This window comes from Tamandua tetradactyla, chromosome 8, assembly GCF_023851605.1.
Source record: "Tamandua tetradactyla isolate mTamTet1 chromosome 8, mTamTet1.pri, whole genome shotgun sequence".
Lineage (NCBI taxonomy): Eukaryota > Metazoa > Chordata > Mammalia > Pilosa > Myrmecophagidae > Tamandua > Tamandua tetradactyla.
In genome coordinates, this window is record NC_135334.1 from 25,207,531 (window position 1) to 25,279,619 (window position 72,089).

The 72,089-nt window shown below is 46.7% G+C and overlaps 1 long non-coding RNA gene across 2 annotated transcripts; it reads right to left on the minus strand.

The window, feature by feature from the left end:
• Positions 1–28,974: 28,974 nt before the first annotated feature.
• On the minus strand, positions 28,975–57,305 carry LOC143644194 (uncharacterized). Of its 2 annotated transcripts, XR_013156545.1 has the most exons (4): positions 56,814–57,305; positions 55,255–55,286; positions 32,380–32,482; positions 28,975–31,007 (listed from the first exon to the last, which is right to left on the minus strand). It is a non-coding gene; the product is annotated as an uncharacterized LOC143644194 (long non-coding RNA). The 2 variants fall into 2 exon arrangements; XR_013156544.1 differs by having other exon boundaries at positions 28,975–32,482; positions 56,814–57,301.
• Between the last annotated feature and the right edge of the window lie 14,784 nt (positions 57,306–72,089).

Sequence of the window (72,089 nt, forward strand, 5' to 3'; positions counted from 1 at the left end):
ATTTCTTCTTTAATCTGAACATGTAGGTAATTGAATTGCAAGAGACGACAGCCAAGACCGTGACACTAGGCCACTGACCCCCACTAGATGAAAGTGATTCAAACTCATGTCTGTCTGGATTCAGCATCTATTTTTTAAAACTTCACTACACAATCCTAACAAATCATCTGGATCCTTTGTCAAACAGGTATGATGGTAGGAATTAAAGGGACAGGAAATAGCCTAGAGAAGCGAAGCCTCTTCAGGGGTCTGAGCATTGGTTTAAATTATTTGAAGAGTTGTCATGTGGGAAGAGAAGGCAGATATGTTCTCTGCTGCTCCAGGGCAGAACTGGCACTAATTTGGATGCAGATTTTTTATTATGAAATAAAATTGCCCAATAACTTCTGTTGGCCAGAGAAAGAGGGACAGTCTATGAGGCAGTGGGCATCCCACCACTATCAGGAATCAAGCTGAAGCTGTTCAATCATTTGTTAGGAAAGTCACAAGAGTCCCAGCAAGCAGATTTTGGGATCCCATGCTTCTCAGTACAGAGGTGCATATCCTGAGAATGTTTAATGTATTGGGATAGATATGGATGCCCAGCCCATCTTTACATCCTCCCATCAGGAAACAGTTGAGAGGCCAATAATAGAGTGATTGGACTTATACACACAAATGGGAATTAAGACAATGTGTAGATAAATAGTTTGATCATCTGGTCCTGCATTTCAGAAGGGGGGCAAAGGAGAGAACGTCCTGCCCTCCAAAAAATGCAGACCTACTTGGATGCTCTCTGAGGTCCCTTGGCAGCTGGCACGCATGCCCATCTGCCATGCTGGCACAGAGCCCCCAGCAAGGGGAGCTCTGCTTCCTCCTGCTGGGTGTAGGCACCAGGTGGTTTCATATGCCTGCAGAAGGGGTCTGTATCCCAAACAGCATAGGGCACTTGCAATTCCCATGCTCACACTCTGTTTCACTCACACCCCACCAGCCCCTCCTGGGGCAATCAATGGAGGTACCTTGGAGCTGCTGAGAGTGGAAGCAGAGAAGCTGGGCACTGGAGGGTTTGAAGTTGCCAAACGAACAGCCCTTGCTGCATTGAGCCTGTTGCAGAGCCAAGACCACCCAAGGAACAACCAAATGGACTCTTGGAATGAAAGGCCAAGGCACAAATGATACCAATTCAAAAGGCATCACAAGGGGTGTGAGCCCTTGAGAGAGAGATAGGATATTGCAAGATGCCTTTGGCTCTCACGTTCTCCTCCAAGAATAAGGAGGAAGACTCATTTTTTCTGTCTGGCTTCAATGGTGAAGGCCACAGCTGCTGGCTCAACCTTCTCCACTGCCGGACAGACTGAGTGTCTGAGCCTGTGGTCAGGACTCTGCCTCACTGTGTGGGAGCATCTCTACTCACATCAGTTCTACCCACGTGGGCGCGTTTGTGTCTGTGTCTGCACGCCCACGTACACATGAGGGTTGCAGTAGTTGCATATTGCTGATGCTGCAAAAGCACATAAAGGCTGGGCAGCTAATCCAATCATTCATGCTTCCCTTGTTCCTACTGTTGGATCTGCTGGATAAAAATACCCAGGCAAATGACCAGTTTCATGGACTGTTTCCTCTTTTGTCAATACAAGGAATTGTGAGCTGTCATCTTGTCCCTCCTCTCTGGAGAGGGAACTCAAATATTTATGGCCAGCTTTTATAACACTAATTGTGTTTCTAATTGTTTTTCCCTCTCAGCGGCACCGCATCTCTCACCCCGGTGACTCTGGGCAGTTCTGGGGTTTATGAAGAGTGGTTCGTCACAGCTGAAATTCAGGAGAGGTTTTAAACAAGGCAGCCCCATTGCCTGCTCATTGGTCCTCCTCTACTCTGAAGCACAGGCTCTGGCTGGAGGCCAAGGCCTAGGTGTCCACGTGGCCTGGCACAAAAGACAGGACTGGCTCTCGCCTCCCCCTCCCTGAATCAGGCAGTCAGGGAAGCCAGCAAGGACGGCTCCTTGGGCGGGACGTCCTTCAACCTCAGTGCAAAGCAAGTCACCACCTCAGTTTCTCGACCTGGAAAATTTCTTTCCTCTCCCCACCTCCCAAACATGCTTCTTGCATTTCCACTCAGCAGAAAGCATATTGGTAATTTTTTTTAAGGTGTGAAAACTGACTTTAGATTTTCAGATCAATGAAAGTGCAGAAAGAAGAGGGGTGTACAGGGAGGCAAGTATGTCTGGGAATTGGGAAAGCTGAGGTCTCGTCATTCAATTTTTCATTCATTCATGTGTACATCAAACATTCCATGGGGGCCTTCCAGATGGGAAGCCCTGTCCTACATCCTGGGAATAGAGATATCATTGCTTCTTGCTGAGCTCCTCAAACCTTTTCATCTGCAATGCGATGGGGTTCATTTAAAGAAGGGTTCATTTACTTTTTAATTGATAAAACAGTAATAATAAAAACCCCCTCATGGGGTTAACGGAATCACATAAGGTAATACTATGTAAAAATTCTTCAAAAAATACTATGACCTAGAGTAAGGCATGTGGAGTCCGAAGTCAGAGGACCTAAATACTAGACGCCATTCTTCTATCTATAGTGTGGCCCTGGTTAAGTCATTTAATTTCTCTGATCTGCATTTCCTTTCTCTGTGAAATGGAAATAATGATAAAGATGCCTACCACAAAGGGTGGTGAACATCAAGTAAGATCATTTACTGAAAGCCCTTGAAGAGCTGTGAAGGACATTTCGCAATAGCAATCACCCTTCTGATGAAGAGACTGATGGTCAGGGAGGCTAACTGACTTGCCCAAGGACCATAGCCACTGTGGTTTCACTAGCCAGCCCCGGGAGCCAGCCCCTTATTCCAACCAGACTCTGACTTCCAGGGGTTCCTTTGTGTACACTTGCCCTCCAGGAAGAGGCCAGCTTCCTCTGATAGTCCATGCTTGCCACACAGGCCTGCTGGCAAATGTAGTGGGGGGAATTTTTACATCCATGTGAATTTTGCTGTTTATATTTGCCTTCCCTCAGGAGTTAAGTAGAGTCCTTCCAGATTGATTAGCTATCTGGTTTCCTAATGGAATAAAAACAGGACCCCTTTGGACAGCGACTGAAATGTGACAAATATACCCTTCACAATACCAAAACCTGCCACAGGACACAGTGCTTACATGCACAAACCACTTCTGCCTGAACTCCCTGCTGGGAATACCCTGTGACTTCCCCTTGGGCTGCTGCTACAGCAGCTCTGAGCAGAACTTATGAATCAGTGGGGCTGTTTATAGTTTTTCCTTTTTATTTTTGAGGCAGGAGTGATTAATTTGGGCCTTCTTGAGGCAAGGGACAAAAGCGTGTTGATAACAGCAAGGCAAAAGGGACCCTGAGCTCCTGCCCGCCCCAGGGCCTCCTAGAGCTTCTCCAAACTGCCTGGCCTCCTTTGCATGCAGTCTTCTTCCCTTCCTAACCCCCAGCCCAGGGACCACTCTGAACAGAAGACTTGCACCCCTGCCTGAGGCAGATGCTGGGCCCCCACATCCTGCCTATATTGAACCTCTGCAGGCAGCCGGGACCCTCTCTCCACCGCCCTCCTCCCACCTCCCACTTCCCTCAAGCCTGCCATAGTCCTGGGGCCCCCATCCAACCTCTCCCACCGGGTCCTGGCTCGCCTTGAAGCTGCTTGTTCCAGGTAGTGACCTCCTGGAATGGCTTGGCCCTCCAAAGGAGATCGGGGCCCGGCTGAGTAGGGATGAAGGCAGGGTCCAGTCAGGTGAGCTGGGGTGGTCCAGCCCCTGGGCACGATTGCTTTTAATCCATTAGGCTCTGAGACCTGTGCTCTGACCTCCCCAGCTTTCTGAAACCAATCTTTTTTTTTTTTTTCATTGTGCCTGTAAGTAACCATGTGTATATGTTGTGTTTCTCTCTCAGGATAGCAATAAAAAAAAATAAAAATAAAAATAAAAATAAAAAAGCATGCCGGGTCGCAGTGAACTGGGAAGACCCTCTGGCTTGACTCGTTGATTAGGTGCAACCTATCCGGGAGAAAGAGCTCCTGCTCTCTCTGGGGGTGCAGCGCCTTGTATCTGTCTTCTCCAAGCAAGTTCTCCCTTTCAGGGCTTCTCCCATCCCCCTCTGAGCACTTTGGTCCCGGGCCAAGCTCCCCAGCAACTCCCAACCTCCTTCTGAAAAGAGGCTCAGACAGGAGCAGAGGGGAGGGAGGGGAACGCGAGACCCACTTCTCTGCCCCGTGCCTGCCCCAGCAGGGGTCCCCGTCCCTGCCTGGGTTCCGTATCTCCAGGTTCCCAAGCAATAAGCCACCGCCGCGGTCTCCCAAGGAGCGGCACAATAGCTTTATTGAGCGGAGCTATCCATTTCAGCAAGGCCGAGCGAGCGGGAGCAGGCAATTGCCTTCTGAGGAGACTCCCTCCGGACTGGCTTCCCCGCAGCACAAGAGGGTCTTTCATGCCCACTCAGCGCCGGGCCACGGGGTAGGGAAGGCCCGTGCCGGGACGGGCGTGGAGGGCGCCCCTTGCCCCACTTGTCTCCGCACTACCCCCGCCCCAGCCCCCAGGCAGCAGCCTCACGTGGGCGGCAGTCACAGGAGCAGACACCCGGCTTTTCGATGGCTGCTGGTTCGTCTTCCCCAGGTTTTGGCCCTAACCCAAAATCGAGTTGAGGGAAGGATGGAGAAGAATAAATAACCCTATCTTGCAGTCCTTTTATTATGTTATGACAACACCAGGAGAGGTGTAGGGTAGGGCGGGGAGGGAGGGAGGGGAGGAGGAGGCGGGGAGGAACTTTTCCCTCTTTGCTGGGGAAAAGTTGCTACATTTTCTAATAACAAGCAACCAGAAAACAACTGGACCTTCAAACTTTGAACTTCAACCAAAGTCACTCTCAGGGAGGAGGAGGTGGTTTGCAAAAGCTGGGAGAGGGAAATACATCCACACAGAGGCACACATGATATTAATATTAGAAAAAGGAGTACAGGAGACAGGCTACACCCAGGGTGCCCAGGTGTGAAGAGCACAGAATACTGGGCCTGGGTCTGTTCTCAGGGGACCCAGCCCCTCCCCTCCATACCCTGCTCTCCAGAAAGTCTCATATATTCCGGACAAGACCTTGCGGGGGGGGGGGGGGGGGGGGGGGGGGGGGGGAAGAGGTCAGAGCAGTGTCAGAAAAGAATCCCCTCCTGGTAACCCAGGCACCCCGACCTAGCTCCTATCCACACCTGTTCTTTGCAGTGACAGGTCAGCAGCGTGGGTAGACACCTGTCCCCAGGGGCAGGTACCCAGAGGGTAGCATTGACTGCCAGCTCCAGCCTACAGAGGGACTTGTTTGGTGGCAAACAGACTCTTGGGCTCCCCATAACTGTCAAGCCATTCCCCAGCTCTCAACTCACTTAAACTAAAAACCCAAGTATATTTATTCCCTAGTAGACCTGATACACTCCAGCGCTCATGCCAACTTGCTCTGCAACTTTGTACATAGCAGATCAATGTGTGCAATTTAGAAACAGAGGAATGAAGACTTCTGGGAAGGCGGTGGGGCAGGGGCAAGCATCTTCACTTCACTTCCTCCTTCTCAAACTCTTGTTTTTCCTTCCTGGCACTGAATGAGAGCTTTGGAAAGGGGTAGAAGATCTTTCACCCCTCCCTTCCCCAAGATAGACATAGAAGAACAACTTTTCAAAGTTAACCTTGGGCAAGGCTAGTGACTGGCACCTGTTTTGTCATGGGCTTCATGTATAGAACGTGACCATTAATGTATGTTCATATGAAATCCTGTCTATCTGCCCTTGCCAGATCCCAAGGACTCCCAATTCCACAGCAGACAAAAGGAAACTTGAGGACAGGGGACATAATGCTGAACAAATACAGATGCTATTTACCTTCCATCCATTTTCCTGACTATTCTTAGAGGACTAGAAAAAAAAAGTTTAACTCAGTTCTTTTGTACAAAGAGGTTGCAGAGTCTGCTATCTTTAAGAGATGGATTCTAGCTGGTTCTGGAAGTTACGCCCCATATTTCCTCCCTTTCCTAGCAGGGAGACAACTCAAGGGGATAAAATGGACTCAACTTTGCCAGCTGGTGTGAAAACCACAAACCTGAAATTCATTTACATACGACCAGCCCATAAACTCCCTCAACACTAAAGCAAGGCTTCTTGCCCACCCACACACACACACCCTCAGTTAAAACGTTCTTTTCTCCACCCAAGCTGTCCTTGATGGTCATTTTAATCTGGTTTTATTAGAATGTAATAGCGGGGAGCTTGCACTATGAATTTTACTTTGAGCGCCATACCCTGCTAGGAAGGGCATGGATCCCAGTAGGGTTTAGATGAAGCAGAAAGCACTGTGCACTTGCTGAGTACACGGCTCTGTATTATATGCCTTTGTGTGCGTCACCAGACCCTTCAACCAGCATTGTCCTCTCTGTCCCCACTAAATCCCCCTGTTTTAATTTCCAGCTTCTAAAACAAACACCATACGATGGGTTAGTTTCTCAACAAGAATTTAATGTCTCATGGCTTCAGAGTCTAGACAGCTTGCTTCCTCCTGAGGCTGGTATTTTCTGGCTGGCTGGCAATCTTTTTGGGGTTCCTTGGCTTTTCCATCACATGACAATGTATAGGGCAGCATTTTCTCCTTTCTTTTCCAAGTTCCATTGACTTCCAGTTTCTTGCTTCTCCTGTGGCTTCTCTCCTTTCATGTCTGATTTCCATTTCTCATAAGAACTGCAACCATATTGGGTTAGGGCCACCTTCATTCAGTTTGGACACACTTTAACTAATAACATCTCAAAAGTCCTATTTGCAAATGGGTTCACACTCACAGGACTCCGAGTTGGGATCTGAACATGCTGTTAGTGAGGGACATGATTCAATCCCCAACATCCCGAGAACACAGGACATTGAGAGCCAGCTAGATTCAGTAATTTACTGAAGATCCTTCAGTGTATGCGTTACAGTATTAGGATTCAGGACCAGATCTTCTGACTCCAGTTCTAATGCTCTTCCCTTGAAAGTAACATGGTATGGAGAGGGAAGACGAGCTCTAGACACAGAAAAAATGGGATTAGAATCCCAGGTTAATTCCTGGTTCCAGCGCTTGCTAATGGCATGACCTTGGGCAAGTTACTTACCCTCTCTGAGTTTCAGTTCCTTCTTCTGTCAAGTGGAAAATCACAGCTCCTATTCATAGGACTGCTGGGAAACTTACATGCGTGCGTTAATATCTGTAAAATATCTGGCATGATAACAAGCCTACAGCAAGTATAAAAAAACATTACTTCCCTCTCTTCTATTTTCCCTCTATTTTACAACAGAACAAACAAAAAAGAACTAAAGAGATTTTTTTATTGAAATTTAACATAAATATACAACCTCATGAATTTTCGCTAAATGCACACACCTCTGTACCCAGAAACCAAACCAAGAAACAGAATGTTCCAGCCCCTGGAAGTCACACTTCTGCCCCCCCACCCCACCCCACTCCCAATAACTATGTCCCTTCCAGGGTAACCACCATCCTGACTTCTAAAACTATAGGATAGCTTACCTGCTTCTGTTTTTATGTAAATGGAATCATGGGATATGTCTTTTGCTATGTCTGGTTTCTTTCATTCAACACTGTGTTTGTGAGATTCATCTATGTTGCTGTGTTGGTTATGGTCTGTTCATTCTATTTTTGTCTGGTATTCTAGTGTGTGAATATACCCAATTTATTTATCCATTCCACTGTGGATGAGTGTTTGGATTGTTTCCAGTTTTCAGCTTTTGCAAAACCCTGCTCCGAACATTCTTGTGTGTGTTTTTTTGATAGATAAACACATGCTTTTCTGTTGGCCATGAACCTAGGAGTAGAATTGCCGGTTTATAAGATATGAGTATAGCCCGCATTAGTAGATGCTGCCAAATCATTTTCCAAAATGGTGGTTCCAATTGACACCTCTACCAGCAGCATTTGAGAGTTCCAGATATACCACATCCTCATCAATACATGGTATTGTCTCTCTTTTTCATTTTAGCCATTCTGCTGAGAATGTAGTAATATTTTACTATAGTTTTAACTTACATTTTTCTGATTACCAACATAATTGGGCAACTCTTCTTACATTTGCTGGTCACATGGAGGTGGTGGTGGACTGAAGTGTGCACCCAGACACACACGCTCTTAATGTTGATCCTCATCCCTTTGGGTGTGAACCCATTATAAGTAAGACTTTTTGAAGATGTTATTTTTGGATAAGGTATGACCAACTGAACAGGATGGGCCTTAGTCCAGATTACTGGAGGCCTTATACAAAGAACAAAGTCACAGAAGCTAGAAAGGACGGGACATCACCATGGGACAGGGGGCAGAACTACAACCAAGGAACCCCAAGGGCTGCTCACCACCAGCACCGGAATGCATGGGCTCCAGCAGACAGCATGGTTTTCCCATATCTTGATTTGGGGCTTCCTTTAGCCTACTGAGAGCCAATAAATTCCTGTTAATTAAAACTAAAGTTGTTTGTGGTATTTGTGTTAACACCTCAGGCAAAAATTAAGACAGAGAACTTTTGAGAAAGACCGGTTCATCTTTTGTCCATTTTTCTATTGAGTTGTCTGCCTGTTTCTGATGGATTTGGAGAATTCTTAATACATTCAGCATATGAGTCCTTTATTACAGATATGTTCTGCAAATCTCTTCTCCCACTGGCTTGCCTCTTCATGTTCTTAGTTGTGTTGTTTGATTAATTGAAGTTCTGAATTTTAATGCAGTTCAATTAATCAGTTTTTTTCCTTGTGGTTAGGTTTTATATGTCCTTTTGAAATCTATATTCACCCTGGGTCATGAAGATATCCTCCCACGTACTTTCCTAAAAGCTTTTATCACTTTGCCTTTCTCGTTTAGAACTACAATTCACTGAATTGATTTTTTATGTCTGGTGTGAGGTAGAGGTTAAGATTCTGTTTTCCTATAAGGATATTCAGTTGACTTAGCTTCAGTTATTGAAAAGACCATCCTTCTTCTACTGCACTGTAGGGTCACCTTTATCATAAAGGAGGTTACTGGATAGGTGTGGGGGTCTGTCTTTAGACTTCATTGTGTCTGATAGGTCTGTTTGCCTGCCAGTTCACCTGTACGACACAGCCTTATTACTATAGCTTTATGTAAGTCTTGAATAGATTTTTTAGAAATCCAACACCAATATCTTACCATTCAGAAATTAAAGAAATGTTTGCCCCGGTATTAAGGGACATTGTGCCAGTGGCAAACGACCAGTCCGGCGAGTTGGGTCAGAAGAGGGAAGCAGTAGGAAGAGAGTATTAAAATATATCCTGAAAGTTTCATCTTTAGAGTAAGTGGATTATGGGTAAATTGCCCTATCTTCTTCATGGCAGGAAGAACCCAATGATGTAAGAAAGTTCATGGAGCTATGGAAAGAGCTTGAGCCCAAGAGTCAGAATTCCTGAATCCTAGATTCGGTCATGCTCTTTACTAGCTGTGTAACCTTGAACAACCTGGTTTCTCTGTCTGTAAAAGGAGAGACTTGAACTAGATGTCCCCAAGTTCCCTTCCAGCTCTGAGAATAGATAATTGTGATTCAAGCGGGAAAAAGAGCAATTGGTTTAAGAAACAACCTTCTATTATATAGAGGTATTTGATATTCGAACCAATAGAACAATTTCTTTTTGTTATTCATCTCCAATGCAATAGCTGTCAGAAGGTATGAACTCTGCTGGCCTGGAAGTCTCCCTTGAATTCAGGATGATGTTGTTAATGACATTCTCGGAGCTGGGATTTGGTCTACTGGTAGTGGTACATGGTTTTGCTGTCAGGCAGACTTGGGTTCAAATCCTAACTCTGCAACTGACTTGCTGTGTGTCTTTGGGAAAATCATTTCACCTCTCTCAACTTCAGTTGCCTCAAATGTAAAATGAGGCTCAGAATACTCAGCATCATCGTGTACCTTTGCCAGCCTAGACTATCTCCAAAAGGACAAGCTACTATTTATAAACTACCAGTGTTACTGCATTCCCTCTTCCCTGTTCAGTTTTTTACTGTTTCTCTTCACCATCTGCCAAGAGCCAGTCAGTAAAGGTATTGGTAAATTAACAATTCACTCGGAGCCGACCCAAAGTAACGTACACCTGTTCAGAGATTACCTGTGTTTCTTTGAAGAAGAGTTCCCAGGTTCTCTTATGAGTGTGGTTATGAGTATGTAGAGGGTTGGGGAGGAAAGAGGGTTGAGCATGTCAATATCTAGGATTTGGGGGAGAACAGGTGAAGCTGTGTTCAGAAGTGCTTAGACTGGGGGCAGTACAATGGTGGCTCAGTGGCAGAATTCCCTCCTGCCATGCCGGAAACACAGGTTCAAATCCTGGAGTCTGTCCATGCCAAAAAAAAAAAAAATTGCTTATCCTGTGACCTGGCAAACATTCTCTAATGACATCTCCTGTCTATTTCGGTTCTGAAGAATGTGGCAGTATACCTCTTTCCATGACTAAAACAACCACAGGTTTCCAGCCCCCAAGACAATTCTGCCTTTGGGTTGTTTAAACAAAACCAAAACTACTGTACTTATTCCTTTGGGAGGAGGTGGAGAAGAGGAGCAGATGGGTTGGTTGGGAAGATGTCTTCTTTCCTCCATCAGTGGTTCCAAGAGCCCTTCCCTTTGCCATAGAAGTCACAGTTCTCCTCTAATGCCTGCTGTTCACCTAGCCCACCAAAGGCCCTGTGGAGAGAGAGCCAGCTTCTGGCCATCAACCCCTTAGCCTCCACTTTGACACTTTCCTTAGTGCCAAAGAAAAAGTCACTTCATTTCTCCCACTCAATGACTGGGCCTTACAGAGGTGGCTGGTGCTGCTCCATGAGGGCTCTGTGCTGGAATTGCCCTCCAAACCCAGGCCAGCTGCAGTGTGGGCCCTTTTGGGGTCTTCCCCTCTTCAGATTCTCTCCTTCTGTGTGGCTGGAGGGGAGCAGGCTGGGCACACGGGTCCTCAGTGGGAAAGAAATGATGGGAACTCTGAATGTTGCACCAGTTCCCAGCACATCTGTTTGATCCGTGTCCAGGTTCTCATAGACATTTGCCTCTAAGCCGGCAGCTGAACATAAAAGCAGTCCCAAGTGGCTGTTTTCAGGTCTTCAGCATTGGTTAGCCGCAGTTGGGAAATCTCCTTCCCTGCGCCCCTAAGTGAATTATCACATGCTCTCCAGTCGAAGCTTTGGGGTGGCCAAGCCATTGTTTTGCCTCTCCTTCTCTCACAATCCACCACCCTCTGTGTAGGTTATTAAGACATTCTCTGTTTGCACGAGTGCATCAGTCTGGGCTCCCCCGTCTTTCCAAGGGTGCGTGGCGGAGGCACTCAGGGCATTTCTGTTCCCCAGATGTGTGGGACACATATTCTGCAACATTTCCTCAGCTGACTGAGGAGGCTAGGGACTGATCGCGCTTCTCACCTCCTGGCCATTCTTACTTCCTCGCTCTCCCCCACACCCAACCCTGCTCCAGCATTTATCAGGGTCTTGCAAGTAACAACTTCCAACACCAGCTCTCCCTCAGCAGGGGAGGCCTGGCCAGGACACGGAGCCTACACTCAGGACAGACCCTCCGTCTTCTCCTTGTCCTTCTGCAACCGGGTCATCCCCTCCCTCTCTGCCTCCAGGCCCAGTGGAGGATTAGATTGCACATGAATAAGCAATATTCACTTGGCTCTGATAGCCTAGAGTAAATCCCTTGAGCTGCTGTACAGGAGCAGTGTAATATTTCCCATCTCCTCCTCCCCCCTGCACTCCCCTCAGCTCCTATTTCATTTAAGGCCTCTTTTTCTGGGATGCACTTGCAGGAGAGTGACTTTATTAGAACAACACCATCAAAACACAGCATTTAGAGAAGAAAAACAGATCCCCGGGAGCAGTCACTTGATGAACAATGAGAAAGGATGCTCGAGTCTTGCATCCTTCCATCTCACCTCTCCCTCCACTGGGCAGGTCAATTATTTAGCCTCCCCTGCAAGTTCCCCTCCCCTCGGGATGGCCAACCCACCTGCAGAAGGAAAATCCTCCTCAGGTTTTCCTTCAGAAAGATTTGGAATGGCGAGACATCCCTGAAGTAGAGAAGTTGATTACTGTTTTTTACCTCACTCACAGTGGCTGTTCAGTATACATTAGAGAAGACAATTCCCACCCACCCTTACCAGTTGTTCCCTTAAGTAAGTTGCCTTAGTCTCCTTGCCTTGCCTACCTCACCTGCTAAATGGGATGCCTCACTCGGAGGTGAGAGGATAGCCATAAATGCTTGGAATGTGCCTGACATATCCTAAGTGCTCAATAAATATGAGCACACTTTCTCTCCTTTCATCTGCCACCTCCACTGCCCCACAGGTTGAATTCCAACAACTATGCCAGGTATGGCTGAAAAGAAGGTCTAAGAGAAAAAAAATTAATGCGTTGCCTTTGATGAAAAACTACCCACCACCTCGCTCAATGGTTTTTCCTCAGGACTGGGAAACGCTCAACATTTTGCTTCCAGTGCAGATAGGTGCTCAATTCATGCGGCTCAAGGGAAGAAAGGGGCAGGAAAGGGAAGAAAGAAAAGGAAAGAGAGAGAGAGAAGGAGAGAGCGTGAGAAGGAGAGGTAAGAGAGGAAGAAAGGAAGAGGAGGAGAGAATGGAAGAGAGGATCACAAACTCAGTCTGTTTAAAGTAGAATTCATTATATCCATTCTCCGCTAGCTCCTGGCATGCTTCCTCTCCTGACTTCCCTGTTCTCTCAGTGGTATTGTCATTTCCCGTCTGGGGCTTAAAACTTCAAGGTCATCTTCAATACTTCCCCCTCTCTTGTGCCCCTTATCCATCCCATCGCTGATTTATAGCAACCCTTTGTAACTTCTCAGATACATCCTTCCTTTCCTTGGCTATTCCCTCCATAGTTCAGGGCTCTCAGCCCTTCCCTCCCAGAGACCTGGTCTTCCTGCTACTAATCTGCATCTCCAAAACTCATTCTGCTCAATGCCTCCACATTACTCTTCTTAAATCACTACAGTCTTCATATTATTCTCCATTTCAAACCGACAGTGGTTTCCATTTCCCACCGGCTGATGTTCCAGCTTTTCAAGATGATATTCCTAGCCTCACTCTCCTCTGTGCCTCTGTCCAGACCCTCCCCTCCAGGGCTTTTCTCTCTGTGTAGGATGTTAAGCATATTCCCACCAGGAAGAATTTCAGTTAGCTGTTATACCCATATTGTCTCATATGGTAGCCACTAGCCACTTGTGGTTATTGATCACTTGAAATGTGGCTAGAGTGACCGAAAACTGAATTTTTTTATTTCATTCTATTTTAATTAGTAATTTAAAAACAGAAGCATTAAGCACTTAAAGTTGCATTAAACACAACTTTATCATTTTGATAAGACTGCATTTCATTTTAACCATTGCATCCCATAAGATATCATCGCTGGTTGTAAAATGCATGTTGGGTGCATATTACACGTAAGTACATCGTTGGTCATGTAGGTGTCAATGGATGGATTCGGTATGAATGACTTTTTCTATGCATTGGTATAACACTATAATGCGATTATTTGAATATTTGATGTAGACAGCATGAGTTACAGTGATATCTGCTCCTTTTTATTTTCTTTTATTGCTTTTTTAATGTGCCTACTAGAATATGTAAAATACATACATGGTTCACAGTAAATTTCTATTGGACAGCTCTGATTAGGTCTGGGTGATCCCACAACCGGGACTTATCAGCAAGCGCGGCATGGAACAGTCTTCCTTGGAGGTAGTTACGGTAAACTCCAGACAGAGAAGTTTCTGGCAGGGGCATCTAGAAACCAACAGGCAACGCTAGGCACACTGTGGACCTTCAGTGAACATTGGAGAAGGCAGCAGAGCCTGGTGAGAAGGAGTATAGGTTTGGGAATCTATCCCAAACTGCATTTGAATCCCTGCTCTGTCAACGTGATGTATGATTCCGTGCCTCAGTTTTCTGACCTGCTGAAGCGGCATGATAAAATGTGGGTGGTTGAAAGGATTCCCTAACATAATGCTCTGAGCATGCTACTTGCAGATAATGAGTGTTTTATAACTTTAAGCTACTATTGGATTGGATTTAGCAGGAGAGAAGCAAGAGGCGTATAAAATTACCTCGAGAGGCCCGTTGATTCCCAGTCAGGTGACTGCCACAGAGGATGACCTTCTGACTGACGGAGATGAGGTTGATTGCAGCAATAAAATCAGCTCATAGGGAAGTATTTCCACCCGTAGACTCAGCATGAAATGCATTCTCGAATGCCCATCAACTAACCACAATGACCTGCCCTTGCAAATTCCCCGGAACTGGCTATAAGCTCCACCTTTATCCTCTGTGGAATGGGGGGTTGTGGGTTCTCTGTTTTTATGCAGTTACTGGGTTTGCCAAAAGATAACATTCAGGATGCCTTGCCCTCCTCTCTAAATGCACCTCCAGTCTCTCCCAGGGTCAAGTGAATTCCCAGGCTCAATGCCACTAGGGCGGTGATACAAATGACTTTTCAGAGAAGTTCCAAGGGTAAGTCTCTCCTCTTATTCCCACCTTCTTCTCTGTCAAAGTAAGAGGGTGTGCAGATCCCTGGGGATGAACAGGCAGGCAGGCTAACAATTGGAAACATCCCCTGAGTTTCTGCTAGGCTGGAGGAGAGGATGTAGCCTTATAGTAGTTTGCATCCTGTAGCTCAATTCCTCTCTTAGTGCTTCTGAGTAGAGAAGAGAAAGGACAGTGATTTCAGTCAGTACTGGAAGAAACAAGAAAGCAGAAACTGACTCCAGGTTCTCTGCAATATTCCAGGACCAGGAGTCAAGAGGAGAGTCAAGGAGCCCTGGATTGAGGACATGAAGAGTAGCTCAAAGGGCAAGAGGGAAAATCTCTAGAACATTTCGGCAAATAACTACACTCAGGAGCCCATCCTCTGATCAGAGTAACCAGGGGAACTTATCCTCCTCGATGTGAGATGAGGGCTCTGAAAGAGGTTGTGTAAGACTAGAAACTTCTTCCATTACCCAAGTCCAGTGTACCAGGGAGGTGTAAACGGATCTTCGGGGGGGAGGAATATCAGAGTCCTTCTGATTGTTGTTTGCTCCACTTGCACAGGTTAGATAAAAGAAGGAATTTTTTAGAAGGTTCTTGAGCATTTCCTATAGTCAGAGGTAAGGTGAAATAACCAAGCGATGGGACATGCAGAGATGCCACAACAGACCAGTCTTCTCTATGTAGCAGGATTGCTCTGTGTAGCAGAGATTACTAGTTGTCTGGTCCAACATGCATTCTTCCTTTACTCCTTGTAACAGATCACATTTTTATTTGGGACAGCAATGGTTCCCAGCGAAAAGACTACATTTCCCAGCCTTCTTTATAGCTGGTTAAAGCCACAGGACTAAGTACTGGCCAACAAGGTGGAAGCAGAAGAGTTAAGCCTTTATATGCTCTATCAAAGTGAGGGATGCACTTTTTCTCTGCCTTTTTATCCTTCCAACTGCTTGGGATGCAAATGCTGTGACTGGAGTCCTTGCAGCTTTGTTGGAACAGAAGACAACGTTGAGGATGGAGGGGCAGAAAAATAAGCACCTGACCCATGAAGCTCCCTGACTGCATTCCTGGGCGTCTTTTCCATAAGAGAGATGTGCATGTATATTTTGTTTAATGCTGTTTTCTGTTTTGTTTTATTCTGTCGTGGTGGTGTGCCAGGTGGTTCCAGTAAATGCAGTGAAGTCTAATCTTAATTCATCTACCTAAATTGGGTTATTTCTTATCTTACAGCTCTTTCAACCAGAGAGGGTCTGGCTTCTTCTTCAGTTGTTGTTTTCAGAATCCTGGGGAAATTCTCTGACTGGCCCAACTAGGGCCAGGTACTCTACCTGGACAAGCAATATGTCCTATAAAAGGCCAAAAAGCCAGAGGAAGCTTTGCTCCTACACCAACCATCACCTGCAAGGGCTGGGCAGCAGTTCCGGATCAGAGTGCTGGACGCACAGTGCCCTCATGTCCACTGTAAGAGGGAATGGGTTTAAATGACCATAATATCCCCATGTCCACAGCATAGCATTGTCAGTTATAATGATGCTATTTTATATTTGTATAATGCTTTACAATCATGTCACAAAAGAGAATTTATAAACTGTTTTCACCATCATTATTTATTGTGTCATCACAAAAATTCTGCAAGGTGGATATGTGTTGTGGATTGAACTGTGTCACCAAAAAGGTATGTTGAAGTCCTGATCCCCAGTACATTGGAATGTGGCCTTATTTGGAAATAAGGTCACTGCAGATGGAATTAGGCAGGTTTAAATGAGTTCATACTGGAGAAGGGTGAACACTTAATCCAGTATGACTAGTGTCTTTATAAGAAAAAGAAATTAGGACACCATTGGGCAGAGGAGAGAACAGCATGTGACCACTGAGGCAGAGAACTCCGTGGACTTCACCGGGAAAGAGGAATGGAACCAAATCCTCCCTCAAGACTTCAGAGGAAGCAGGGCCCTGTCAACAGTTTGATTTCCAACTTCTAGCCTCCTGAACCATGAAACAATGCATTTATATTATTCTAAGCCCCCTAATTTGTGGTACTTTGTTACAGCAACCCTAGGAAACTGACTGTCATGATCAGGTTCATAGGTCAACTTGGCCAAGTGGTGGTACCTGTTTGTCTGGTTGGGCAAGTGCTGGCTTGTCTGTTGCAATGAGGACATTTCATAGAATTAAATCATGACCCGGTCAGCTGCATCCACAGCTGATTCCATTTGTAATCAGCCAAAGGGGAGTGTTTTCTACAATGAGTGATGTTTAATCTAATCACTGGAAGCCTTTTAAGGAGGATTCAGAAGAGACAGGCTCTCTTCCTGCTTCAGCTGCTGAGCCTCTCCTGTTGAGTTCGTCCAGAACTTCCATCAGAATCGTCGGCTTCACAGCCTGCCCTGTAGATTTTGGAGTCTGCGTTCCTGCAGTCACATGAGACACTTTTATAAATTTTGTATTTGCCAGTGTTCCCTGTTGATTCTGTTTCTCTAGAGAACCCTAACTAATACATCTTGGTACCAGGAGTGGGGTTTGAATCCACAAAAACACATGTCCATTGAGACTGTTGGTGTAAACAGAACCACTACCAACCTGGACAAAACTGGACACGAAAGGGAAAAATTGGAGTTTACAGAGTGAGAACCATGGAAGCTTGGGTCTGAAGCCAAGAAACCTCAGCCAGAAGAGTGGACCCACCCATATACATGGAGAGGGTGAGTTTACCCTGAAGGGAGAGGATGAGTTTCCCACCTCTTTGCAGTGGAAGAGTCATGTAGCTTCAGGCCTTGGAGAAGATAGAGCACGCTCCTTGGGAGACTGGGGAGAGCCTGACTGCCACCACGTGGAGGGATTGAGTGTGTGCCCCAGAAATGGCAGAGAGCCCAGGGGTGGCCCTAATGCCTGGAGAGAGTGGAGGTGAGAAAAAGATGGTCTCCTCAATGTTCCCTGAGGTTGATTTGGAAAGAGGTGGGCCACTGCATAGGCCCTTGGAAAGGGTGGGACTGCCACTTTCTAAAGCTGAAGGATAAATGACTTTCAGACTTTGAAATCCAATGGTGTTTTCCCTGCAGGTTTTCCTTCCGATTTCTCCCTATGGATCCTGTGACTGTCCCTCCTTTGCATATTGGCACCAGACAACTTGTTTTGAGTTTCACAGGTCCACAGCCAGAAGAGAATTCTTTGCACCTTAATATTGTTCAAGGTGATGCATGTAGTTGCCAAGTTGACAAGGGGTGGACATGTGGTAGTTAGATTCACTTGTCAACTTGGCCAGGTGAAGGTACCTAGTTCTGTTGCTGTGGGCATGAGCCAATGGTACGTGAACCTCATCTGTTGCTGATTACATCTGCAGTCGGCTAGGAGGCGTGCCTGCTGCAATGAATGATGTTTGATTAATTGGCTGGTGCTTAAATGAGAGACTCAACGTAGCACAGCCCAAGCAGCTCACCATACCTCATCTCAGCACTCGCAGCTCAGCCCAGGCCTTTGGAGGTGCAGAAAGGAATCACCCCGGGGAAAGTTATTGGAAACCAGAGGCCTGGAGAGAAGGCCAACAGAGATCACCCTGTGCCTTCCCACATAAGAAAGAACCTCAGATGAAAGTTAACTGCCTTTCTTCTGAAGAACTAACAAAATAAATCCCCTTTTATTAAAAGGCAATCCATCTCTGGTGTGTTGCATTCTGGCAGCTAGCAAACTAGAATACTGACAGTACATATTGTCCCCATTTTGCAGACACAAAATTGAGCCCAAAAGAGGTAAGGTAACTTTTCCAAAATCTCACAGCTGGGGAGTGTCAGAGTTGGACCTCAAGTTGAGGTGCAATTTCTGCCACACCAATGAATAGATTCATTGAACAACTATTGAGCATTCCTTCTACAGAGAATTGGACTAGAGATGTATTTCTCATCTCCTATCTCTACCTTCACTCTTCTAAAAAAGACCCAACTCTCTTTTCATGACACTTAGAATCTAATTGTGGGATTGGGGTGGGGGCGGCAAACAGAGTAGAACTATTTAAAATTACAAAACAGAAAAGTAACTAAATTAAACAGCCTCTCCAGGACAGTGGATGCTGCAGAGATCTACCGGCAGGCGAAGTGGTCCCAGTGGAACTACAGGCAGGCAAGATCTTCTGAGCTAATCTCACTCTCTGGAGGTGTGGTTAGCTCAGAAAATCTTTGGACCTGCACTCACAGCAAAGCCATTAGAGCAATATATATTTATATTTATATAAATATATAAATAATATATTATATTATATAAAAATATATATATATATTTTTTAAAAGAGCTTTTGATTAGCCTGAAACATTAGTGTAACTTATTTTCTCAGCCCTGGTAAATATTTAATTATCAAAAATAATGGTGCCTTTTTCTTTTCTTTTACCTTTTTGAATCTGAATCACAGCAAGAACATTATTAGGGCTCTCTTGGCACTGAGTGGCATCCTAGTGTGGCATCTTTTAACTGACATCCCTATAATTAGAAGGAATTGTCTTTTCATACCACAGATTTGAACTGGCTAATTACTCAATGAATATTTAGCTTCTAACATAGGCAAATATTATGTGAAGAGAGGAACTTTATTGAATAAGTATTAAACCCAGAAAACTTCCTGGGAGCCAGCTGTGCCTGGCTCCATCTGAGGTCTTCTCCATTCCCCCCAGTTCCTCTCCCATCCCCTCCCCACCACCATTGCAGACGCACACACGTTCATTCTGGCATTTCTGGGGAAAGCTGATGGGGCTTATAGTTGTCTGGATTTTTAAATTTTGACTTCTTATGGAATATTTCAACAACATTTTAAAAATAATCTAAATAGCTTTGTACCCACTTCCTATAAATAAAATATCACCGGCATAGTTGCACCCTCTACACTGTACCCCAGTCCTCCCCAATCTTGCACCCCTATTACCGCTCTCTTGGATTTGGTGTTTTTATTTCTATGGGTTATGCCATGATTTTACATATTTTATAACTTTCATAAATGGTATCATCATGTATATTTTCTTATGCAACTTGCTTTTTTTTTTAACCTTTACATTGTGTGTTTGTAGAACTCATCGATGCTGATACTCTCGCAGCTCTACTTCGTTCGTTTTTATTGCCGTAAAGAATTCCATTAAATGAATTTGCCACTACTTATTTATCCATTTTCCTGTTGATGGAAATTTAAGTCATTTCCTTTTTTTTTTTTTTTTTTTTTTTTGGCTATTACAAACAATGCTGCTAGAATTCTTCTGGCATATATGTCTCTTTATGCACCTATGTAAGTTTAAGTAGAATATATGTTTATGAGTAGAGTTGCCGGATTGAAAGGAAACATCCCTTCAACTTTACCTAACATCACCAAGCTTCGGCCGTTGGGTGGAGAAAGGATAAACCACTCCAGGGGAGCTGATGTTTTTAATCCACCTTGTGGTTTTGGACCCGAAGGACCATTGCGGAACGCTCCCCTGCCTTCAGTAGCTTCCTAGGATCCTCTTTTGTGTTCTTTTCCCCAAGGATGCCAGTCTGTGAGCCGCCAATGAAAAGACCCAAAGCCGCAGTCCCAGTGAAGAGACGGAAAGGTCCCACCTGCTTCATGCGGAGGCTGATCTCTACCCCTCCCTCTCCTCCAGGCTCTCGAGGCTGGCGGCAGGCGGGGGGCGGGGGGCGCAGGAGGAGCAGCCTCTGAGGGTCACCACGACCTCTGAGGGTCAGTGACTTGTACCCTCAGCTTCCCCAGCTCTAAGCAGGGACCATGAAGCCTCAGGAAATTCAGATTCAGGGTAGGAATATATTGGTTCTACTGCCCTAAGGAGAGAACTGATAAGTCTTAAGGATTTGCCCATTCTGGGGCTACCTGCATGGTGATAGAAGAACCTCAGAAAGTGAAAAGCCTTGAGATCAAAGAAGTGAATCTCTTAGGAAGGAGGATTATCAAGCACTGTGAAAGATGGGCGTAGAGGGAAGATTTCGAAGGCAGAAGTTTGCCTGGTTCCCCAGGAATCACACTCTATAGAAGCTGCTGAGTCTGTCCTTTGTAAAACTCTGAAGTGCAAATAAAGGGGACTCCCGGGCCTGAAACCAGCCCTCTGGTCTGATGAAGGGCAGACTGGGTGGGTCTGCAAGGATACAATCTGGCAGCATCCCTACCAATTCCCAGCCAAGAACTTCACTAATCCCAGGTCTGACTGAACCTTTCTGGGAGAACCGGCTCCTTCCCCCTCCAACACATTGCTCAGCCGGCCGGGCTCTGCGAGAAAAATCAATTAGCCAGGCGCCCACCCCAAGCCGCCAGGGCTTTGGGGAGCTGAGTGTAACCTTGAAGGATCCCTCCTTCTCTGCTGTGCTCCAGGCCTAGAAGGAAACCCCGGGGCCCACTGTACCCCAACCCAGGGGGTGGGCTCACACCAGGTCCCCAGTGGGCTTCTTGGCCCTGAGAGCCTCCTCACCGCCCCCCATCCCATCCGGTCCCTGCCGCCCCATCAGCACCCAGGCCCTTGGTGGTACGGAGGCCCTGTCCTGCAGCTGCCAGCTTCTCTGTGGACCTGGTGAGGGCAAAGCACTGCAGTAACCGAGTGTTTCTTCCTTCCCCAGAGCTTTGTGGGCACAGTCTTCCTCATTGCCTCATCCCACCAGGGGCCGAGCTCATCCTCTCCCAGGGCCCAAGCCAGGCTCAAAAAAGAAGCCCGTTCCCAAGCCTCCTGGCCAACCGCGGAGCCAGGAACCTGCCAGCAGACGCTCAGCTCCAGGCAGCGGAAGGTGCCAAGAGGCCGGGAGCTGAGCCCCAGGGGGACAAGGGCAGCCTCCTGTCTGCACCCCGACTGTGAAGCGCCCCCACTCCCGGCCCAGCTCCATGACAATGTCTGAACTAATTTCATCCAATTCTCCTTTAAAAAGGGAAACCCAGGAAATAATTACTTCAGTCAGCCATTATTTACTTAAGTAATTCTTTACTCAAACGTCTTTAGGCTTTATTTTACTAATACTACATAATTACGTAATTGTGTAATTAGGAAGAAATTAAATGACAAATGTTTGCTGAGAACAAATGGAAAAAAAATAGATCCTTTATTTCCCTGAGTGCTCTCGGTTCAGTGCATTCTATCTTCTCCCCTCCTCCCGGTGCTCCCCCAGTCATCTGCTCCCGCCTTGGTCTTCCCTCAGTGGGGGCCTGGTGGGTGGAGAACCTGGACCCGTAGCACGAGAGTGAGCACCTTCAGTTTGCACAAGTGCCTATTAGAACTAATCTGGGTGTCTCCCCCTACAGCCTGGGGGTTGGGGCAGAAGTTAAGCCCTCTCTGCTTCATGCTTCCTCTCTTTAGGCCTGGGAGACCCATGTAGCTCCAGTCATGGCAGCTGCAAAGAAGCTGAGTTTAGCCAGCCCTGAGAATGACCTTCCTGTAAGCAAAGTCCAGTTCAGCTCAGCCTGCAGGTATGCTCCCCGGGATTCTCAAGTAGGAATGAAGGGGCCACAAGGCTGGAAGGAGCAAGGTGCACCCCTGCTTTGCCGGCTTCACAGAGTGCCTACGGTGTGTGCCTCAAAAACCCACCCCAAAAAGCCCCAGGATTGAGCTGCCCATGAGGGTGCCTGTGAATCGAGATCGCCACGCCTCCTTCCCTCCTTCCCTTCTCCAACCATCAGCAGCTACGCAAGCCAGTGGAGTTGCCTGCAGGTAAAATAATTCAATCAACCACCCACCCACCCAACACCCATGGAGCACGTCTTTTGTTCAACGTTTGAAGGGGACACAAAAGAAGCAGGCAGGCCATGGCTATGCTCATCAATACGTCAGCTGTTTGGAACTTGGCATATAGAACAGTATTATTCACACAAATTTCTTAGGCCAACCTGCCAAAAAAAAAAGAAGAAAGAAAGAAATTACTTATAAATATCCCTAGCATCTAGGACCAAGAGGGAAGAGTTGAAGCTGTGGAGTCAGTCTGTCCAGGTTCAAGTCCTGCCTCCAACGCTTAGAAGCTGTGACCCTGGGCAGGTTGCTTCCTCTTGCTCACCTCCATGTTCTCATCAGTAAAATGGGAATGATACCCTACAGGATTGTTGTGAGGGTTAAATGGATCAGTAGCAATAAGGCATTCACAACAGTACCAAGTGTTCAACAAACATTAAGTACAGTTTTCAATGTATAGTTTTCTACAGCAATTCACTGATCCAAGGATGCTGTGAGAATCTGTATTCAATTCAGACAGCCCAGCTGGAAGCCTCTCCCCACCCTCACCAGTTCCAAGACATAATGGCTCATGAGCTCAGCAGGGCAAGAGGTGGGGAAAGATGAGAAAAATAGTAAAGGGACACAGGTTTCAGGGAAAAGGGCGTGGAGCCCTGAGGGAAGGTCTTCCTGCACACTGAACTCCCGAGAGAAATTTCTGCCTGGGGCTTTTCACTTTAGAGGCCAATTGTAAAAAAGAACATGGCGTCCCCATGCTAACATCCTCAAAGAAAATGCTTCTCTGAGGTGGTCTAACTTTTTTCCAACAAGGGGAAATAAATAAGGGATTATAAAGAGATTTCCTCCAATGTCTCTTTTCATTCGTTTCAAAAGATAAAGACAAAAGCGATATGTAAGCGCTAATGGTAGGTCGTTGGGTATACAGGGAAGTGAAGTATTTTCCCTTTGGGTGAAGTAACCTGGCTTCTGGCCATTTGAGCCTAGAGGTAGGGACCGGAGGTGGTGGTGGCGACAGTGATAAATGCAGGATGAGCATGTTAAACCCTTGTGAAAAATAAGAGAAAGGACAAGCAGAGGCTTCCCTGCTTCCCCACTCCTCCCTGTGCAGAAAGAGCATGAACTTCAGAGTCTGAACCCCAGTGTAGCAACTTAACATCTGAGTGCCCATGGTAAAGTCCTGTTATCTCTCTGGGTCTTGGTTTTCTCAACTGTAGATCAGGTCTTATTAAATGATTAAATGAATGCTTCATGAGATTGTAAGATTACATGTCAGATTTGGGAACCCGGGAAAGGGGTAGGATCCCAGGCTGCTAATGGCAGCAATGAGGTTTACAGGAGTGAGGGGAGGAATCATGGGCCAAGAGGGAGTTAAGAAAAATTCTCAGTAGTTGCAGAAGGCAGGGCAAGTTGGAGCAGGGGACAGGTGTCTGCGTGTGGTCCATGGTCAACTGCCTAGGTTTGCTGCTCCCGTACACTGCCCTGAGATTAGAGCCAGCTAGGACTGAACAGAGATAACAGAACTGTCTGGAGAAGACAAAGGAAGATATCCTAATCCCCTTTTATCCAGAATCCTCCATAAAATTTATTTCCAGGTCTTATTTGAGGTCTTTAAATTACAATCCAGGGGAAGCAAAATCCACTCATTCTCTGTTAAAGGCTAGCCTTGGAGAGCTGCATTTTGATGACTGGGCCGTACTGACATCCAGTATTTCCAGCTTCTCATGACCCATATCCCTCCCCAGCTTTGGGCTCCTCTCCACCAGGCTTAGTCTGAGTGTGTTTTGCTAATATCCCCTAAGGTTATCACTCTGGCCACACCCCAGTGCTGCCTTGGCTGGAATACCTGCTCTCCAGCCCTTGCTTCCCAGCAGGGCCTTGATTTTTGCTTTTGCTGTCGGCCCTCATTGTGGGCCAGTTGGTTCCCAGAGGCCTCAGCCACCACCTAGCTGAGGCGGGTCTTCCTAGCCCTCTCCTCCGCGGTCTCTTCTCCAGGCCCCTATGGGACCCAGCAGCAAAGGAGCTAGGGTAAGCCAGTCGGAACACCACCCCCCTTCTCTCTGGGGCCAATGTCACTTTTACTTCATCCCAGTGGAAATGCATAGAGTGTCTAGCATGGGAGGGACGGGAGGATTTGGAACCAAGTGTCTGGGTAAGTGTGTGTGTGTGTAAGGGAGTTGGGAATACAAGAAGGGTGTGGCTTGGAGTTATGCACCCAGAAAAAACATGTTCTTAATCTTAGCCTATTCCTGTGGACTTTTTAATGAGATTACTTTAAGATGGGGCATAATGAAATCAGGATGGGTCTTAATCCCATTACTGGAGGCCTTGTAGAGAAGGCCATGCAGCTGGAAGCTGGAAGTCAATGGAACCCAGAAGAGATAGGAAGAGATGCCACTGTGTGCACTGCCACGTAGCAGAAAAGCCAAGGAATCCCAAAGATTGCTGACCAGCTGGAAGATACTGACCCCAGGAAGATGCAAACCTTCTAGCCTCTGAAACCATGAGCCAATAAATAAAATGTTGGGTGGGCCACGGTGGCTCAGTAAGCAAGAATGCTTGCCTGCCATGCCCGAGGACCCGGGTTTGATTCCCGGTGCCTGCCCATGTAGTAAAATAAATAAATAAATAAATAAAATGTTTTCAAACCAATCCATTATATGGTATCTGTTTTAGCAGCCTGGAAACTAAAGCAAGAAATATGAATACGTGCTTATGTATATGTGTTTAAGAGATAAGAAGGGAACAGGTGTGGGGAGGGGGCTGCCCCATGATGGGATAGGTAGAAAATCATCTTTGTTGGCTCATTTCATAGCTTTCAAAAAATGACATTCTGAACTACTTTGAATGTGCTATATACAACACATCGCAGCCAGTCAATACAGATCAATGGATGGGCTCAGGTTTTGAGTTTCTCACAAGTGGGTTCCCCAGGGTCTGGAAGAAATTCCACCCTACTGGCCCTTGGCTGCTCCAAGTTTCTTGACTAAAGCTTGGGCTTTGCCCCTTGGGCTGGTTGGCTGAGAGCTGGTAGTAACATGCTAAGCCTGCAATTAACAAAGTCTCTCCCCTGTCACCTTAACAAGGACAGAAACAGCCCTCTCACAGGCTTGCTAGCCTCCTCTGTGCTGTTCATCAGCTTCACAGATTATTATTAGAGAAGTGGCAGAGCTAATCACCTCCCTGGTGGATACTCACCTCCCCCTCTCCACTCCCACCGTCCACCCCAAGACTCCTCTCCTAAGCGGTCTGCATCTGACCTCACTTCCCAGGGCTCTTGGGCTGCCAAACCAGTGGTAGCCCCCAGAGAGGAGCACAGGTGAACCCACTAGGGCAGGACTGGGGACTCATTTCCCCCGGGAGGGTGACCTTTGCCGTGAGCCTCCCCAGACAACCCCCTTACTGTGACGACGTCTTCCTCAGACAGGAACTGGCAAGGTAAGAGGGGTTGGGAAGGGATGAGGAAATTTGGAGAACTATAAGCTGATGCTGTCTTGGTGCCACGTAAGCCTGGTTATATATCCATCCAGAGGGAAACAAGTGGGAAAGGAAGGCAGGAGGTCATGCTAGGGCTCCCCTCCCACAAATCAATAGAGACAGGTAATTAACATTTCTCTACCTTCCCTCAGAAGACTGCAGAAGAGAAAACAAACTTGCATTCCAACAGAAAGGATTTAAAAGTAGCCCAGAGGAAGACGTCCTTACAGTAAGGGGGTTGCCCATGAATCCCTCTCCAGCCTTTTCCCTCTGCTACTCCCCTGGTCACAGCCTCTCAGGAGGCGGGAGGAAGTCCACACCCCCAGCTCTGATGTTTGAGGCTTGCCCTCCCCACTCCAGAGCACTCTCTTGGGCTCTCTAAGCCCCACCCAGCCTGAGGAGCCTGCTTGGGGCAGCTCGTGTCACATGTCCCCTCCTTGCTCGGGTCCCCACTCCCCTGGCTCCCCTGCACCGTTTTAAACTTCTGGTCTCCTTGCTCCTGAGCACAACCTCTCTCAGAGCAAAAATGCTCCATAGAGACCATCTGCTCAAGAGAAGGGGCAAAGTAGGTACTGATGTTCTTGTCATTTGTGGGATCTCATCATTAAAGATTTAGGTTATCAAAGAAGAGTAAGAAAAAGAGTAATCAGTTACAGGGCCATAATAATAAAGAACTTCTACAGGATTTTTAAAAAGGTGGAACAAGTGGTATATTGTTCATGCCTCCATGCCCTTACCTCTCACAGTTTTGCAAGAATCCTATTTCATTTAGTAATTTCTGGAGGTGAAAGATATTCATTAATTCAATAAGCAGAGTGCATATTATGTGCCAGGGACACCACAGTGAATGAAACAGTTAAACCTCCTGCCCTCATGGAGCTTACCTTCTTCTACTCTGAAATGCCCACTGTTTTCTGTCCCTATTGGTTTTCTCCTCCCGAGAGCTCTCCTGCCCTTTCCATGTGGGAGGGGCAAGGAAGAAGGAAAGCAGCCCTCAGGGTTCCTCTCTGGCATCCTGCATCAAACCCTGGTACCCCCGAGTGTCCTTGCACATCTGCTCAATCTGGGGGCCAGGCCAGTTCCCTCTCCTTACCTGACCTTCTGCTTTCCTCACTCTCAATGGCAGGCCACAGGAAACCACTGTGATGCCAGTTATGACACAGGCCACCTGGGGACCCCTTGAGGACAGAACCAGCTTTCACCCTGGGAAATCACCTCCACCATGAGAAAGAGTTTGCTGCTTTGTCATGGATCAGCTCAAGGGTGTGTGAGTGTGTGCAAGTGTGTGCATGTTGAGGGTGACTGTGAATGTGTGTGCGTACATGTGTGCAGGTGAGTGTGTGTGCGGAGGGGAGTGGGAGGAGAGGGCACAGGGGTGGGGAGGTAGAAGGGGAAGGCGTGCTGCCAAGAGGTCCATCGGGGCTCCAGCTGCCTGCAGGCCACCACTCAGCCCAGCCTCTCCCCGGGGAGCCCACCTGGCGCTATCCGTTTGTCATTCTGCTGCGAGGGCAGCTCCTCCACCAAAGTCCTCTCTGCGCAGATGCTGTCACGGGCCAGCCCCATACGGCGGGGCTGGCCTGGGGGCTGGCTCTCCCCTGTCAGTCCTGACATCTTCAGTGGATAATGGAAGGCAAGGATGTGAGAGGCAGAGCAGGTGCATGCTAATGAGGAGATCAATTTTAATTATGATTTTAATTAAACACCCGATCCAGTAGGAAATATGACAAGAACTAGGCTGAGGCAGTGCAACCTGAAAGGAGGGAGGGCAGAGAGAATAGTGGATGTTCGGTCAGAAGAAGGAGCCGCCAGGCCTCCTTAGGATTTTAAAGAGGTAAAGGGCAGAACTGTCGGGAAATAGAAAAAAAAAACCTGTGTAACCTGAAATTCACACACAGTAAGCCTTTTCCTCTAAAGAACTTTCAGACATCTAGACTCTTGGAAGAGAGAATCTTGCCAAGGAAGAGACCTTGGAGACGGCCAAGCCCTGGACCTTCCCTGGGAAACTGAGGCCCACGTTGGCTGGGAGGAGGTGGCGTGTATTAGTTTCCTAGACAAACTACTACAAATTGGGTGGCTTAAAACAACAGAAATTTATTCTCTCACAGTTCTGGAAGTAGTGGTCTGAAATCAAGTTATCAGCAGGGTTGGTTTCTTCCAGAGATTCCAAAGGCGAATCTGCCACATCTCTTTCCTGGTTTCTGGTGGTGGCTAGAAACCCTTGGTGTTCCATGGCTTATAGACACTTCACTCCAACCTCTGCCTCTGTCTCCATGTGATCTTCTTAGAGGGACTCTAGTCATTAGTGACTAGCACATGGGATTTGGGGCCTGTCATCATCCTGCATGACCTCATCTCAAGCAATTGTATTTGCAAAGACCCATTTCCAAATATGATGACAGTCCGAGCTTCCCCGTGGACGTGAACTTGGGGCTGCAGAGGACACAATTCAACCCAGTACAGGGGATGTGACTTTCTCTCATCTGCCCCCCATACCGTACTGTATATAACTCCGATAAAGCATTTGGCATACTATATAACCATTAACTCTTCACAGCCTCCCTATCTGTTTATATTAAGTATTTATAAAGTACAAGAATTGTTTGTAAAATGCAAGTCCCCTGCAGACAAGTATGCTTCTGCATAGCTCTCTTTGCACAGCACTGCACGTAAGCAAACCCGGGAAGGACTGTTGATGCTTCAGGGTGGAGGTGCCTCCCTTGCTGCAAAAGACACATATAATAGGAGATCCTCCCCAAACCCGATGCTCCACTGCCTGCTCTCAGCAATGCCTGGCACAGAATAGGCACTCAGGAGATGTGTGTGGAATGGGTAATTACATGAACTATAAAGTCTGTATAATTTAATGAGGAGTGAGAAGTAACACCCAATTAGTCCCTCTCAGTTGTTCTTAAGCCAGGCTGTCAGATTTCTCAACGCTCTGTCCCAAAGGAGGGGGAGGGATGTATGTGTGTCTACGTGAGCTGTGTGTGCCGTGAGGGCTGTGTATGTTCATTGCTATGTGTGCTTGTGAGCTATATACAGGGTAGAAAATGATAGCAGCTGGTAGAGGAGAGAACTCACGCGTGCAAAAGAACCAATTCTACAGGATTCTTAATCACAGGCATTTATAAAATAATGCAGTAGCAGTAGGAAGAGACCTTATAGATGAGCATTGGCCAACAGAACTTTCTGTGCTGATAAGAATGTTCTATCTCTAGTCTATCTAATAGTCGCCTCTAGCCACATTTGGCTACTGAGTACAAGAAATGTGACCAGTAATTGAGTTTTTTCACTTAATTTATTTTTTTTTAATTTTTATTAATAAAACCAATCAACATACAATATGAACATTCTTTTTTTCATCACATAGATGTATATTCATCATCATGATCATTTTTTAGAACATTTGCATCAATTCAGAAAAAGAAATAAAACAGAAAAAAAATCCATACATACCATACTACTTATCCCTCTCTTTCATTGATCACTAGCATTTCAATCTACTAAATTTATTTTAATATTTGTTCCCCCATCATTATTTATTTTTAATCCATAATTTACTCATCTGTCCATAAGATAGATAAAAGAAGCATCGGACACAAAGTTTTCACGATCATAAAGTCATATTGCAAAAGCTATATCATTATACAATCATCTTTAAGAAACATGGCTACTGGAACACAGCTCTACATTTTCAGGCAGTTCCCCCCAGCCTCTCTGTTACGCCTTAACTAAAAAGGTGATATCTATTTAATGCGTAAGAATAACCTCCAGGATAACCTCTTGACTTTGATTGGAATCTCTCAGCCATTGACCCTTTATTTTGTCTCATTTCACTCTTCCCCTTTTTGGTTGAAAAGGTTTTCTCAATCCCTTGATGCTGAGTCTCAGCTCATTCTAGGATTTCTAACCCACATTGCCAGGAAGATCCACACCCCAGGGAGTCATGTCCCACGTAGACATGACTAAGTGAGTTTGCTTGTCATGTTGGCTGAGAGAGAGATGCCACATCTGAGCAACAAAAGAGGTTCTCTTGGGGGTGACTCTTGGGTCTAATTTTAAGTAAGCTTAGCCTATCTTTTGTGGAGTTAAGTTTCATATGAACAAACCCCAAGATTGGGGGCCCAACCTATTGCTTTGTTTATCCCCACTGCTTGGGAAAATATCAAGAATTCTCCACTTGGGGAAGTTAAATTTTCCCCCCTTTCTCACCATTTCCCCAAGGGGACTTTGCAAATACCACTTAATTTAATTTTAATTAATCTATTATTTACTATTAAATAATAGTAGCCACATATTCACTAGTGGCTACCATATTGGGCAATGTCATTGCAGAGCATCTAATCAAATTCTCTCTTTGTTCAGCAGAGGAAGGAAGGCCCCCAGAGAAGTGTCCCTTGGACATCCCACCCAAGCTTATCCATTGGCCTTCACAGGTAGCACATTAAAACTCAATTCTATTCTGGATCTCTGGTGTGTAAGGAGGCTCCACTTTCAGGAATATTAGTAAACTCTCTCTATAAGGCCTAAGGAAAAGTCTTCTAGGACTTTTAAAAGTTGAAACTAGAAGAAACTGGGGCAAGGGCAAGACCTTGGAAAAATAACCCCCGGCTCATGCTCTTTACCACCAGCAATGCTCCACCAGGCACAGTCCATCTGGCATTTTGACCTAGGTCATGAGAGGTTTCTCTTGCCTCATCACCTGTAGCTAAGGTCTTGTCACTAGCATGGACAGAGACACAAAGATTGGAGATGGTGGCAGAAATTCGTTGGGATTAGATATGCATGTCCTGTGGTTAACAAAAGCACAGCTGCTCCAGAGCCACTTCTGAAACCAGATCATTTTCTAAATATTCCCCCAAGTCCAGCTTCTTCCCACACACCCCCACCAACAGCCCACCTCCCCCAGGTGCTCCAGAGAGGTATTGATTGGGCTGTTTCTCCCTTTTGCATGTTATGACTCATTATCAGTTAAACCTTTTCCATAATGAATGAGGTGATTTGTGGAAGGAATGGAAAAAACAGGGCCTCCTGTTTTAATGCACTGATCTCTCCTCCTTTCCTCCTCCCTCAGGTATCCTCTGCTGCTGCTTCATTCTTCCGGTTACAGATTGGAGAGGGGAAGTCAGAATACAAAGAATGTCCATTGTCAAGACACATGGCAGGCTCTCAGATTGGCAGAGACAGGGAATCAGAAGAAACCTTGGGCCGTGAATCCCCAGAGAATTCCTCTGGTATACGCCAAGGCTCCTCACCATGGGGGCAACTCAATGCCAAGCTTCAGAGAGATTCTGGTTGTCAGTTCCTTAGAGAAGAGGAGTTCAGAATTCTCTGTTTCTTTGGGTCAAGAAGGACAGAGACTTCAGCAATTTCCATCTGTGATTCTAAAAGTGCTTTCCTCCTCATCCGAAATCAGAACAGGTTCCACATCAGCTGCCCCTGGGGTTCGGTCACACCCTCCAAAGACCCAGACTCTGATTCCTGCACTAAGAACCTCCAAGGCGGACAGAGGCAGCCCCACCGTGGACGCAGCAGTCTTCCTAAGAAGGCAATGACCTGCTAAGCCACTACTGCTTGCCTGTCAGAGACCCTTTAGCTGAAACAGACAAAAATGTAAGAGACAGTCTGCTGACCTACTGGGAAGCAGGGGGAATGAAAATTGCTTAGGGTGAGAAGGGGCCACGTGTGGAGGCAGACTAGGAAGCCATCAGCAACGGGATGGGCCGGGAGGGCCAGGGTGGGGAACCTCACCGAGCTGGCCATTCTCACTCTCAGCTAGAGAAAGAATTTTCTTTGAAGGAACCGGCTGGTGGTTTTATGACTCCAGCTCGCCAATTCCTTTTGTTCCTTTCTTAAAGAACTCTTTTCAGTGAGCAGTCAGGTCTTCAAGGAATCAACTAGCTGCTATTGGAGGCCACCCCTCTTTCCTTCACTTCAATTCATTTCAGCAGAATCATTCAGCACCTACTAAGTGCTTACTTTTTTTCTTTCACCTCCCTCGCTAGAACAGCATCTGTTTCCCTCTTGGCAGAACATTGGCTGTGGATATTGAAAGAGGAGGAGACACAATGCCAGGAGAAGGAATGGGAGCAAAGGAGAAGAGTGATGAGCATCATGTCACTCAATTGATATTCAGATTCTCATCTGATTGGTTGTGTCCAGTATTAGCCTGTCTCCTAGAATGCTGCTTGCATTGCGTGACCTTGTGGGGCCCACAAGGTAATCAAGGTGAGGGATTAGCTGGGCAAGAGCTGGACAGCTCCTCCCAGCTGCTCCCAGATTTGCTCTGGCTTTCCCCAGCCAACTGAAGATGACTCCAGGCTGGAGACAAGTTCCTGGCAGAGGAAGGAGGGCTGGTAGGGGGCACACTATATACCTCTGGGATACTGCATTCAAAGCCAAACAAGCCCAAGATACTGCATTATTTAAAACTGCATGTCCATAGAGCCCTTCTTTTTGAGTCTACGAATGGGAAGCCAACAGAGAGCAAAGATTTCAGCCTGTTGGTCAAGGGGACTCACACCTTTCCCCTGACTCCACACAAACATGTTTCTTATCCTGCCTAGGACTGCCTGCCCAAGCCCAGCAACTCCATCCTCTTTGCTAGCAATTAGCAAACCCTGATGAATAAACAAGGACTTTATTAGCAGTGATAACATCTCACACCATCCCAGGCCTTTCTGCCAAAGGTCACCATGGATACTGTAGCCAAGAATCCTCTTGCAGTCCACACCTCCAGGGTTGGGGGAAGCGTGGATAGAGTTGCTCCTCTCAGATTTGAAGATAGTTGCAATCAAGGCTCAGAACTTAAAGAAAATGTCAAAAGAGAACAAATCAATTGGAGTCTTGGGGTTGCCAGTCTTTGATCTTTCTTCACACCTACCATAGTAAATCTATCAGCCAGTATTTAGTGAGTGCCAATTATGAATGAAGTAACACAGAAGATTCAGTGATTTACGTTGAAAGGAGGTGGGCATAGAGGACGTTCCAGGTGGGTAAATCCTGTAAGCCCGGCCCGGTATCTGGTCAGAAAGCCCAGAGCAAGGTCAAAGAGGCAGCAAGGGGAATATTTGGCTGAAGCAGAGTTTGTTTGGGGCAGAGGTGGAAAATTTATTTGAAAATGTAAATAAGGATCAAACACGACTAAAGAGCCCCAGGCTTCCCTTTTTCTTATTTGAGAAACTGGATCTTCCTAGAGGTGAGAGAGAGAGATCTCGGGTTTCAGTTGATGGATAAGGTTCGGATCCAGATTTGTGGCAGGTGCTGCCAAATAGACGCCAACCATAAGTGGGAAACTGGGCTCCTGTTACAGCCTGCCTCCCGAGGACTGCTCTCCCACATTCCATTCACGGCCTCATGCCCACTATTGAAGTACTACAGCAGCAAGGCCTCCCCTATCACTTCAGTTTCTCTCTTTACAGAAGACCCCCTCCAACCAAACCCACCACCTTCCCTGCACCTGCACAACTCTTCCATTCCTCCCTGCCCCAGTAAAGGAAGTGGCCTAAAGCCAGGCCCATTATGCGTGCTCCAGATCTTATTCTCACAGCCCTTGGCTTTCATTGAACATGCCTCTCAACCTCAATTTTCAACCTCCCCTCTCAACTAAATCTTTCTGGCCATCACTCATACATGCTCATTAAATCCCCCTTTATAAAGAGGCGGGGAGATGGGCCCATGCCCTCTTCTACCCACCACTCTATCTCTATATGGACTCTCTTTCCATCTAGGCTTCCCAAAAGGTTTGTCTACAGATGCTGTCTCCATTTCCTTACCTCGGGCCACTCCAATGGGTCTTCCATACCTATCTACCGCCCCACCACCACCACCAACACACTCTCTGCTGAAATGCTTTTACTAAGGTCACTTATGACATCCAAGTTACTAAATCTCATCAACGCTGCCTGGTGTCTTCATCCTGCTGAACTCTTCAGTAGCATTTGACCCAGGTAAACTTCCCTTCTTCTTTGAAGCACTCACTTCTTTTGGTTCCCATGATGTCATAATCTCCTGGTTTCCTCCTAACACTCTTGCTGTGCTTTTTCAGCATTATTTGTCTTGAGCCAACCTTATTGGGTCCTTATTATCTGTACAATTCAAATCACTTTATATTTTTAGCTACTTTAATCCTCAGAACAATCCTATGATATATATGCTATTATTTTCCCCATTTTTCATATGAGAAAACTAAGACACAAAGGGAAACTTGCCCCAAGTTACTTAGCTATTAATAACTGTCAAAGACAAGATTTCAACAGACAGTTTGAATCCTGAGTCTCTGCTATTAATCACCAAGTTATGCACCTCTTTACCTGATGGTATTAGTAAAGACAGAGCAGTTTGCAATAACAAACAGTCTCAAAATCTCAAAAGCTTAGTGTATAAAGACTTTATTTCTACCCATGCTATATATCCAACACATGCCTGCAAGGAACCTGTTCTTCACAGTCAGTCTGCTCCAAGAGATGGAGGCTCCGCCATCTTGTAAGAAAGAGCGAGACTGGAGAATCCTATGTGGGCTTTTCACTGTCATTTCCACTCAGATTTTTTTTTTAGCTAAAACTAGTTGCACAGCCCCACCTAACTGCAAGGGGCTGGGAAATGTTGGAGAGCAAACAGAATATGCGCTGAGATAACTGTATGCCATAGTAACCTTCAAAGGTTGGAGTTCCTCTGGCCTCAGGAACTCATAGGCCCTCGTCTGTTTTCACTCTCCACACATCCATTCTCATGTTTAAATACCATCTCCATACTGAGACTTCTCAAATTTCTATCTTCATCCCAGGCTTCATTGTTATTTTTGAGCTCCAATACCATCTATCTAGCTGTCTACTTGAAATCTCTAAAAGATATCTCAAAGGTTTCTCAAATTTAACATATTCAAAACTAAACCCTTGGTGTTCTTCCCCATCACAATTCTTTTCCTCCTGCAACCTGTTTTATTTCAGTAAATGATACTTTAAGTCATTTCTGCCAGAAACCTGAAAATTATTCCAACCACCCTCTTTACTTTGCAAATCCGACCTAGCACTGAATCTGGATGAATCTATCTTCAAGATAATGTTAACTCTGCCCTCCTCTTCCTACCACCAGGGCTGTCTCTCTTGTCTTAGCCACTGTCATCTCTCACCTAAGCTACTACAATAGCCTCCTCCCTGTTCTCCCTATGTCCTCTCTTATCCCTTTCTAGAACATACACAACACTACAGGGAGTATGCACTCTATAAAGTGAAAATCAGATCATTTCACTCCTTCCCCTCTCAGTGGTTGTCCATTTCCCTTAGGGTTAGGTCCAAGGTCCTCACAAAGGTCTACAGTGCTCCCTCCACAATCTGGTCCTTGCCTACCTCTCCAGCAACATCCTGGGTCATCATTTCCCTCTCATGCATTACTTTCCAGTCTCAGAGACCTTCTTTCCATTCCCTTAATGTGCCATGCTCTTACCAGATGCAGGCTTCTCCCTTTCTTTGGATCACTCCTTTTCATATTTTTTGGAATACTCTTTACCCCACAAAGTCCTATTCATAAATGGGTCTCAGTTTAATTGTCACTTCCCAAGAAAGACCTTCCATGAAGTCCGCAAACTAAATGAGGTCCTCCTGGTATATTTTCTCATCACATCCTGCAATTGTTTCAATTTGTAATTACATTGCATCTCTATTTTGTGACTTTTTGCCTAATTTCTGACTCCCACAAAATCATAATCTCCATGACCACTATGAAGGCATACATGTCAGTGCAGCATTGTCTCCCCTGCCCACAGTGTCTGGCACATAATAGGTTTTCAGTCAATATTTGTTAAATAAATGCTCCAACTAAAGAAAAGTAAACCCCTGTCCCAGAACACGTCTTCAGTGCTCAGCTGATTCAGCCTGTAACTAAATTGGCTTATCATCTCCCCATCCCTTCACTTCCTGTCAACATGGTTATGTCCAATAAGATGTAATCTTTCATTTCCAGTTCTCCAAAAGGCATGCAGATGCTAATGACCTACAATGGCCTTGCTGAGCCTGGCTCCAGAGGGGACTTAGGCAGCATCTCCTAAGGATGAATTGCTCTGGATCACAGGAAACTCAGTAGGGTTGAATGCTATTCATATTTTTAAAAATCGATTAATTAATAACTAAATCCCCTAGTCCAGTAGGAACAGGCCTTTAAAAGTTGACTTTCCAACTCTATTAATGTCTGATTTTTGCTACCAAATATCACACACTTAGTGGCTTAAGCCAACACAGATTTATTATCTTCCTATTCTGCTGGTCAGAAGTAAAAAAATCAGTCTCACTGGGCTAAACTCAAGGTGTCGACAGTGTGGTGTTCCTTTCTGAAGGCTCCAGGGCACCATCCACTTACTCGCCTGCATTCCTTGGCTAATTGCCCCTTTCCTCAATCTTCATTACCAGCAACACCAGCTGAGTCCATCTCATGCTGCCATCTCTCTGGTACTCTCTCTTCTGCCTCCTCCTACTTACTAAGGACCTTGTGATTTCACTGAGCCCATTCAGACAATGGAGGATAATCTCCCCATCTCAGGGTTAGCTGATTAACAACCTTCATTCCACCCTGCCACCCCTGTGCCATGAAAAGTAACAGATTCACAGATTCTGGGGATTACGATGTAGACACCTTTTGGGGCTCATTATTCTGCCTACCATACAGACCTCACTTCCTTCCACTTCTTTCCCCAAACTCAACGTTTCACTACAAAGAACTTGGGGCTTACAGCCATGTGCTAAAAAGGTAGGGTGGTAGGAATGACGGTCTGTAGAGAACCATACAAATTTACCTCTGAAAGTCTCCCTTCCATTTTTATATCTTCATACCATGTATCATCATCTCACGTGCCCCACATTTCTCATTTAAAATGAGGATAGGGCTGCATATTTCTCTGGGTCATTGTGAGGATTAAATTAGTAACACTTTTACAGGGCTGAAGGAAGCAGGATGGTGTATGAATAAAAGCTTGAGTTTTGGCTTCTAAAGTCAGGGTTCAACTCTTGATTGTCCAACACGTAATAGAAGTGTGACTTCAGTAGATGATTTAATTTCTAAATTGTTTCAAAATCTCCATTTCCTCAACTGTCAAGTGAGAACAGTAAGAACAGTAATGCCTGCCCAGCACTGATGCTTTGAGATGATGATGAGATAAGTCATACAAAGCATTTGGCATATGGTAATTGCTACATAAGATTAGATATTATGATTATTATACTAGTACCCTTAATAAATGGTGGCCGTTATTCATTTTTGTGGCACCTTATTTCATTCCTTTATCTGACAAACTCTTTCAAATCTCAGCTTATGCATTACATCTTCAGGAAAGTTTCCCCTTCTCTCCCAGTCATAGTTAATTATTCCCACCTATGCATTCCTATAACATCTAGAACGTATTTCTATTACAGTAGCAATGCAATGGACTAAATTAAGCAGCTATAGATCACTCCCTTGCCAACACAGTCACACAGGAGACTGAATTACTAAGGGCAGGTTCTATGTCCCATTCATCTATCTATACCCAGGGCTGATTCAGGGCCCAGCCAGTGTAACAGCAAAGAAGTGCTTGTTGATTGAATAAACAGAATTCTAAGTTACCACTTATAAACTGCCATAATAGAGAATGTTAATTATTTTTCTAAACGTACACAATGTCACTATATCCGTAGTCAATGAGAGGCATATTCTTTAATCCCTGAAACAGCTTTCCCTGGCCAAGCATTCCTTGAACCCCTGAGACAGCTATAGCTGAAAAGCACAATTACCCCCATTCACAGCCCCACTCTCAGAGGAGTCTTACGGGGTGTCGCTCAGACCATCATTCCCCTATCTTCAGTCTAGGGGCTTTGATTCCCTGGTTCAGCAACCAGGCGCTGCAGAAAAAGTCTACCCCAAGCAGAACAGGGTTGAAAATCATATTTTCACGGGATGTCAAACCTCCTCTCTTACCTTAAATGAAAGGTATTATTTCTGAGAGGAGAATGTCACACTCCACCACCAAAATTCTGCTTCCTCGGCAAAAAAAACCAGCAGTTTCTCTGCACGGCTGGCAGCTCTCCACCCAAGGCCAATGCTAGGAAATTCACCAGGCCCAACGCAAATTGGGGGAGCACAAGCTCCAGTGTGATTAAAACAAGGGGAAAGCCAACTCAAGGAGCATTCACTTTGCAGAAATGGGTTAGGGATAGGAGAGATGGTCCAGATACATCATCCCAGGGCCCACAGCAGATTCTCACTCCTCCTGGGAAATGCACCCACCACACTGCCAAGCAAATAAACTATCCCCAGTTCAGCAAACCTCTGAGTCTGTCCTGTAATAGATGATATCCTTTCAGTTTCGTCTTTGGTATTTATAAAAATATACCCTTCTTAGCTGCCAACAAACTATCAGTCGTTTCTAAGCAATTCATGCTGGAGACTGAGGCCTCTTTCTGTTTCACCCACACCAAACATGCCCTGGGATAAAAGCTTTGTACAGCGCTGGGAAGGGTGGAAAAGGTGTCAGGCAGTGACTGGATTCAAATAAATGGGAAACTATCTATACTTTTTAATGAGTGAGAAGGCACTAGGGAGAACAGGTCAGAAAGCAGCTTTCTGTCCCTTGAGCTTCCCGTTGTGTCAACTTCTGTGTGGCCTGGGGGCCGATCAAGCTGGAAGTCCCTGGAAGTCCCAGAAGCACCAGCAGCTTACCTGGCCAGCAGCTCTAAGCGTGGACACATGTCCACCATGAGCATGTTTTCCCAGATCTGGGGCATTCAGATCCTATTCACCCTTGTCAGCCACTCCCAGAGGCTCTTGCTTCCTGAAAGAGATGTGAGTCTGCTCTCGGCATGGCCCAAATGATTAGCTCAGGTGTTTAGTGTCTTCTGGGGGCCCTGTGGCTGGGCTCATTTGCCAACTGTTCCATTCCAGTGCTCTCTGTGTCAGGATGCAGCTATGAAGACAGGAAGGCACAGCTATGTGCTAGGAAGACAGAGGATTGGCCAAGACGATTCAAGTGCACAGGTAAAGAGCTATTTGTGGTATGCCAACTCCCTTGGCGAGGCACTCCTCCAGATGTTGTCCCCTGCGCAGGCACCTAAGCTGACTGGTACAAAAGCTGGCTGGATTTCCTGGGGTCCATCTCCGCCAGAAAACTCTCAGTGACTAAGAATATCTTCATTACCAAGGACTCTCCACTCAGAAATCTCCAGCCTGTTCCTCCATCATCTCACTCCATTACATGACTGGGGGCTGTATGCAAACATTTGCTTTGATTTGTAAAATGATCCATATAATTAGGGAAAAGAGTTAAATAAAGGGACTGATTTCAGAGAGCAGGCTCTTAATGACACTAATACCTGACAAAAGGGGTCATTATGATGGGCTAATGGGCCTTGCCTGGCGTTCAGCTCTCTCAGGACACAATCCAACACACTCAATTATCTGCTAATCAAGGCCATTTTGTCAGAGGTTATTGCCCTGAAGTATCAATTATAGGAACATTACTAATACTTTATGGAGAAACCACGTGCATGAAAGTGTTAAATTCATGAGGCAAGCCCTTCACCAAACCCTCCCCACTCTGGCCCATAATATACGGCCTTTTTTGCCCCCATTTGTCTCCCCACCTGAGACCTTCCACAACTCGTTGAGTCTACTGGGAAGGAGCCAAGGCCACGATGATATTCCCAATCTTATCACCTGTGACCAAGCTGGCCCTCTTGCAATCCCAACCCTTAATGCCAGCAGCTGGCACCAGTGGCTTAGCCCAGAGCCAAGGCATTTCTGACTCAAGATGCAAGAGGGAAACAGGTGGCCATGGAGCTGCAGGCTCAGGACCTCTCTCACCCTCTCTTCCTCTGCAATATGGTTCTTTGCATGAAGGTGAAAAGGAGATGGCCAGGAGACCCTCAATTCAGGATACTGTCTGTACAAGATGCAGTCTTGTACACATGGGTTTCTCACCTCTAGGCATCATCCATCACAGAAACTGAAGGAATAACTACTAAAAGGTGTGAGATCAAGGCAGCACACGAAAAAGGCTTAGAGACAGATCTATCAAAATTCAAATCTTGTCCCATCACTCACTGGCAGTGAGATCTCAGGTAAGTCACTTCACCTATCTGGGCTGTGGCTTCCAAATCTCCCAAGAGGCAGCGTATCATAGCACAAAAATCATAGGCTTTAGAACTGGCTTAGAATGCCAGCTGTGCCCTGTCTAGTTGTACAAACTTGAGAAAACTGAACATCAGTTTCTCTTATGTAGGACAGAAATAGTCATACTCATAGGCTCTAGCTAGCATAAAGGTTAAATGAAAATAGGTACATAAGTACCAGTATAGTACTTGGCATGCTCTATTCACAGAGAGTATGATAACTTTGCAATAGGGCTCTGAGTTTGAAATATATGTTGCTAAATAAAAATAAGCATAAAATTTTCAATGAAGGTAAACTCTCTGCCCCTTCCACAGCCCCAAATAATTAGACAGTAGCCACCAGAGGAAGAGTGATCAGATTTTTTTCGAGCTAGCAAGGAGGGTGGCAGTGACCCTTTGAAACTCCATCCAGTGGCCTAGCATCAACGAGAGGTACCCTGCCTACTTAGAGGAAATTATCTTTTAGGAAAGGATGGGACTCTCCATTTGCACCAGCCTAGCAGGCCTAGAACGGGCCCTTACAACCAGGGCTAATGAGGTCTGGCACCCACCAACGAAGAGGAGATGCAGTGCCATGCCGGAGGCTTCTATAATCCAATTTATGGGCAGAGTTTAGTCTCATACGAAAAATGTAGAAAGAAGAGACACTTTGCATCTTAGTGATTTATCTCATCCCCCATCAACCCTACTCTGTGGTTTAGAAAATAGAAATTTACAACACGGCAGTGTTCACGCATTCACCAACATTTGCTGAGCTCCTAGTATGAGCTGGGTGTGTTATAACATCTGAAAGGAGAAGGCAGATGCAATAACAGACAAATTCAACTGGAGTTTGATCTATATTCTAGTATAAGTATCTATCTGCACATGCCTAAAGCATCCTCACTTTTCCGGTCAGGTAAAAGGAAGCTGAGTTGTTCCATCGGGGAAAGTGAAGCCAAAACAACAGGCAATATAAAATCCCTCAAGTGGCCGAAGAATCCTGAAAAATGATGGTGAGCATCTGCAGCTCAATTAAGTACAGATATCAAAGAAACGCACTTCAGGCAAGACTGTGAGGTTTCCAGCCAAGTGTTAATCCAGAAGGAACGGACTCTACAGCCTCTTTCCTGAAGACCAGAGAGCACCCAACTTAAGAACTTGGTTGGCACAGAGAGAATCCAGCCCAGTGGAGGGGCAGGTGGAATGGCATCACTGCAATACTTCATCCACCTGGTGCGGTTGGAAAAGAAGAACCTTCGTGTACAAGCAAAAGGCCTCAGCATCTTGCCTGGGTCATCCTGACCCAGAACTCAGTGCCAAGAAGCGGTTAGTTGAGGGACTGGAGATGCTGGGAATCTATCCTTCTGATCCTTGATTATGGCTTATAAATGCACTGTTTGGTGAGCCTGGGTAATTAGTGTTTGCATTAAGCAGTTACGGGGTTAAGTGCTACCAGGGGTTTGATCTAGGCTGACAGAATCTGAGCTGCAGAGTGGGGTGGTTGCCTAGCAACAACACCTGTAGCATATTAGGCAGCCAGTCAGCTTTGTCAACTCTGAGCAGAGGCTTTGTAGAGCAGAAGATGGGGGTGGAGAGAGGATTTGGGGGCAGAAAAATGGAAAGCTGGACAGTGAGCTTCAGGATGGAAGTGCTTCTTGTGTGTGTGTATGTGAGCTCCACCAGAAGAGTTTTATGTCCATTCTTCTCAAGGAGGAGGCCGGTAGACAGCCCCAAGTGTGAGGCCAGGGGATGTGTCCTCAGTGTTGCTCTCTCTTATGTCTTCCTAAGACCCTCAGGCCAGCTGCCCAGTGAGCCATTACCTCAACCAGACCCCCTTCTCAAATACAGTATCTTGCATTTGAGGGAGGGCAGGGGAGATGGTGCAATGCTTTTGTAATTTTGCTTTCAGATTCAGAAGGAATGGGGTGTTTCTGTTGTCTTGCCTTCATGGAAGAGGTCCCTAGAGAACAGAAGCAAAGACCCTAAGAAGGTAAAGTCTTTCTCACCACCTTTCTTGCACATTTTCTCACCCATTCCTTTAGACTCCATCTCATTTATGCCTGAGATATGAAGAAAAGATTTGGGGAAGGGAAGGGAGCATAATAAAGGTGTTGCTGCTGCCTGTACGGAGTGCCTCGCCGGCCCCCTTGACTTTCTCCAGAATTCCCAGGCTGCCTCTGAGTGGGGACAGAGGGACTGAGACAGGGGTGTACTAAGGGGAGGTGGCCATTCAAAATGTCATGTCATGTCTACTCCACATCTGTCTTCTGTAAGCCAATTAGCTTTTGGCAAATAGCCGTGCTAAGACTCAACTTTCTTATCTGTAGAGTGGGGGATAATCATATCTGCCTACTTAATCTTGGAAGATCACAGTAAAAGCATGTTATAAAAGCAATAAATCTTTCTACATGCATAAGGAGTTACAAAGAAGATGCCAATATATCTCCTGTTTTGGAATGGTCTGAGCTGTTTGTCGTTTTGCCCAAAGCAGAGGGGAGAGGAGCAGCCGCATGCTGTGTTGCTGGGTAACTCGGCAAAGGAAGGACCCTGAGCAGAGGCCTATTCAACTCTCCTGTTCTGGGTTCACTGGTTCAAATCCAGCCGCAGACCAACCGTTACCATAATCACTGGGTTTGGAATTCAGAGAGTGTGACTTTCAGAAGACCTTTTGCTTATCTGTTACCTGCGAAGTTTGCACCATGCTCTTATGCGTGCAGTTACAGGAGGAACCGAGAAAGGCGAGACTGGAGAAACTGAGTGTGCACCAAAGCATACATCAACGCACCTTCCCAACCTCGAGCCAAGGTCTCTCCTTCCAGACTGTCTTAGAAGGCAGTTTAAGGCCAGAGGGGCGCGTGTTGTTTGAGAAGTAAACACTTCTTACTTGTCTACACTGCCTGAGAGTATCCCACTTCTACCTTGGTCCTCCCTCCACCTGGAAGAAAGGAACTCAGACTCCCCTTCCACACTCCACGTAAAATGGCTCCTTCCCCCACCTTTTAAATCATACCACATCGATTAAAAAAAAAAAGATATTCAAAGACCAGCAGATTTGAGGCCCACGCAGGCTAACGTGGCTACTGCGCACCCCAGAAGGCAGCAGGGGCTCTGCACGAAGCCATGGGCTCCTGCCCAGCACCCTGCCCGGCAGACCCCGTCCCTGCCAGCGCAGGCTGTGCTCCCCGGCTCCCCCGCTCCCCGAGTTGTGCTGTTATATTCATGCTCTGGGTTATATTTAACTCAAGTCATAATATTTGGGGGGTTGGAAGCCTGCTGTTTCACCAAGGAAAGCATTTGAATATTCTCAGTCGCAGAGAATTCCAAGGGCTCTGGGAAGAGAGGGAGGCAGTTGCCCGATTTGTCTGACACATGGCGGTCACGTGGCCCCCATTAGCGGCCGACTGAGGAGTGGAGCAGGCAGCCTAAAAGAACTTGTAGGAACGATGAAGAGGAGCCGGTGAGTGATGTCAGCAGGAGGCTGATGCCTCTGGGGGTCCCAGGGCACTAGCCCCACTCATCCCCACAGGGAGGGAGACTCTAATTAGCAGTACTGCCTGCCTTGTCACCACCCTGCTTCTTACACCTCACATCAATCTGAGGGGGACTCAGAGCCAGAGTTCCATGTCACAGGAGGAGATGCATATCTCAGCTCGCCCTCCCCACTGAGGCTCTCACTTCCTGATGCCTCTGATGAGAAAAGAAACCATCCAAAGGGAGCCCCATCCTGACACTGGGAGTCAAAATTTCTCCCGGAAAGCTCTGGCAAGGCTAGAATTTGAGCAGAGAGTAGGTTGTCCATAAAGCAAGGAGACAGATAATATTACTTTACTGTTCACAGTCTGAAGGTATTCTTGAGGCCTCATCTACCTTCACCTGTTTCCAGATTTTATGGACACCCTGAATATACTTATAAATTCTGAGTCTCTAAGAACATTCTCTGAAAGGCTTTTCTGTATTATGTTATAAAATAAATTTCTCTTGGAGTCTCAAACCCATTCCGTTTGCACCACTTCCCTGAACAATGAAGGGCCATTTGGGCAGGATCCAAATACCATGAGGTAATGCCTGTGAGTAGATGAAGAGTGAGGACAGGCGGGTCTGCCACATGTTTTTTATTATGGTGTCTAGACAGGGGCAGGCCTCAAAGCTCAGGGAGAGAAGGAGAAATGTCAGGTCCCAGGACACCCAACACTTTCCAGTCTGAGGCCCCATGACCGAGCAGACTCCAATCCCCGCACCAGCACGAGTACTTGGCTTGAGACCCGTGGGGCAGTTCACAAGAACAGGTCTTACTGATGCCCTCTAAGGGGCTTTCCAGGTTGGGGGTCCATCACTCAGGCAGTGGAAGAGGGGACCCTCTGCAGTCCGGGGACCCCCTGGTCCTCAGCCACTGTGGACCACCATCTCCTCTCTGGCCTCAGCTAAAGCACTAAAACCAGCATTTGCTTCACATTCATGGGAACTGACATATGGCAGAATTTTTTTTTTTAATCTTCCAAGTTCCCTAGGCAGCTTTGACGTGAATATTAATACTAACATAATTTCATGATGATTAGAGAACACAATTAGGGGCTATTAATAATGACACAAATAATGACATTTAAGGCCTCATTTTAATTTGAGTAATATTCTGTCTGGTGGTATTTAAACAGTTCTGTCTAGCACAATTAGTATAGTGCTAGGGTGAGTCACTGTTCACAGAATCCGTCAGTCCCACCTCACTGACCCACCTCCATGGCAAGGGGGATGGATCAGGGAGACACTGCCCCAAACGGGGGATGCCCCCAGAGGCTTCTGCTCCAGCTGTGGCTTGGCCATCGGCAGACAGGTCCTCCAGGCAGGCAGCCTTGTGTGTGGACTTCAAGAAAGAAGTCCAAATCGGGAATGATCACTGACAACTAGATTGGAGCCCACAAAGCAGTCAGTTGCTTCCTTCCACCCTTAGGAGCCCTACTGTCTCTAAGAAGATGGAAGGACCATTTAGGTTTCCATGTTTTCAGCTTCTTGCATGAAATCATACTTGACCTTCAGAATGTGGGCCCCCTACTTCATCCCAGAAGTCTCCCTACACCCCTCTCCTTCAGTGGCACTGCGACTCTCTGTCATAACCCATAGTACATTTTGTTATAATTACCTGTTTTCTCAGCCACCTTCCCTATCAGGCTGCTTACTATTTGAGAGGTGGAGTTGTGTCTTACTTGCTTTTAAACGCTCAGCTCCCAGGCTCATAGAAGGCTTTCAGTAAGTATTCATTGAATGAATGAATGAAATGAGTGATTCAATAACTGAGAGTTCTGCCTTCCATCTTCCGGGCATGTGTTTGGAGCTGGTATCCCATTACAGCATCATACTTGCAAAGCTCTAAACTGCATCTTTTGGGTGTTTTTGACGATCAGTAAACATTTGGGAAATGACTGGACTGGTTGAAGGTGTGCACAGAGAGGAAATGCCTTTGAAATATGAAACTTCAATGGTCAGAGAAAAGAGGCCCTTAGGACCTAAAATAAAACAAGGCCCTTAACCTGTGCACTAACCAACTGGGGGAACATACCCTAGTTTCATTATCTATTTTAGTGGTGGATTGAATTCTCTGTAAAGGGAACTGGTGGCTAAGACTGAACTAAAAGTACAGGTCTGTATAGCAGAAAGGAGTCAAAGCAACAAACTTCCTACTAAGAGAGGGCTGTCAATGGAGGGGGACGGGGAAGGGGGGAGGAGGAAGCTGAAGGAGAAAGGACAGGACAAGGCAAAGGGGGAGAAGAGAGAGGAGAAAGAAGTAAGGAAGGAGGAGAGGCAGGAGAGGAAGAAGAAGGAAGAGGAGGAGAAAGAGGTGGAAGAGGAATAAGAGAAGGAGGACTGGGAGGAGAAGCAAGAGCAAGAGGGAATATTTGTAGTGTTTTCTCATATGCCAGGGACTTTACACTTTACACCCACTCTCTTCTTTGATCCTCTAATAATCCTACCATATATATATATATATGCATATTTTATATATATACACACACATACACTATTATTATTCTCATTTCATAGACAATGAAACTGAAACTTAAAGAGGTTAAGTAATTTACCCGGTCATATAGTAACACGGCTGAGCCAGGCTTCAAATCCATGTCTGATTCCAGAGTCCAGATCTTAACTCCTCCACTGTACTAGGACAGGTGATAGGAGAAAGATGAGGATGACATGGGATGCTTATGACAAAGGATGAGAGAACAACTGCCTAGTGGTACATGATAAACAAGGCAACCTGTTGATGTCCCTTCTACATGGGAATCCTGAGGTCTGTGTAGGGAGAGAAATGGCAGTCCACTGGCCAAGGACCAGAACAGAGTGCCCTGGAGCTGGCAAGGGCAGAAGGCTGAGCCCTGGAGTGGGCAGTATTGGACAGGCCTGAGGACACGGTTGGCAGGCACCCGGCTCCAGCACAGGCCTACAGTACTTAGGCAGAGGGCAGCAAGGCTGCAGAGGTCCGGGCAGAGTCTGTGAGCAGCGGGGGAGGTTAAGTGGAACTTTTCTGGGCAATTGACTCTGTCTGCCCATAGGACCCCCTGCCAAGCCCCGGCAGGCCACAGCCTGACATGCTGCAGCCTGCCTGGAGTCTGTCTTGCAAAGGCAGAGCACCTGGTTGACAGTAGGCTGGCCATTTTGTTATAAGACTTGCCCTTCAGTTGCAAGCCTCCTTCTGTTGGAATCCCTGATATGTAACTCAGGGAACTATGAGAATCGACAGTGTTGGTGACGGCTGCAGCAACGCAGCCGACAGGCAGGGTGGTACTGAATGGAGGATGGAGGGCTCAGGGGCTCCAGGCTGAGCCTCCCTGCTCACCTGAGGCCATCCAGCTTTCCCCCATGTCCCTTCCGGCAGCTTCTCAGTGCGGGGAGCTGGTATCCATCACACACCCTGCAATGCCACGTGCACTCTATCAGACACAGGTGGTAAGTTCAGAAGAACACTGGGTTTCTCATCAAAGGATTTTTGTAGCAGCCCAAAGCCCTTGAAAACCCCAAACTGATGACTCCTTACTTTTCTCTTCCCTAGGCACAACACTTGTTTTCTGCTCCTATCTACCACTATCACCCCAATCCTCCTCTTTCCTCTCGGTTCCCACAGCCTGGGGGGCTCTGCCCACCCATCCCTCACGCTCACCCTTCCCAAAGAGGTCCCATCAGCTTCTCCGACAGAAACCTAAGACCCTGGTGCCCTGGCCTTTTGGGGAAGGAGCTGTAGAGGGCATGTGGGCACTTAGAAAGAGGCACAGAAGAGTTGGCGCTCAAGGGCAACTTGGAGATCGGGCACCCCAGTACCCAAAAAGGGGCAAGGAAGGAGAGCAGCCACCTAGAGACAAGCTGGGTACCTGGTTAGGGGCCACTGCCTGTGTCTGCTCTTCAGGCTCTTGATTGCTTTCCACTCTTGTTTAATACACATTTAAACCAAACTTGGCATCTTCCCCCAGTCACCTACAACTTCTAATAGTGCCGTAAGTTCTATGACTGACATCACTGCTGCCCCATTATATGGGGCCATTCCTAAAGCCACCCCACCCCAACCCCAGGAGCAGAGCACCGATTCCACATCCGCAGTGTTTCTTACTCTTCATTACCATCCTCATAACTCTAGGTCAAGTCACTAGGTCCCCTTGCCTAGACAATTACAGTAGCCTACTAACTAATATCTGGGCCTTCTATCTCTCTCCCCTTCAACCCCTCTCTACTACGATCAGAATTAAATTAAATTCCCAGAGTGAAAATTATGCTTAGCATTTACTGAGAACCTACTATATGTCAGGCATTATTCTCAGCACTACACATGTATTACCTAGTTGATCTCTACAAGAATTCCAAGTTAAGCACTATTTATCACTCCCATTTTAAAGATGAGGAAGTCAAGGCCCAGAGAAATTAAATAACTTGCCCAAAATTAACATAGCTAAGAAATTATGAAGCCAGATCCCAAATCTCCACTCTTATAAGAATAGCAATGAGCCAAATATATTTCCACTTCCCTCAAAATTCTCAGGGGCTGACCCCTTCACCAAATACAAATTCCAACTCCTGAGTAGTCAACGCCTTCAAACACCTGCTCTAACCCACTTTCCTAGTCAGTGTCATCCTCTGCCCTTATGTTTCAGCGAAAGGGGCTAATTTTTTCCCCTATGCAAAATGCAGCCTCGGGTAGCTTGGTTTTCAGTATTCCTTCTCCCTGAAATGCCCTGCCTTTACCCCATCTCTACTTCCCCAGATCCCTCCCTCCTCATCCACCCAGCCCCAGTCAAAAGTCGGTTTTGTATAGACCAGAAAGAACAGGAAGCAGGGACTCGAACAGACACTTGCTTACCGATCTCCATAGCAGCATTGTTCACAACTGTCGAGAGAGAAGCAACCCAAGTGTCCAACAACTTAGGTATGTGGTGCATACATAAGATGGGATATTATTTACTGTAAAAAGGAAAGAAATCCTGATGCATGTGACATCATGGGTGAACCCTGACAGACATCATGTTGAGTAAAATAATCCAGACACCAAAAAACAAATATTTTATGACCTCACTGATATGGCATAACTGAAATAAGCAAACTCATAGAGTCAAAAGCTAGGATGCAGGTTACCAGGGGCCAGGGTGGGGGCAGGGAATGGGGAGTTAACGGGTACAGAGTTTCTGTTTGGGTTGATGGAAGGATTTTGGTAATGGATGGTGATGATGGGAGTACAGCATTGTGAATGCAGTTACCACCACGGAATTATCTACCTGAATGTGGTTAGAAGGCGAAATTTTAGGTTATCTTGTTACTAGAATAAAAAAACTTTAAAGAGCTATAGGACTATATAACACAGAGAACCCTAAGTAAATGATGGACTACAGTTAACAGTATAATTATAATATTATTTCATCATTTGTAACACAGAAGCCACACTAGTCCAAAGTGTTAACAACAGGGAAAACTGTGTATGAGTGGGGCAGAGGGGGTGTTTATGGGAACTTTGTATTTTTGCATGATTTTTCTATAAATCTACAACTTCTCTAATTAAAACATAATAATTTTTTTTTTTTTAAAGAGCCAGCCCTTACCTTTCTTGAATTCCTCTTAGGAGAGCAGTTTTTTACAGTGGGAAGAGCATGGGCCTAGGACATACTGGCTTAAAATCCTGACTATTTTTCATTATTGGTTCTGTTACCTTGAGAAAGCCAATTCATCTCTGAACATCAGTTTCCTTGTCTTTTTTTTTTAAAAAAAAAAAAAAAGGGTGATGATAAGAGGACTTATCTTCAAGGGTTTTGTGAGGATTAAAAGAGGTGATTTGGGGAAAGTACCTGGCACTTAATGGGTTCTCAATCAAGGTTAATGGTCTGTCCCAAGGCTTCCTGCCTTCACAGCACCTATCACTATCTTCCTGGCCTTTTACCCATTTGGGTCCTCCAGGAGACTGTACGTTACTTAAGGGCAGGTATTCTGTCCAGTTGTCTCTGAATTCCCCCAGATAACTTATCAAGAGCCCTGATTTTGTTGGGGCTCAATAAATGCTTTTGATATGAATCATTTAAATTTTTAACGGGTTTCAGGGTGTTATAGAAGGGACTCACCCATCAAAGAAAGGAGATCAAAGTGAATTTTGAATTCCTTTCTACTGTGAGAATCCAGAATTCAAACAATCTCTTCCCTAGAGAGACTTGTGCAAAACACAAAACTCTTTCCCTATTTTGTATTCATTATTATTAGCATTATCAATTTGAGGTCACACTGACTTCAGATCTGTTCTACCCACTCACACTTTGCTCCTCCAAATTGTTTTTTCCAGGGGCCTGGCATTTCCAGTCCACACCAGGAAGCTGAAGTTCTCCTGCAGCCCCAAAGCACTGGTGGGAAAGCCAAGCCAGCAAATAAAAACGTCACTCACTCTTTTTTCGGTGCGTTCCTCTCATTGGCCTTCCCCACCACATATAATGAGAAATTCTTTTTGCCCAAATATTGTTTGAATTTCGAATACACAATTTCCCCAGGGGTGACCAGATGAAAAGAGAAATCTAGTTTGCAACATCAGACCTCTACGTGGAAGTTGCATTGAGCCAACACCGAAACTAAATTTTTATTGAGCTCCTTGAAATGACAGGAGCACATCAAGGCAACCAGACTCCCTTCCCACTGCAGTGTGCTTAAATTATTTTAAGTGAACGCCAAGGAAGCTCCCTTCAAGGAGTGAGGAAAGAAGAAAAAGATTTTAAACACAGTGGGCAAAAATATAAATCCGCTTGGGAGCCTAACCTTTTTCTGGCAATGGCCCCTGCACGAGATTTCTTACGCTCCTCTCTGTCCAGGTAAGGCTGTCCACAGCAGGGGTTCTTAAGCAGGGGTCTAAGAGCCCCTAGGGCAATGATTCTCAGCCTGGGCTGCATTAGAATCACCTAAAAAAAAATTAGAAAAAAATACCAGTGCCCAGATACCACTCTGAATCTGAATCTCTAAATGTCAGAGCTGGGACCTCAGAATTTTATAAAATAAAAAATCTCCCAGGTGATTCAACTGTGTGATACCGATCAAAAGCGGTTGGTTCTCTGCCCTCTGCACTCAAATGACCAATTCCTGAGGCACCGGGGTTTCTAAAAGAGAGTTTATTGCCAGGCACGAAGCAGGAGATCAGATGGCCTGTCGGCCTAAAAATCTGTCTCCCCCAACTGCAGTGACTCTGATAGTTTTATAGTTATCAAAAGGTGAGCAGGTTTTAGGATAATGAGCCCAATGGCATGAGCTGACAAGGTTAGAGATGATCTAATTATTTAGCATGTGCAGACTGATTACATGCTTAGTCACTGAATGTGTGTAAGAAGACAGCAGCCTTAATACGATGATGGGTGTGATTTTTACTGTTATAATGAGGTATAGGTCACTTGGAGGTTAAAGTTTGAGCTACTGCGCATGTCAGGTGGGCCAATTTTGGTTAGATCCGGCTCCGTCTAGCAAGACAGTTTTAGAATTGGGCTGGGTTAGTCCTGGGCCAATTCAAAGCCCTTCATTAATAAGTATTAAGGACTGTCTAAAGTTGAAAATCAGGATAATGGGGAACAAGTGGGGGTCAGCCACAAGTTTTCTACAATCACAAAATAAAGTCTATATAATTAAACAATCATTGTCAGGAGGTCAAGGCAACTGGATTACAGTTCAGAAACTAACTCTCTTTGGTTATTCTAATATACTAGAAAGTAAAAAGAAATATCTATATATAGATTCAATAATCATAATCATTTGTAAATCCTGCCTTCTCGGTTACATGTGCAGCCAGGTTTAGGTTTATCCCTAGGTTTGAGAGACAGGAACTTCTGATACCGCAGGTTGGTTTCTGTGTGCCTGGGAGTATGTACACTTTGCTGGAGTGAGGTGCCATAACTTTCAGATGCTTCTCATAAATATCGACAACCAAAAAAAGGTTTTGAATAGCTGCATCTCTCAGGTTGCTTCCACATGGGAAGTGATATGCATCTAAGATTTTGTTGCTAAGGGCTCCTTGCTAATCGGCAGAAAAAAAGGCAGGTCCTTCGCTCCTTGTGAAATGGCCCCTACTGATCAGAATCCAAGTGGTAAGAAGCTGTCAAGGGGGAACCCAGGGACACTGAGAGGAGACAAAAGACCCAGGGGAAAAAATAGAGGGGGGTGAAGTTGCAGGAATAAATTGGGCACTCAGAGCACTTTATTATTTAGGCAGCTCTGCCTCCGACTCAGCTGACAGCTGTGTCCAGCTTGGCCTCTGAATCTGGACTTCAGAAGCCAAGTTCAGAGAGGGGCGATTGCCCAGGATCTCTTATTTCGGGAGCTTCGTATTCGTGGCTGACCAGCACACTCCATAAAACTCACTTGAGCGTCCACTTGTAAATGTACATTGGGGTGGCTGGGGGGAGACAGATGGGGGAAAGCAAAAAGATGGCCCTGAATAGCATCCACAAGACTGGAGAGCACCCTTGGAGCCTGTAGTACCATCTGAATTCGAGCTCCATAAATCCAGAGAGGGCTTAAGGCTTGTGCAAATATCTAACCAGAGCTGAAAGGGCAGGGGAGGGAAATGCTCCATTCACTAGCCCCCAGCTGCCTTCCTGGAGACCAACAGGTTTTGAACATCACTTGCTACCCCTCCTGCCTGCCTGCCTTGGGCCTGGTTGCTGAGTTCACGCTCTGCCAGGGTTCGGCCAGCCCTGCCTCCAGCACTACCTTTGCCAAAAGGCAAGAAGGCCCACTTTGGGGCTTTCCAGCCCCAGGTCTAAGTGCTCAGCCCCGCTCATGAAAGGCCCCCCTCTCCCTCTCCTTCCAGCCCTGAGCTCTAATTTATCCTCCCCTTTGATAACCAACTCCAAACACATTCCGTGAGGCAGGGCCATCAGTTGCACAAAGGCCTGTGCTCTCCGGGCTGAATGCAGCACTTCACTCTTGGGGGGATTTCTATAGAAGCAAAATCCACCAAACAAGCTATTACACTCAGATCAGACAATGCCCGAGGTTACAGCGAGGAGACCAGCGTTAATGACTCAGCTAGCAGCGGGCTCCTCTATTTTGAAGCTCTACCACAGCGTGAGAGAGCAACCCGCTGCCCTTCCCAGCCTCTCTGCCATATCCCTCTCCTCCTGAAAAGCTGACCCCCGCGTCTGCTGCTTCTCTCAGTCCTGAGGGTTGATTCCCCCTCGGCCCGCTAAGACTCATTCCCGATTCCCTGTGGAAATCTTTTGCCTGGGAAAAAGATCTGAGGAATTCACCCCAGTCTAGTGCCCTCTCTCTTCTTCATTCTAAAGATGAGAAAGCAATGGTAAAGGTTGAAAACCAGTCAGCTGGTGGCAGAGCCGGGATTAGAACCCTGGTCTCCTGACTCATTAAAATCTTATTAGAACTGATATAACTTAGATAATGCACCTAAAGCTCTTCACATAGTTTCACATGAGAGCACTCAATAAATGTCAGTTATTATTATTTATTGTGGTAGTCATAGCATCATTTTTTAATATAATTCATTCAATCATTCATGGAGTTGAACTATATCATGAGCCAGGCATTCTGCAGGGTGTAGGGCATAAAACAGTGAATGTGACAGGCCCTGCCTTCATGGAGCTTACATTCTAATAATGGGAGCTTCAAGTCTGTCAACAGGCAATTCGTATATGGGAAGGAACCGATAATAAAGGAGTCCATTTATAAAACAGCTAATCCAGACTTGGGGGCACAGTGAGGAAAAACCAGTGGCTCAACTGAGAGCAGGCAGGTGAAGGGAGTTGGGAAAGAGAAAGACACTTTGGCACAGAGAGAGATTTCTAGACGAAGGGGATAATCTTATGTGCAAAGCTGTAGAGGTAAATGAGGGTAAATTTTTGCACTGGGGAAAATTTTTAAGTCATGTGACAGGATCACGGGGTGTGATGGCATACAGATCGGTGATGCGGGGAGGGAGGCAGGTGGCCATGAGAAATAGGCACAAGTCCTATCTTAGATCACACCGCAAGCCATCAAGGAGTCTGAACTCTATCCTGAAGAGTAAGGGAATGAAATGATCTGTGGACATCTGAAAGATTGCAAGGCCTATTGTGGAAAATGGACTGGAGGGCGAGCAGTTAGCAGATCAGGCTGCGACCCCAGTTCAGTGCTTGTCCCCTGTTGCATTTTAACACATGACTTAGTTCTAACCTTGGGTCAGCAGGTCAGGCCCACCAGTAAAAGAAAGCCTGAAAGGGGAAATGGATGGAAAGAACAGAGTCGTGGCCATGGAGTAAAGAAGCAAGTTTCCGTGGCCACTCAGTTCATGGCCCCCCAGGCCTGCAGAACCACAGAGCGGAACTAAGTTCTTCTCCACCAACCAGAAGTGTCACCTTGGACAACCATTTCCCCATCTGTACAATGAGGACATTTACGAGGTCACTGGTAAGCTGCCTAGCAGTTTGTAACATTCTGCGGTTCCAAATATATACCAGACATTTTAATTCTAAGATATCTTGTTGTGCCTCTTACATTTATAAAATCAGAACAAAATGAATTGCATTTTGTAATAGAGGAAAGACAGTTCATCTAAATCAAGTGTCCTGCCTGGTAATTAACATTTCTTCTGAGTTCTCTGCATTCAGTTCAGGAAAAGCCCTTCCCAACTGCCAACTTTGATACTGCACGTAGAAAGGTGGCTGGGTGGTGTGTTCTGAGCTACTCTGCCTTTATTTTTGACCCTCTTTCCCAGGTCCTCTCACCCCAGGTCTGCAAGAGTGAGATTCTGCAGAGAGCCACGATACTGCCTACTTACCCAATAGCTCTGGCAGCCACTAAGGTAGAGGCCAAAGCTCCAAGGGCTTGAGACAGATGGACCAAATTAAAAAAAAAAAAAAAAAAAAAAAATTCAGGCTTGGTGGAAGAAGAAAAAACCACCTCTGAGCTGTTTTTTTGGCTGGAAAGTGCTTTCCATCCTGTTGCTTTCAGACGCGAGCAGCATAGCATCCAGAGGCTCACAGCTGCATGGAACAATTCAAAAATTGCCTTGTTGGACTACAACGTGCCAATTTTTCAAATCTAGAGCCATTTTCACTATTACAGTCTATGCAGCCTAAGCTGGGGGAATTTTCTTCTGGGAGGGAAAATTGATTCCGAGGTTACCATTAACCCCCATTAGCACAGCATGCCCCGTTCCAAAACTGTTCTTGGGAACCAAGGAGGCCAGAGGAAGCTGTCGAGGCCCACGGCGAGGTTGGTGCCCAACATCACGGGTGCTAACAGCCAACGTCCATTAGTCCAGTGTCTCAGGACGGGCATAAGAGTGAGTGAGACAGAGTGAGGAGAGGAGAGAGAAGGGGCATAATGGGATCTGGGCATGTGTTTTTCCAGGAATTCCTAGGCTTCGGGAATTTGCTGGCCTCCTTCCCTCCATATGGGTAGACTGGGGACTTGTATGAGTTGAAGGGCAGGGGTCCAGACTGACACCGGTAATAGAGCCTCTTCATTGTGATCGGAAGCCCTCACTTATCACTGTCCTTTATGGCAGGGTCCACAATCTGCAGAAGGACTGTTCTGGCCTGGAGGCTGTCCATCTCATGTCCATTCCTTGTATTCAGCTGCTCAAGGTCCTTGAGGACACAGAGCTATGAGGCAGCTGGCTTTGTCCATCCCAGGCGCTCTAGAGGGAAAAGGCTTCCAACACATTCTTAACATCAGCAAGGGCCAGGAGGCTTTGTTATGGAGTGTGCTGTCACCTCATCTTCCCAAACAAGGAGCAAAGACCCCCAGTCCAGCTGAGGGAAGGCAGTGGGAGCAACCACCGCTACAAAACAAGGGGAGGAAAAAAGACAGTTGTATGGACAAAGGGGACAACAGGTTTAGAGAGAGGGACATTCAGATCAGACAAGTATCTTTTTTTTTTTTTTTAACATTCTGATGACAGAGCAGTAGCATTGGTCGTGAATCCAGAAAGCCCAAGTCCAAATTCTCTGCCCCTTGATGTCGGGAAAGTTACTTACCCTTTCTGAGCCTCTGTTTCTTCTCCTGTAGTCTAGAAGTAGAAATAATCACCCTGTAAGTTTCTGTCAGCATTAAATGAGATAATATAACAGAGACAAATACTAGTTGCTTGACAAGTGTTTTTTTTTTTTTCATTAAAATAAAAAACATAAGGAAGCCCATCGTCCATTCCAAATGGCCTCTCCCTTGTTCAGAGTGACATAACCTGGCACTCCTTGCCACACCCTTTGTTTCAGGACGTGGGTACTGTGGTACCTTTCACTGGCTGGGAACTTCAGAAGTTCCTTTCCCCTTCCTTCCTTTCTTTTCTCTGAGCCACCCTCTACCCATCCCTCTTCAGGGATGCCATCTGCTCCCATTGCTGCCCCTCGTGCCAGGAGTTATCTGTCTTTGGAAGAGAGTTGCAGAGGAAGGCCTCAGTGATGCTGGGGGTACGGGAGAGAGGCAAACAGTCCAATTCAGCCTGACTTCCTTCATTCCCCCAACCTTTAAAGCCTCTGCCATGTGTGGGAGGCAGTGCTAGGCGTCCAGTCCCACCTTCCATGGCTTGCCAGCAGGAGGGGAGGCACCAGATGCAGACAAAGATCATTATAACAATACCCTGATGAGAGCAGGACCGGCACACCCAGATGGACAGAGGGGGTCATGCAGAAGGAGGCCCACGGAGGGCGCCCCCAGGAGCAGGCACGGTGGTTGCTTCTGTCCCCTGCAGACACTGGGAAGTTGACCTCCCTTAGTCATCGGTTGATTTGTGCAAGAGGGGAGGGGCGCTCGCTGGGCTAAGTGCTGACGGGACATCCCTGTCAACACAATGTTCCGCCTGGCCGGGCCTTCATATATAAAGATATTTAATGAATTAGTTAATTAATGAGAGGAGTTTGATTGATAGATCATATGGCGCTCGCAGCAGGGTGAGTCTGACCCTCGATACCACCGCCTCGGCTGCAATCCGTCCCCCTCATTGGTCGGGAGAGCGCTGTCGCTCTGGCAATTTGCATGCATTTAATGTAGCTCTTTAATAGGATGTAATGTTAGCGAAAGCCAAAAGCGCAGCAGCTGTAACTTAAAAGACAGCCCCATTACTGCAAGCCTTATAATTAGGGTAAGAGGGAGACTCGGTCTGCCATATGTTAAACCCTTCTGAGGTTAATAGCTCTTTAAGATTTTTGCAATTTAAAAAATTTGCACTTGAAGGATGATGACAAGGCTCATCAATGGGGCGCCTCTCGACCAGAGGGAAAGGGACAGGAGGATCCCATGCCCTCCAAGACCCCTTCCCCAGGGACAAGGCGAAGTGGTCCCTTAATCCTGCCACAAGGCGCCCTGTCTGCTCTCCTTCTCTCCTCTCTCCACCGGCTTCCCCGACTCCGGCCCCATGAACCCCAAGATTCGGTCTCAGCCTGGCGAAATCGGATCTCGCCCCACCTGTGTCCCCGCAGTCCCCCGGGGGCACCTCCCCTCCCCCAGCTTTCGCGGGGCCCTGTATCTGGCCAGGGAGGGCGGGCGCCACGCGCACTGCGCGCACCCAGGGCTGGGAGAAGCGCCGTTGTGTGCTTACCTTGCAAAGTCCCGGGCAACTCCAGAGCAATTACGGGTCCCCGCAGGTTACCTGACGCTGATTGCACAGTCGGGGCCCGAATCAGGGAACACGCAGCAGGCACCGCCCGGGGGGAGGAGAGGAAATCACCGTGAATTTGCTAGGTTAATTTCCTGGCACCTAGGCCTTGGGGATGTTTGCCCGGGGCGGAGGATTGGAGGACAAGCGTGGGTTCGAGACCTTTCCTGGGCCCGTGCACGTGGCTGCTGCCCCCTGCACCCCAGCCGCGGCGTGCCACCGGGAGGCCTCCCGCCCAATCACCAAGTGTCCTGCTCCACCCTCCCGGCCTCTGGTGTCTTTCCCTAGTCCGGGGACGCGGGGTGTGGGGGCAGTCACGGGGAGTCGCTGTAGAGACAGGAGTTGTCTCTGGGAGGAGGGAATCGCCTCCTCCCGTTTGCAGCCTCCCCCTAGCCCGCGCCGGGCGGGAAGCTGAGCAGAACTGTCCGCGCTGCGGATTCTCTCCCCCAGGAGTTCTGCAGCCCGCTTCCTCCCCCTTCCCCCCCACTCCCCCACTCCCCCACCCCCCACCTCGCCACCCCCGCACCCCGACTTCCTCACGGAGCGCGTGGGTGTGGGACCAAATTCCTGATGACAGACCCTCCAGACAAAACAACAAGGGAGGAGAAAAGGGAGGAAAAAAAGTGTTTTTTTTTTAAAGGGGGCTCTTGTTAAAAGGAAATTATAGAAGCGATAAAATTACTGCTAATTGCACAATTATCTGATTATCGCTGGTACCAAAAATACATGAGATTCTTTCTCCCTCCCAGCCACTTAAAGAATTCTCAGGTTGTCAGACCTGGAAGGAAGGATACAGTTCTCTCTTGTCAAAGTTGAAAGGACCAAAGGATATGGGGAAGGGGGCGTGTGGATGAGAGTAGCAGGGAGAAGGTTCTGGAAGTCAAACGTAGATTCCCCAGAGAGGAACGGGAAAAAGTTTAGGACAGTGTGGGGAGGAACTGGAGTGGAGGAGAAAGGGTGGTGGAAGACAGCAAGAATGTAGAGTTGGGTGAAGTCTGTAAATCAGTGAATTATATTAAAAGGGCTTTAGAGATCACAACCCAGCATTGGTGTTTGGCGAGGTCCTTAGAGGCCATATGTCCAGGTTCTTAGAAACTAGAAAGGGCGGGTGGGAAGGAGGAGGTGGAGGCAGTTGTTCAAACCTCTCATTGCCTTTTTTGGGACAAAGACAATGATCAGCTTCTGTGTCTAGGGTGGAAAACCCTTCTTTTGGAATACAAATGATTTTTAAATGCTGCTATTGGTTGCTGCTAAAGTAAACACAACAGCAACAGCTAACTTCTGTTAGTGTTTTACGGTTTATAAAGACTTCTCCCCTCTGCTTTCGCACATAATTCTCTCCCCTACCCTGTTCTGTAGGCACCTCCCCCACCTCCCCATTTCGAATCAGTTAACCAGGAGTCAGGCAATGGAAAGAATGCCCCAGAGGTTTTACAACTTGAAATTGGAACACCAAAGATTCCAGGTCCAAGGTCTTTGCCCTAAATCTCAGAGCTTTTCTTGGGGAAAGGGGCCAGGGCTTGGGGGATTTCTCTGCATGGGACAGAGGACACATAGAGAAGGGACTGAAGCTACATTTCATTATTTTCTTTACAGTCCTTATTTTTGAAGTCAGCAGCTCAGGCACTCTTTCCGCTCTGATGTGGCCCAGTCATCTGGAGCTATTTTCCCACGGGAAGGTATTGCACTTGGTGCATCAGCCTGCATTGTCACTTTCAGGTCACCAACATCGGTGCCTCAGCCCCTTCAAGGGAAGAGGTGCCAGCGGGCCTGGAGGCAGAGTCCACTTCCTGTTCTCCCCACCTCCGCACCTCACCAGCCCATCAGAATGAGGAGTGAGACCCTTAGCCTCCCTCCCGTGGAGGTTCGGAGGCTCCATCTCCAGGAATTTGGGGAGTGCTGTGCAGTGTTGAGGGCCACTGCGACCTCCCAGCGGATTACTTGGCAGTCAACCTCTTCCATCGGTAATCACCACATCCCACTCCCCACAGAGCACCGATGGCTGCTTCAGAATTACTATCCACAGATCAATAGCTGGACGGTCACCAGGCCTCCCAGGCACCAGCAGAGCCTTGCTCTGGAGGAGCATGGAGCAGACACACGCAGGAACATGGTTTCCCTTCATTAGGCGGTCGAGCTCTCAGTGAGAGTGAAGCAAGGCTGGAGACTCCCAGGGATGGAGGCTGAGAAGCATTTGGGGAGGTAGGGCATTGATCTGAAGATGAGGGGAAGAAGAGAGAGATGAATTGGCTTAGGGAGCCCTCTCAGAGGAAGAGAGGCTGACCCTGTGTGTATCCGTCTGTCTAACCAGCTCTTAACCTTCTGCCCCCCAACACACACAGAGAAGTTAATGAAAAGAAAACAAACTGGTTTTTCCCATCAACTAACCTTGATAGACGATCCCTTGGGTTGAAGGAGTCAATCTTCAGTCAAGCAGGGTCTCTGAGGCCAGAATAGCCAAAGAGCTTTAACTTAGGGCTATCTCCTGGTAAGATATACCCTACAAAGTTCCCAGGCTATAGGGAAACTCCTTCCCTAAGACCCAAACTCTCCATCAATTCATCAAACATGAGCTCTGGGATACGGATGTTGAGGATATAAAGATGCATCAGACTTAGCCCTCTAAGAGTTTAAAGATTTGTGGGAAAGATAAACACATGCCCACTAGACTCAGAGAATATTAGAGCTTAGAGATCCCCATGTGCAACACCCTCCAATCACACAGAAGAGGAAACCGAGGTCCAGAGAGGCAAAATTATTTCAGCCAGGTTTTACATTATGCAGGTTGCAGGGTCAAGTCTAGTACTAAGTATATCCTGATTCCAGTTCAGTGCTCTTCCTAGCAAAAGGCAGAATGAAGTCAGTGCTAGCTCTCTGACATCTCCTTGACTTTGTCCAGCCCAAACCACCCTCTCCATCTGCTTCTTTCTTCCAGGTTAAGATGCTTGATTAGCAGCTGCTCTTCAACCTTTCCTGCCCAACCTAAGTTTGGGTTTTCATTTCCACCTAGCAGAGGAATTGATAACACCTAAATTATTCCCTTTAAAAGGAAGCGGGTGCTGGCAGTCTTTCCTCCTCAACACCATCTATTCTCAAGCAGGAGATCAAACTGGGAACAGGAAGAGAGAGGAGGCAGAGGTCAGGAAGAGGGATGACAAACCGTAGTTGGAGTTCTTCCTTGGTCCACCGAGGGGAGCGAGGGGAACGCATTTCTTACTCAGCTGTTTGTTTTCTAGGGAGGATGGGATTGGGTATCCCTTGCTGTTCTGCCATGCCAGGCAAGCTTCTACCTCAGGGCTGTGCAGTGGCTGTTCCTTTTTCCTGGACTACTTTTCCAAACCCTGATATCTGCATGGGTCGGTTCTTTACCTCCCTTAACTCTTTGCTCAAAGGTCACCAGGTCAGTGGAGACTACTAGACCCCCTTACTTAAAAGTGTAATATCCTCCTCCCAGCATCCGCCATGACCCTTGCCCTGCTTTATAGGTCTCCTTAACAATTAGTGACTTCTAACTTACATAATCAATGTATTCATTGTTTATTAGGTGCTTTATCTATGCCACCACTAGAAAGCAAGTTTCAAGAGGACAAAGATTTGGTGTGTTTTGTTCACAGTATCCAGAACAGTGCTTGGCACATAGTAGGTGCTCAATAAAACTTAGATAAAGGAATGAATTAAATAATGATTGAAGAGCCTTCAAATATGAGAGCTGGAAGAGACCTTGAAGTGGCACCAAACTCAAACCCTCAATTTGTGTGTAAGGAAAACAGAGGCCAGAGGGGTAAGAAAAAGATTCATGGAGGAAGCAACATTTAAGCTAGACATTCTTCTTTCTCTTTTTCTTCTTCAGCTATCTCAGTTTGTGCATTTACTTATTCATTCATTCATTCATTCAGCATACTTTATTGGATATTTACTACTTATTAAACTTATTAAACATTGCTAATAGTAATAAATATAGACTGTGCTGTTTGTGCCAGACACTTTACTAACCACTATACATCCATTATCATTTAACCCTGAACAACCATATAAGCTTTAGTACTATTATTAGACCCATTTCACAGATGAGAAAATTAAGGTTCAGAGACGGTAAGGGACCTGTGATGCAACTAGAGAATGGAGGATGTGAGGCTTGTACCAAAGTCTGCTTGACTCCACACTTTTATACTGCATCACTACATCTTTTTTACCTCCTACTCTTTTTCTTTTTGTTTCTCATCCCTGACTAAATGGCCCAACCAAGGGGGCAGAAGAGCCAGCCAAGGTCACCCAGAGCTGAAGTCCTTTTGAGGTGGCACCCTGCCTCCCGCAGCTGCCTCACCCGATCCCATCTGCTCACCCCATGCTCTGAGCCCCACTTACAGACACTGGTATAATTCACAGCACCAAGATTGGTCCCTAGGAAAGAAGGCTCATAAAACCTTACAGCAGTTTTATAAGGTATTCTTAGCTTTTACAGGCAGACTGGGCGGCCGTGGTTGGCGAACAGCAAAGTGTCTTGGGTCTATGGGCGGGTCCCACAGTCCCAGAATTGGTGAGAACAGCTCCAAGTTTCTGGTGACGACAGCACTATCCTGTAGCTGCCTGAGTGAATGTGAGAATGAGGATTTTGTCAGCACTTTCACTTTTAATGCTCCCTAGGTAACTTAGGTTGGTTCTGGAGTCACAGATGAGGAAACCGCCAGAGGCAGGACTCAGACCCAGGCTTTCCTCCCTGAATTGAGATTTGACACTCTGTTGCTAGAATTGGCTGGCATGGCACAGATTCTATAGGATCTTTGCTACATCTGCCAACAGAGACAGGTCCCAAGCAGAGTCCTCTCTGGGCAGGGGGCAGAGTCACACAACAGCATCAATGTCATCCCTCATGGGGTCTCAGCTTGGCTCTGCCACCCTCATATCCCAGAGCAGCTTCGAAGTACGTTTCCACAGCTAACAGCCAAGGGTTGGTGGTTTCTCGCCCATGTGTCTGCCCCTAGAATCACAGCTCAACTCCATCACCTCCCTTCCTAGACATTCCTTCCCTACTCTGAAAGCTGCCTCCATCCCCTCATTTCCAGCAGATAACCCTTGTCGGCAGCCAATAATGGGGCTCAGAGAGATGACAATGCCTCACAGCTGTAATCACCTATGATGTCTTATTTATTTGGATCATTCCTGAAATCCTAATGAAAAGTAAGCAAAGGGGGTCTTGTCACCCCTATTTTACAGATAAGAAAACATGCTCAGGGAGGTTAAATACTTTCCCCCATGTGACACAGCCGAGAAATGATGAACCAGGTCCAGAGTCAGGTGTTGTGCCCCAAGTCCAGAAGTCCCTTCTCGTAGGTGCGTTTCTGTTGGTCCCAAGGTATCTTCTAGTGATTCGAGATGCCAACATTTCAGATTAGGGGATTCCTCCCTAGTGGAAAACTAGAGCTAACTTGCCTGTCCACTTTGTCCCAAAGTGTTGGGGCATGTTTGAGCTTTTGGATCTTCAAGCCTGTGGTTGGATGCTGTTCCTTGGCTATCGATGCTTCACCACCCTCAATGACAACCAGCCCCCACTGAACACAGGTGGCACCTGTAACATCTCCTTACTTGGAACCAAGCTAGGAACCAGTGAATTCTCCTTAGGCCAGGCCTCTTACCATCTTTGGATCACTAAGTTCAGGAAGTGCAATAATCTCAAAAATCCTTTTGTACGACACCTGACCCCTGCAATAACATGCCAACACATGTAGGAGAACATTTACCATGACTTAAACTCCTCTTTTCCTGGAGTTGACACTTGTAAACTGCCTTGTATTGCAGTTAGTTGGAAGGGCTGTCATCTGCCGTCCTGGACTGTAGGCACCCCTGCAGACCCTAAAGCATGCAGTAAAGAGTGTACGTATAATAAGTACTCAATAAATGAGCTGTCCAGTACCACCCTGATTTGAATTTTGGGGGTCAGACTTTCCTGGTCGAAACTCCATGTATGAATCACTCTTCAGAAGTTGCCTGCCTCCCAAACATCCTTCTTTCTCATGGTGTGTGCCCAATGGACTTTTCTATGCTTGACTCCTCATATAGCACCCAGCGCTCCCTACAACTCTTTTGTAGAGTGAACAAGACCCCATATGAATTTGGTACCTCTTGCCCCTGAAGGCTCATCACTCCCTGAGCCTTCTTCACACCCTGTACTCCAGATACTGGAGCTGCCTGAAGTTTCTCCAAGGTCCCAGGCTGCCTCACCCCTCCCTTCCACGCTACTCCCTCACCCCTGTGCTGCTCTCCTAACTGGAATGCCCTTTTCAGCTTCATCTGTCTAACTAACACCTACTGAACCTTCAAGACACAGCAAATATTGCCTCCTCTGTAAACCCTTTCCTGATATACGTCCCTGCCTCTCTCACCAAAGAAATAGCCCGCTCTCCATTATGAGGCTCTCACCATGCACCAATTAAAGAGCAGTCTCTTCTGTGGGCATTTTGAGAGTAAGGACACTATTTCACTTCTCTCTTAATCCACAAAGCTTATCAAAGAGCCTGGTTTGCCATAGATGCTCTATGTGTGCTCACTGAATGCATAAATATGTGAATTAGTGAATGATTGGCTGGCTGTGTGTATGAAGAAAAGAAAACTACACTAATCGGGGAACTTAAAACTTCACCTGCCCTAGGCCTTTGAGAATGTATCAGTAGGCTGATAAGTTTTGTTTGTCCTTTGGATTGACTTTTATTTTATGGAAAGAAGTAGTACTGAGAAAACAAGAATGAGACCAAAGTAAAAAATCAGCGGGATTAAAAAGTATTGGGTACAGTATTGGTTCTCCTTACACCCTTTGTTCCTTGAGAAAGCTGGAAAACTAATACCACAGTGGCTTCCTCCACCAGAACTTCCTCACATCCAGCCTTTGCTACCCTGGTCCACGTGGTTGAGACCAGACAAACCTCCTTTCTAGCAACACCATTGAGAGGGCTGGTCTGAAGTCTCTCTTCTAGCACACACCATGAGAAGGAAGGATGTTTGGGAGGCAGGCAGCTCATGAACAGTGATTCATACATGGAGCTTTGACCAGGAAAGTCTGACCCCCAAAATTCAAATCAGGGTGGTACTGGACAGCTCATTTATTGAGTACCTATTATATGTACACTCTTTACTGCATGCTTTAGGGTCTGCAGGGGTGCCTACAGTCCAGGACGGCAGATGACAGCCCTTCCAACTAACTGCAATACAAGACAGTTTACAAGTGTCAAGAGATGCATTCCAAGTGCTGGAAAGGTTCAAAGAGGGAGTGAGCTAGTCAAGCCCTGGCAACTATCTCCAGCTGAGGCAGGCTATAACCCTCCATATGGCCTGGAGGGTTGCTTTTCCCAGTCAGTTGGGAAAAGATTGGATCCATGACAAGACCTATCATTCTTCTGAAATAGAAGCTATGGCCACACAGTGACTACTCCTCTCCAGGCAGACAGGTAAGATTGCCCCAAGCCTTGGAGTAGGAAGGAAAGGAGATATTGATGCTCCAACCAATCTGGAAAATAAGATAGGGGCTGGGCAGAAATTAAGTCAGGCTTTAGGATCACATAGGCTAGGTCAAATCTTGACTTCTCTACTTAATAGCTGTGTGGCCTTAAAAAAGTTATTTAACCCCTCTGACCCTTCAATTCTCCACCTGTAATATGAGGATGATAATCCCTCCCATCACAGAGTTGTTATGAAGATTAAATAAAGACGTGCATGTAAAGCTTTTAACACAGACCTGGAATATAGTGAAGTACTCAGTCAATAATAGCTGGTATCATTATTACTAGCCCTAAGATTTGCTCGGGTATTCCTTTTGCACCAGTGATTGGTTTATTTGGTTTCCTGGTAGGTCATGTACCACTGGAAGTTTCCAAGTGCTGTTAGGAGGTATCTTATTTCTGAGCCTAGCACTTTAGCGAAGACATCCTGTTCTAGTTTGGCATTGCTGCCAAAATGCAAAAACCAGAAATGGACTGGTTTTTAACAATGGGGATTTATTAGGTTACAAGTTAAAATTTTAAGGCCATGAAAAATGTCCAAATCAAGATACGAAGAAGAGACCTTCTCTGAGGAAAGGCCAGTGGTATCTGGGGTTCCTGTCAAATGGGAAGGTACATGGCAACGTTTGTTGGGTCCTTTCTCCCTGGTTCTGGTTTCAGTGGCTCTCTCTCCTCAGTTCCTGTGGGTCTTTCTCGCTTCGCTGGGCACTTCCTCTCTTATCTTCACAAAAGACTCCAGTAAAGGGATTAGGACCCACCTTGAATGGGCTGAGTCACGTCTCAATTGAATCGCAAAGTCCCACCCGCAATAGGTCTGCCCCCGAAGGGATGGATTAAAAGAACGTGGCCTTTTGCAGGGTACATAACCACTTGAAATCAGCACATACCCCATGGTCCAAAATTATTAGGAATATTTGATACAGAGTTGTCATGAGGATTAAATGAGCTAACGCTATGTGGAAAGCATACAGCAGCGCCTGGCACAGCGTGGGTGACAGTGTAGCATAGAAGTGAAGAGCACAGGCTCTGGAGCCCACCTCTGGGGTTTGAACCCTAGCGCTTCTAGTTCCTAGCTGTGTGACCCTAAGCAAGTTATTCAAGCTCTCTGTGACATGGATTCCTCATCTGTGAACTGAGAACGGTAGTACCAGTACCAACTTCATAGAGGATTAAGTGAGATAATGTAGAGAGAGCACTTAGAGACGTTCCTGGCACTTAGTTCCACGTGAGTGCTTGCTGTCTTTACTCACAAGGCCTGTGGGTGTGTTTGCTGTTGGTGTTCTTGTGGAAAGAACACTGGACTCGAATCCAAAAGACCCAGGTTTGAGTTCTGGTCCCAACAATAAGCAGCTATATAACACTAGGCAAATGACATAACCTCTCTGAATTGCAGTTTCCTCACCTGAAAACTGGGGATAATAGTGCCCATCTCACTTACCTTGTAGGCTTAGTATGAGAATATAAGCACTTTGCAAATTCTAAAGAATTATAAAAGTATAACATATAAATGAAGCAGTAAAGCTGCAGTACATTATTTCAGTATTTTTAATTTGAGGAAAATAGAGAGAGATAAGCATGCATGCTTGTGTAGATGTGGATAATTTCTCAAAAGAAAACTAGTGGGACCTAGGAGATGAAAGCATGGGCTTGAGGACTTTTGCTTTTTTACTTTAAACCTTTTTTCACTATTTGAATATTTTTTAAAGGCATATTTTACTTGCATAATTTAAATTCTGAACATTATGGGTTATTAGCAGATTATCTAGAACTTCAGACACTTTTTTTTTTTCCTGGCTCTGAAGTTGAGAGAAAGAGGCACACAAAGTAAGCCATTTCTCTGTACTTGGCCTGTTTTTCCACCTGTAAAATGGCCAAGCCGTTCTCTTTTCACCTCCCAGCTTTACAAGGATATAGGGAAAGTAAAGAAGCGATGGCCATTAAAAATAAAAATGGAGGCAAACAAAAAGTCCCTTCTTTAAACGAACATATTATCTCAAACCTAAAATCCGTGACCTTCCAGGCCCATCTCAGGCACGGGGATTGGCTCCCACCCACAGCCTGAGAGAAAAGAAAACTGCAACCACTGTCTTTGTCCTGAGCTCTCCATTGGTGCTCACCCTCCACTTGACCCTGCACGTAGCCAGAGCATGCCTGCCCTCCCATCCAGGTCACCCTGCAAGGAACCAAACCTATAAACAGGGGAAAACCAGGCACTCATGGGTCCCAAGTCCTAAGACTTGGGAGCAAACTTCAGAAGACTGATTCCATCACTTCCCTTCTAAATAAGGCAAAAGAGGAGGAGAAAGGAACCCAGGCTGGAAAGGTGATGTGGGCACCAAAACCTCAGCCCCCACCTCATCCTATTTCCTCCCTCATCTCTCTCAGAGTCTCCCTGGAAACTCACCACACTCTTAAAGCCTCATTTCCCTCCAACCCCCTCTTCTGTTCCCTTGGGCAGTGGCTGCTTGGTATTCAAGCCCTGTCATCCCAGACTGTCTCCGTTTGGAAAAGTCTCTTTTTGACCTCTCTCTGTATCTCTCAGTTGCCTTTTGTTGGGGAGGGAGTGAAAAGGAAGGGAGAGAGATCATCTCAGCATTTACCTAATTAGTGGTAATTAGAAGGCAAGGCCCCGGGGCTCTCCTCACAGCTGCTCCGAAGGACAGAGGCGGCTGGAGAGTAGCTGCTAAATGGGCATTGGACACACTCTGAGAGCGCTCTGACCAGCCAACTCCTGCTCCTCCGATCCCCATTTTACTCCCCATGCAGCAGATATACTCATTTTTCTCGACACAGCTGCTTCTCCCAGGCTATCCCTGGGGTCGCCCTTGGTTCTCAGCCCCCAAAACAGCAGTTTTGAGCTATGTCAACCAGGCCACACTCTGGTGCTTAAGCTTGTCATAGACCTGGTTCTCATGGTAACCCAAGCCATTTCCCCGGATGAGCGTAGCTCTCTGGAGAGGGCATGAAGCCTTCCCAGCACCCGCTACTTGGGTTCCTAGTTACGTAGGAAGCACTATGGGTGCAGAGAGCCCTGCAGAGCAGGGCAGTTAGGTTCTAACTCCATGCTGTTTAGTTGGATCACAATTTCTCTTCTGCTCATTGGAGCCCAGAGGGCAGCAATAGAACCTCCTATCTGATGGCATTTCAAGAGGTCAACACAACCTTCCCTCCTCAGCAGCTCATCTGCGTAGATGCAGTAGAAGGGAGAAGCCAATTTTGGGGGGAACATGACCTGCCCTGACCCTAGTGTTAGGTGCCAGCTGTTTGGTACTGTCCACCCTTGTCAGTGCTTACCAATGATTCTGATTAACCTCCACTGAGATCCATTATCTCTGTGCCAGGGAATATATGATTAATTCCCATCTGTGCCAGATTACTTACAGTTAGTGGTTGGTATTTTTCCATGGTTTCACAACACATCTTAATCAGATGGTGAGTGGGTTTAATTAGCCGAAGTATAGGTTTTATATTTTTTTTATTCACATAACTACTTAATCTAATGGAAGCCTATTATCTGTGGCTTCTTTCCCATGCAAAATTATTGCTGTTTTTGATTGATGGTGCATCAGAGGCTGTGGCCACAATATGGCAGCTGGAGCACAAAGTTGCCTTTCTCCAGAATGAAGGTAGAGAAAATGAGTTGTCAGCGAGGCATCAGATTTCTTGTTTTCATTGAGATGTGAGTTCCCATGTGGAGGCTGCTGGCTCCTGCCAAAAGAAAAGAATTGTGGTTCTCAATTGGGCGACCCCTGGGCTTCACTGCAGCATAACGTCCTTCAGGAGCCCTGGGACTGGAGCCAAATCAGGACCAGCTGGGAATTGATAGCTATTCGTCAATCCAAACAGATCCTAAGCAACCCCAGGGCAGGGACCAGGTCTTTCTCTTGTTCTGCTTCCTCCATCCCCTGTCCCAGGTATAACGCAGATCCGTGCACCCCGTGTGTCCTCCGCGCGCAGGGGGTGAATCAGTCACACTGAGAACTGGGGCAGAGCAGGAGACCTGGACTCCTGCAGAAAAAGCCAGTGGGTCTTAAATGTGAAGAACAGCCTGAAGCTCCCCCTTGCAGAGATGCACTTTCATGTTTGAACAGGGGCTCCCATTCAACCCACAGGAGATATTAGCTCTTCCCAGTTAGAAGTCCATCCCCCTGAAGAGCAGTGCCAAGCTGCCAGGGGCCATTTGGGATAGAGTGAGAGCTCCGAGAACAAAAACCCATCCCATTTACCTAGATTGTAGGAGTGAGAAGTAGAAGGGCAGAATGGCATCTGGTCAAAAGCAAGAATCCACCGATTTTCTAATATCTCTGGAAGAGTTGGGCTTCCCAGAGGGAAGCTATCTCCAGGGCCTGGGTAAGGGAAGCTGGCAGCCAGTTAGGCACAGCTCCCACAGGCCCTGGATTGAACATGAGGTCAATATTGCAGAGCACCTTGAACTGAGCAGGATAGGGAGTCCTGCTTACTCCTAGAGAAGCTGAACTTTTTGTGAGACAGAGAATATTGTCCCTTTAGCTCCCTTCACATAGCGCTCCCCCCCATACCCAAAAACACATACATGTACACACTCACTCTACCTCTTGCCTCCAATTCTTTCCCATTGTGTTAGCTCTAGTCAGAGGAAATCTGCATAGCTGGGTTTAAAGACTCATTTCCCCTCCTGTTTGTCTCTTCCTGTTAAATAATGTGACACAGAAATGAGGCCATGGGAAGAGAAGGCTTTCCGGTTGAGCTGTCTCCTCCAGGAGGGTCTGAGTTATTGAGGCAGGCACAACCCTCTCTCCCAGCCCACGGCCATTGGGGAGCTATTGTTGTGGGTGGCATTGGGTTTATTCCTTCCTTCCTATTTTGCAAAAGTATTTGTACAGAGACTTCTGTGCCTGACCCACAGTGAGCGGCAGACAGGAGCCACGGATTCCTCTCGCAGCGTTTTACAGGGTGACGGATCAGATAATGTACACTTAGCGAGTGCACAAATAATGTGAATCAGGGTTGGCATAGTGCAGTGAGGTGTAAAAAAAGCAATTTGAATTGTTCTAGGGAAACGCCAGAGCCGCTCTGACATGCTTGCTTGCCAGAACGCTGCCCCGGTGCCCCACGGAGGGCCGAGCTCCAGGCGCTGGCCAGAATGGCAAGGAGGCTGCCCAGCAGCTGGCCAGGAAGGGAGCTCCCCCAGAGCTGGGGAGGCGCTCTGCGTCCACACAGAGGAGGGAGAGGCCCTGAGTGACTGGAAAAAACAGAGCTCCATTTCATCTTGGAGGGGATGGCTTGACCCTCTGATCTGCTGAGACTCTCATCACGAGGAGGAAGGAAAAGAGAGAGAAAGACTGAGCTCTGTCTTTGGACATGGCCACGCAAGAGCAGGCAAGTAGACACTGTACGTATATCTCCTTGGGTACATCTATCCTTCATCTCCTTGGGCTCCCTAAAGTCATCCAGTCCATCCCCCTTCCTCTAGACAGAGCTATGCCTCCTTTCCCCCACAACAAACGGGTATCAAATTTATTTCCAAGACTCTCCAGGGGAAGATTTCACATCCTCTCTCAGACACCTGTTCTAGCGACTCACAACGCCCACGCTCCGGAAGTTCTTTGCCTTCTGCTGAAATTGAATCCTTCAGGCAGCCTTCAGCGCACACATTTCCCTTGCGGGGGGGGGGGGGGGGCAGCCATGCTTGGTAAACTGATAGTACGTGTGCTTGGTATGCCAATGCACAGACCTGGACGTTTGTCCTTGCTCTACTGGTGAGAGGAAGATTTGTCAGCAGGTACCCAGCTCATCCCCTGGGTCGTCCCTCTCTTGCAATGTCCTTTCCAACCCTGGCTAAGCCCTGAGCCTGCCTTGTCCAGGTTTACAACTGCTCTCTGACTCTGCAGAGCCCCAGGCTACCTGACGACATTTTGCAAGTTGACTGAGGCCAATCCTCCTGCTGGTGCTGTCCTCATCCGCCTCTGCCCTCCACAGCCCCTCCTCCCACCATCAAGCTTCCATGAGTTCTCCTGTCCAGAGGAAGAGACAGGCTGTTTATCACTGTGACACCTGCTGGGCAACTTCACCTTGCAAGAGCCCGAGTGTCTGCAATCCTCCCAACCCTCACCTCCCTGCCCCAACCCCAGTCTCCCAGCTCTCCAGGTAACTGGGGCTATGCACACAGAAGATGGTCAATAAAATGGTTTGGATTTGTTTTTCAATAACAAAGCAGATATCGCCAACCTCTTCCATGAAGTCCCTTCATCAAGCCAAGCTTCAAACCTGAAACTCAGCATCTGGGTGTTTTACAAGACCTGGCCATAGGGGAAAATGGTAGGAAATCTCTTGATTGCTTCAAATGAAAGCCGATTATAGGCAATGAGGGAATTTTCTGGTGGCTTGGGAGGCAGAGAGGTTTCAAGATAATGGCTGGCCACCCTATCGCTGGCCCTCCCTTGACCTCAGAGTGGCCAGGTGGGGAGCCCAGCACAGATTAAGAACCCAAACAAAAGCGAATATAGGACAGACCTGGGGACAGGCAGCCTGCTTGGGGGACTGGCTGAGGCCTCCAGATTTTTTCCCCTGGAAATCTGGGGACACATTTTCATGTTGTCTTTGCATAAATTTGTGTGATGATTTGCATACATTTGAATTTGTGCCTTCAAAACGCCCAAACTCCCAGAATATAAAGCAAAATGTAATTAATTAATTAATTGGTGTGATGGATGGCAAATATAGCCATCCTAAAAATACAGAACCAGCGGGGGACCCTGATCAAGGAACTGATTTTCCAGGTTGACTCCCTAAACCAGGATGGATATGGGGACACGGGAACATGGTGCCCACCAGTCTAAAGTTGTCTGTCTCTCTCACTAGATAGTAGGCCCTTGAGAGAGGAACACAGAGAACTCTTCCATCTCTGCATCCTCAGCTCCAGTAAAGGATTTGTCACATATGAGACAATTAATAACTGTTTGTAGAATAAATGAATCAGTGACCAAGTAAATGAATGGCTCTCCTGTAAACTTATGACCATTGATGGGGCTGGAAAGAACTGACACTCAGCCCTCCTGGAAATTAGTCCTACAAGGTGTAGGTGAGTCCTCAGAGGGACCTGGGGAAAGAGTTTCTGGCTGATGAGAGACACTTGTCTGGGCAAACCCTGTGGAGAGGAGTTCTGGAATAAAACTGCAGAGACTGTGGGGCTATCCCAGCCGCAGGGCAAGGGCTTTTAGGCCTGAGACGTCTGGCCAGAAGATCTGGACCATGTCATGGTAGGAACGAGAGAACAGGGTGAAGGCTGTCGAATCTGCCCTTTCTTTGCCCCACGATGAGACATTATGGTCTTCTGAACCTGAAAAGGACCCAAAGAAGTTATCCAGCCCTCCCCCCTCAGTCCCTGGCATAGCACCTTGCAGAAAAGAGAAAATCTCAGCAAATTCTTAATAAAGTACCTTGCAGATGATACCCAACAAATATTTACTCTCTGATCACCTCCTAGCAACCCTTAATCCTCTCCCCCAGTCCCAACTCCTTATCTGTAGACACCTCCTCTCCCCCATGCTGACAGACACATCGTTTGGGCAGGCCCCAAGAGAGCTACCATTTGGTGCCAGAGTATCTCATACCTAGCACAGTACTGGCCCCGCTGTTAATTTTTTGAAATGGGAAGTTCTACCTGATGTCTTGCCTAATCCCACTTACTCCAGTCTAAATCTGCTCTTTCTTATCCCCAACCTGGAAAGCATCAAGAATAATTGCTGTT